This window comes from Dendropsophus ebraccatus, chromosome 10 (genome assembly GCF_027789765.1).
Source record: "Dendropsophus ebraccatus isolate aDenEbr1 chromosome 10, aDenEbr1.pat, whole genome shotgun sequence".
Taxonomy (NCBI): domain Eukaryota; kingdom Metazoa; phylum Chordata; class Amphibia; order Anura; family Hylidae; genus Dendropsophus; species Dendropsophus ebraccatus.
The window spans coordinates 95,114,914-95,187,002 of NC_091463.1; the positions used below are offsets into that span (position 1 = coordinate 95,114,914).

Below are 72,089 nucleotides of genomic sequence, written 5' to 3' on the forward strand. Positions count from 1 at the left end.
TCTACTTTTATGTAGTTTTAGGTCAAGTTTATGCAGAAATCTGGATAAATTCTAAAGGGCTCCTAAACCTTCAAGCACCACTCAATATACAAGGATGTAACAACTATAAATAGTCGTTCACTTAGAGGTTGATGTGTCCTCACAAAGAATAACACGCCCAGCTGCGTGATATATGGCACAGATAACATTCCATTTATTACTGGCCGGGCTGTATGAAATTCTCTGACGTCTGTTTCACGATCAAGCGTGATTATGCTTGTTGGGAAATTCCTCGAACCCTGCAGACATTGGTTAGTGCTGGAGTTATTTTCACACTAAGGCTATGTGTACACAATGTACCAACAACGGCCTTTGTAGTGAGTGTTAAACAGCCGTTGTTGCACTGAAAATTGGATTGATTTCAGTGCACAACGGCCGGAAATAATTGACACGTCAATTATTTCCCTGGCCCAACCAAAGAGCGGCTGTTGTTTTAACCATTCTGTGAACAACGGCCGTTGTTTGCATTGACTTCACTGCAACACATTTTTTGTAACAAAAATGCCCATTGTATTAATTGCAAACAATGGCCGTTTTTGTCATAAAAAAATATGTTGTGTCAACAAAGCCCAAGGTTGCACTACATACTCCTGTACAACACGCTTAGAATGTCTTCAGATACTGGCTTTTTAGCTCTGGCTCCTCCTATTCCTTTTGATTATCCTTAAAAGGTTTCTGCACCTTGATTGGAGTCACCGGTGGTAAATTCAGCTGATTGGATAGGATTTGGGAAGGCACGCCCCTGTCTATATAAGGTCTCACAATAATGATTTATATTAGAGCAAACACCAAGCAATGAGGAGGAAAGAGCTGCCTGTAGAGCTCAGCGACATGATTGTGTGGAGGAGGAAGGAGCTGCCTGTAGAGCTCAGAGATGGGATTGTGTGGAGGAGGAAGGAGCTGCCTGTAGAGCTCAGAGATGGGATTGTGTGGAGGAGGAAGAAGCTGCCTGTAGAGCTCAGAGATGGGATTGTGTGGAGGAGGAAGAAGCTGCCTGTAGAGCAGCAGCAGCAGTAGAGATGGGATTTTGTGTGGGCTGACATCTGGAGAACAGGACAAACATATCTATGCTGCACTGAAAGTCCCCAAGAGCATAGCAGCCTCCATAATTGTTAAGTGTAAGATGTTTGGAAAAACCAGGACTCAAGCTGCGGCTTCAGCAAACTAACTGGGGGGAAATAGCCTTGGTAAGAGAGGTGACCAAGAGCCCAATGGTCCCTTGGCTAAGCTCCAAAGATCCAGTGTGCAGATGGGAGAAACTTGCAGAGGGTCATCGCTGCAGCTTCCACCAATCTGGACTTTATGCCAGAGTGGCCAGAAAGAAACCTCTCCTCAGTAACATACAAAACCTGCCTGGAGTTTACATACAAGCAGCTAAAAGATTCGCAGACGGTGAGGTACAAGATTCTCTGCTCTGAAGAAACCAAGATTAACCTTTTTTGGTCTCAGTTCTAGGCATCATGTCTGGAGAAAACTAGGCACTGATCATAGCATCCCTACAATGAGGGGGAGACCATGCACTGCCCATCACCTGCCCCATACCATCCCTACAGTGAGGGGGAGGAGACCATGCACTGCCCATCACCTGCCCAATACCATCCCTACAGTGAGGAGGAGACCGGGCACTGCCCATCACCTGCCCCATACCACCCCTACAGTGAGGAGGAGACTACTGCCCCTCACCTGCCCCATACCATCCCTACAGTGAGGGGGAGGAGACCATGCACTGCCCATCACCTGCCCAATACCATCCCTACAGTGAGGAGGAGACCGGGCACTGCCCATAACCTGCCCCATACTATCCCTACAGTAAGGAGGAGACCACTGCGCATCACCTGCCCCATACCATCCCTACAGTGAGGAGGAGACCACTGCCCCTCACCTGCCCCATACCATCCCTACAGTGAGGAGACCGAGCACTGCCCATCACCTGCCCCATACCATCCCTACAGTAAGGAGGAGACCACTGCGCATCACCTGCCCCATACCATCCCTACAGTGAGGAGGAGACCATGCACTGCCCATCACCTGCCCAATACCATCCCTACAGTGAGGAGGAGACCGGGCACTGCGCATCACCTGCCCCATACCATCCCTACAGTGAGGAGGAGACCGGGCACTGCCCATCACCTGCCCCATACCATCCCTACAGTGAGGAGGAGACCGGGCACTGCCCATCACCTGCCCCATACCATCGCTACAGTGACCAGGAGACCGGGCACTACCCATCACCTGCGCCATACCATCCCTACAGTGAGGAGAAGACCAGGCACTGCCCATCACCTGCCCCATACCATCCCTACAGTGAGGAGAAGACCAGGCACTGCCCATCACCTGCCCCCATACCATCCCTACAGTGAGGAGACAGGGCACTGCCCATAACTTGCCCCATACCATCCCTACAGTGAAGAGGAGACCACTGCCCATCACCTGACCCATACCACACCTACAGTGAGGAGGAGACCTGGCACTGCCCATCACCTGCCCCATACCATCCCTACAGTGAGGAGGAGACCGGGCACTGCCCATCACCTGACCCATACCACCCCTACAGTGAGGAGGAGACCTGGCACTGCCCATCACCTGCCCCATACCATCCCTACAGTGAGGAGGAAACCGGGCACTGCCCATCACCTTCCCCATACCATCCCTACAGTGAGGAGGAGACGGGGCACTGGCCATCACTTGCCCCATACCACCCCTATAGTGAGAAGGATACCAGACACTGCCCATCACCTGCCCCATACCACCCCTACAGTGAGGAGGAGACCAGGCACTTCCCATCACCTGCCCCATACCATCCCTACAGTGAGGAGACCAGGCACTGCCCATCACCTGCTCAATACAATCTCTACAGTGAGGAGGAGACCGGGCACTGCCCATTACCTGCCCAATACCATCCCTACAGTGAGGAGAAGACCGGGCACTGCCCATCACCTGCTCAATACAATCTCTACAGTGAGGAGGAGACCGGGCACTGCCCATTACCTGCCCAATACCATCCCTACAGTGAGGAGAAGACCGGGCACTGCCCATCACCTGCCCCATACCATCCCTACAGTGAGGAGGAGACCGGGCACTGCCCATTACCTGCCCAATACCATCCCTACAGTGAGGAGAAGACCACTGGCCATCACCTGCCCCATACCATCCCTACAGTGAGGAGGAGACTGGGCACTGGCTCTCACCTGCCTTATACTTATCCCTACAGTGAGGAGGAGACCAGGCACTGCCCATCACCTGCCCCATACCACCCCTACAGTGAGGAGGAGACCACTGCCCATCATATGCCCCATATCATCCCTACAGTGAGGAGGAGACCAGACACTGCCCATCACCTGCCCCATACCACCCCTACAGTGAGGAGGAGACCACTGCCCATCATATGCCCCATACCACCCCTACAGTGAGGAGGAGATCATCACCTGCCCCATACCATCCCTACAGTGAGGAGGAGACCAGGCACTGCCCCTCACCTGCCCCATACCATCCCTACAGTGAGGATACCTTGCCCTGCCCATCGCCTGCCCCATACCATCCCTACAGTGAGGAGGAAACCACTGCCCATCACCTGCCCCATACCATCCCTACAGCGAGGAGGAGACCATGCACTGCCCATCACTAGTGTTGATCAAACTGTTCAAGAAAAGTTAGGTTCAACTCGAACATCTCGATTTTCTCGAACCAAACATTTTACTGTTCGTTCGAGTTCAAGTTAGTGTTCGAGAGCCTTTCTGCCAGCCAATCAGTGCAGAGTACATAGAAGTGTCAGAAACGTCATTGCTGATGTATAGGAGCCTCATTGGCTGCTAAAATCACATGACCATCTCATATAAAACTCACTATGATGCGTTCTGGATGCCATTTTCAGTTCACTGACTGTGCTGGATAGAGTGCTCTCTCAGTGTCTCATTGTTTCCCTGCATGCTGCCATTTCGATTAGACAGATAGAGAGATTTTTTCAGTGATTACAGCTGTATTCACATCAGCTGACATACATTCTCTGTCCGTCACAAAAAATATGGAATACTTTGACATCTGCTATACCCAGTAATTAATCGTACATCTGATTTGTGTACATGGATTTTTTCAGTGATTATGTCAGGCCCCCGGGGAACAAAGAGACAATGGACAAGTGGGCCCTATGGCTAACACCCCCCACACTGTCCCTACCTACTTGCAGTGCAGGTCCTAAATGACCGTCCGCAACTGGGCGTCAGTCACTGCACTCAAATAAGTGCAAAACACAGACAAGACACAGTACAGGCAAACAAGGTACAACGACAGTAGACAAGGCAAAGTCACACAGAAGGACAGGACCAAGAAGGCAGCGAGAAACAGGGGACCAAACTAATGGAGGACGAAAGCCAGAGATGCAACAAGGTAAACAGAGAACCAAAAGCCAGAGATAGTAGCAAGATGAACTAAGGACAGAAAAATGAACACTGAGGACTAAGCAAGGTAAACAAAGCGAGACACAGAACCAAAAGACAAAGAATAGCAAGAAACAAGCAAAGGGGTAAGGAACCAGGAATACAGACTGCAGGCCAAAAAAAGGCTGGATCTAGCTGAACAGACAAGCTGGACAAAGCTATCAAGAGCCCAGAGTGAAGGGAGAAACCAAGCTATAAGGGAACAGAAGTCCCGGACTCCAAGGTGATAGGTAGAGCAAGAGAAACACACAAGAGAATCACAGAAAGCCAGAGGTGAAGAGACCTGTCAATCACATCACAGCAGAGACAATTAGTGAATAGACCACAGCAAAGAAAGTGCAGGGAGAACTGAGAAAACATGGACCGGATCACAGAAGACATAAGCAAAGAACAGAACAAAACCAGGCACGGACTAAATGCCAAAAGCACAGTCTTTGGCGCAGAGGTCGGCTCTTCTCCGCAGAGGGTGGCACTGATGTATTTTCAGGCACACTCATGACAGATTACAGCTGTATTCCTATCAGCTGACATACGTTCTCTGTCCATTAACAAAAAATACGGAATACTTGACATCTGTTATAGCCAGGAACAGACCATAACAGGAAATGGGTGTAACGCCTGGAGTAGTGGATCCACTGGACCGTCACCAGTGATGGCACTAACCTCACCAGGGAGCGGAGTCTAAGGGGCCGCTGGTTTTCACCAGAGCCCGCCGCAAGGCGGGATGGACTTGCTGCGGCAGGCGACCCCCAGGTCGCTACCCCTGGCTTGGTTGCTAGTGACGGCAGGCGTGGCAGGAGCAGTAGGCAGGAGATGATGCTGGCAGAGGTCTGTAGGCGTAACCGCAGGTGACAGGCTGAACACAGGCGCAATGAAGTGACAGGGGAGCAGGAACCAGGAACAAGGACTAGGGACCAGGTAGCGGATAGGAATCAGGAACAAGGACTTGGGACCAGGTAGCGGATAGGAAACAGGAACAACAGGGGGCTGGGCCAAACGCTATGGGAAGCATGTAGAGGCTCCAACACCTGTAGTGGGGCAGGGCTGGAATATATAGGGAGTGATTGGTGCAACTAACCAATTAGGGGCGGACTGGCCCTTTAAATCTGAGACAGCCGGTGCGCGCGCGCCCTAGGAGGCGGGGACGCGCGCGCCGGCCGGCACAGACGGAGACAGGAGCGGAGGAGAGGTGAGGCGCCCCCAGGGGCCGAACTAGCAGCAGCGCCGGGTCCCTGCACAAGGACCCCGGCGGCTGCATGGGGCAGGAGGAGGTCGCGGCGGCGGCCCGGAACACGGGACGCCGCCGCGGCCGTGACAGTACCCCCCCCTTTGGCCTCCCCCTCTTTCTTGCCTGCAGATGGAGGCATCAGGCAAGTCTTGGTATTCCGCCGGTAGGCCGGACAAAGGCTTGGCGGGCTCGGGTGACAACATAGAGTACTTGGGCTGAGGTGACCTCAGACACTGGTTGGAACAGTCCTGACCCCAACTGAGAATCTTCCCGCTTCTCCAGTCCAGCTTAGGGGCATGTAATTGCAGCCAAGGGAGTCCCAGGAGGATGGTGGAAGAAGAATGGGGAAGGACGTAGAAGGAGATCTTTTCCAGATGTGAAGTGCCCACCTGGAGGACTAGAGGTGCGGTCTGGTAGTGCACATGGTCGGTAAGAATCTCGCCCGTGACCGAGGAGATAGTCAGGGGCCTGGCTAGTTGGGTCACGGGTAGCCGCCATCTCTGGACCAATGTAGCTGCAATAAAATTGCCGGCTGACCCAGAATCGAGAAAGGCAGTAGTCTGGTGAGTTTGTCCTGAGGGTGTCTGGATGGAGACTGGCACAGACAACTTCGGAGAGGTGGCATTCACACTTAGGGAGACCTCTCCCACTGGACCTAGGTGCTGGAGTTTCCCGGACGCTTGAGGACGTTGGGGACATCTCAGCCGAAAGTGATCCGAACCACCGCAGTAGAGGCAGAGATTAAGCTCCAGACGACGAATTCTTTCATCAGGCGTCAGGTGAGCCCGTTCCACCTGCATAGGAATCTCAGGAGTCGACTGGGGCTCCGGAACGTCAGGATACTGGAAGACCGGCGCCAGCTGGTGATGGCGACGGGACAGGCCTAGTCGCCGTTCATGCCAGACCTCCTCCTCCCTCTCAGAAAAACGAGTATCGACCCTGGTGGCCAGTAGGATGAGTTCGTTTAGGGAGGTAGGTAGGTCTCGTGCGGAAAGCATATCTCTCACCCGACTGGACAGGCCCCTCTTGAAGGTGGCTATTAGAGCGGCCTCATTCCAGTCTAATTCTGCCGCCAGGGTGCGGAACTGGATGGCGTAGTCACCAACAGAGGAGCTCCCTTGAGAGAGGTTGAGGAGAGCAGTTTCAGCTGAAGAGGCACGGGCAGGTTCCTCAAAGACGGAGCGAAACTCGACTAGGAAGGTTCGGAGATTGGCAGCAACAGGATCATCTCGGTCCCACAGTGGTGTGGCCCAGGCCAGAGCTCTACCCTCCAATAGGCTGATGATGAAAGCCACTTTAGAGCGCTCGGTGGGAAACTGACTACTTAAAAGTTCAATATGCATGGTGCACTGAGTCAGGAATCCTCTGCACAACTTGGAGTCACCAGCGTATTTGCTTTGGAGAGCCAGTCGAAGTGTAGAAAAAGCAGCAGGAGGTGGTGTGCGCTGGGCTGTAGTATGCTGCTGTAAGGCGGCAGTGAGTTGCTGGATCTGCTGCGACTGTTTCTGGATTTGTTGCGCCTGTAGGGCGACCACTCGGGCTACTTCGCGGATATCAGGCACCTCGCCGGGATCCATGGTTGGAGCCTACTGTAACGCCTGGAGTAGTGGATCCACTGGACCGTCACCAGCGATGGCACTAACCTCACCAGGGAGCGGAGTCTAAGGGGCCGCTGGTTTTCACCAGAGCCCGCCGCAAGGCGGGATGGACTTGCTGCGGCAGGCGACCCCCAGGTAGCTACCCCTGGCTTGGTTGCTAGTGACGGCAGGCGAGGCGTGGCAGGAGCAGTAGGCAGGAGATTGTGCTGGCAGAGGTCTGTAGGCGTAACCGCAGGTGACAGGCTGAACACAGGCGCAATGAAGTGACAGGGGAGCAGGAACCAGGAACAAGGACTAGGGACCAGGTAGCGGATAGGAATCAGGAACAAGGACTTGGGACCAGGTAGCGGATAGGAAACAGGAACAACAGGGGGCTAGGCCAAACGCTATGGGAAGCATGTAGAGGCTCCAACACCTGTAGTGGGGCAGGGCTGGAATATATAGGGAGTGATTGGTGCAACTAACCAATTAGGGGCGGACTGGCCCTTTAAATCTGAGACAGCCGGCGCGCGCACGCCCTAGGAGGCGGGGACGCGCGCGCCGGCCGGCACAGACGGAGACAGGAGCGGAGGAGAGGTGAGGCGTCCCCAGGGGCCGAACTAGCAGCAGCGCCGGGTCCCTGCACAAGGACCCCGGCGGCTGCATGGGGCAGGAGGAGGTTGCGGCGGCGGCCCGGAACACGGGACGCCGCCGCGGCCGTGACAATGGGTCATAAAGGAAAGACTGAGATTTCTCCTCTTTTCAAATCCATTCCTGGTTTTGGCTTCCAAAATCTGTCAGATAAATCTGCCTGTGTAAACGTACCATTAATACCAAGTAATTAAAAACGTACCAAGTAATTAATCGTACATAGGATTTGTGTACGTGTATTTATCCAGAGTAGGAAGATCTGTTTATTTTATTTTTTTGTTGTATCTTATATCATAGATATCATATCTATCTTGTGAACATGGTGAGAACCAGAGGTGGTAGGCGAGCAATATCAGGTGTAGGAAGGGGAGATAGAGGTAGTACACAGGGCACTGCTTCCAGTGCTCCAGCCAACATACAAGCGAGAACATTGTCAGTAGCAGGGCCGTCAGGCCTGTCCTCTCTTGCTATGTTTCCTGTGCGCCTTATTAATGAACAGTGTCGTCAATCTGTTCTTCAGTGGTTATCGGACCCTGAATCAAGCGCTTTGACCTTCTCTTCCTCTCAGTCACGGCCACAAATGTCAACATCATCATCGTCAGTCCAACTAGAAGCAAACATGGGTAGAATATCCCTACCCAATATACAGGCCACTAAAAATAATCCACATTCTGAAGAGCTCTTTGACCACACAATGCAGTTGGGGTCAGAAGGAGGTTCAAAAGATCAAGAGGCCAAAGAGGATGATTTAGTCTGCTCTGATACCCAATTGCTGATGCCCCTCAGAGGAGAATCAGGAAGCTGGTCTGTCGTCAGAAATACCAAAAGTGCCTGTGGCTTCTAGCCCGCAGTTTGAGGTTGTAGACTGTCAGATAGAGGAAGTAATCTGTCATGACGACGATGATGATGATGACATTGTGGATCCAATCTTTGGAGCAACAGCTGCCGAGGGCATCATCAGTGGAGGATGAGGAGAATGAGGTAGTTACAGTGGGGGTCCGACCTAAGAAAGGGAGAAGGCAGTCGCACAAGTCCGCTGATACCACTGCGCCAGCCATGGTCAGTGGTGGCAGCGGGGAGACTGGTACTAGGTTTTCGCCATCTAAGAGGTCCCGAACCTGTGAAGCCTGGGCCTTTTTTAATCAAGCCTCTGATTCTCCGACTGAGGTGATATGTCGTATATAAAAATAGTGATTCCAGATTTGTGTCACTTGGAGCTAGAGAGGGACAGGCTGTATACCAGGGAGAGAAATCTTTTTAGGTGAAGTTAGAAAGGGAGGGACCCCCAAAAGCCCTTGTTAGGGCTAAAACTATCAAAACCTTATATTTAGAAGCTGTTGTGAGACAGGCAGTGTGTTTAGACATCTATTGATAGTGTATACGGCTGGGTGTGGGATAATAGCTGTTATCTTGCTACTACTGATTTGCGCAGTCTGCGTTCTGTAAAGGCGTTGACAAGGTCTTTAAATTTATTGTTGTAAAAACAATTATATATCCGGTATACGGCTGTATACTGTGATTGCGGGATAATACCTGTTATCTTGCTACTACTGATTTGTAGTTATTGTTAATTTTCGTTATTACGTATTCTACACTGCACCTGACCTAATGCGTACGCAAGTGCATACTGCTAGACCGAAACGTACGCTTCTACTTTACATTCATAATTCATAATTTGTTTGTGAATCTTCGGTGTACACTTGGGAAAATTGGGATGTTCGCTCATCACTAGTGTTAGATGCAGCCAGGAATGCTTCCCCTGCTGTCCCATATGCACCCAGAGGTGTTGGCATCATTTCCTGAGGTGTCATTGTGCACTTGGTGACCTCCTAGTGGTCGAATATTGATTTCCAGGTCCCAAGTATGTTTCTCCCATAGACTATAATGGGATTCGATATTCGTTCGAATATACGAATATCGGGCGCTCATCTGTAGCAGTATTTTATCTCTCTTTTTTCCCTTTCATTCTTAAAGCCAAATTTCCGGCTGTAAGTTGTTCCATGTTTCCAGTTTACTCTTCTGGATGATAATTACTGTTTCTTCTACAACATATAGGTGTCAAAATTAACCCGAACATCTCCCATTGACTTTAATGGGGTTCGAGTTCGAGTCGAACTGAACTTCACTACTGTTCGAGGTTCGACTTGAACTGGAAAATTTTACTGTTCGATCATCACTACCCATCACCTGCCCCATTCCATTCCTACAGTCAGGAGACCGGGCACTGCCCATCACCTGCCCCATACCATCCCTACAGTGAGGAGGAGACCGAGCACTGTCCATCATCTGCCCCATACCATCCCTACAGTGAGGAGGAGACCATGCACTGCCCATCGCATGCCCCATACCATTCCTACAGTCAGGAGACCGGGCACTGCCCATCACCTGCCCCATATCATTCCTACAGTGAGGAGAAGACCGAGCACTGCCCATCACCTGCCCCATACCATCCCTACAGTGAGGAGGAGACCGGACTCTGCCCATCACCTGCTCCATACCATCCCTACAGAGAGAAGACCTGCCCCAACATAAACGAGCGTTGCCCAGGTCCGTGTCCTCAAGCCGTGTTGAAATAAAGGAGCATTGCTTTGTTGAAGATGAAGTGCCGTGGTTGTCCTTTCTACCTGTGAACATCTCACATAGGCTTTTATGTCTTTATAGCCATGCTGTCCTCTCTTGTAGGAAATTTAAAGACCGATGGAATGTCCCTCCAAATGTTCTTACTCAGGATTGTGTAAACCTATTACAGGCCAAACATGTCAGCAACGGCAAACACAACCAGACAGTGGGCCCTGATCTAATCCCACCCACTGTCCCTGCCTAATTGCCTCAGTCGACCCTAGGCGGTCGCGGACAACCACGAAGACGTTCCCTGTACTGAATACGTGGAACACAAAACACGACAGACGGACAAAACACAATAGAGAGTAGTCAACACAGCCAGATCAAACCACACGGGCAACGCAGTACAGAATCGGCAAGCAAAGAATAGTCACAGGTCAGGCGGAGGGTCAAGAACACGAGAAGACAAGCAGAAAGGGATATAGGAAAGGGAACGCTGGGACGGAGCAGGGGAGCTGGGACTAGACGAACTAATAGCCAGCGATACCCTGCTGGCAATACAAACATTTTATACTGGACCAGGAGCCCGGACCAAAGGCTGATTGGTCCGGCCTCCTGAGTCCAGTCTCACTGCAGCTGGTGCAATGCAGGCTGAGCGGCCGGGCAACCTGTCACTCAGCCTGAGTGCAAGACACTTCAGCTGCGAGCCGGCCGGCTGACGATCACGTGACCCCACGGCGTCCCCGGTTGCTAGGGACGCCGTCGGGTCTCCGTGACGTCACTCGGCTCCGGCGGGCGGAGCAGCGGCGCGCTCCTGAGCCGTCAGCCGGAGCCGAGCTAGAGGAAGACGCCGCTGGATCCGGACAAGGTAAGTTCCTGACACTACCCCCCTTCTTATGAGGGGCCTCAGGACCCTTATCCATTGGCCCGGGCTTAGACGGATTTTGCGTATGGTATAGTCGGATCAGTCGAGGAGCGTGCACGTTCCTAAGTGCCACCCAAGTACGCTCCTCTGGTCCATAACCCCTCCAGTGGACCAAATACTGTAATGATCCCTGTACCCAACGTGAATCTAGAATTTTCTCCACCTCATACTCCAATTCACCCTGAACGACCACGGGGGCAGGAGGAGGTGATGGAAACACCGGCGGTACATATTTTTTTAACAGAGCTTTGTGAAATACAGAATGAATTCTAAGAGATGCAGGTAATTTAAGTCTGAAAGTAACTGGGTTAATGATTTCCACTATAGTATACGGCCCAATGTATTTGGGCGCCAGTTTTCCCGATTGTACCCTTAATTTAAGATTCCGAGTAGAAAGCCAGACCTTATCACCTACTGCATATAGGTGGCCAGATATGCGTCTTTTGTTAGCGAATTTTTGGTAGGACTCTTGGGCTTTAACCAAGCTCTGATGAGCTTGGGCCCAAACTGTGCACAGTTTAGAAAAGATTGTCTCAGCTGAGGGATTGACAGACTCTGCAGAGTGAACGGACGAATACCTGGGATTGAAGCCATAATTACAAAAAAACGGTGACATATTAGTAGAACGTTGTTCATGATTGTTGATAGCAAATTCGGCTAGAGGAATGAAATCTCGCCATTTATCCTGCGTATCAGCTATGAAACATCTCAGGAATTGTTCCAAAGACTGGTTGGTTCTCTCAGTTTGTCCATTCGTCTGAGGATGGAAAGCCGACGAGAAGGACAAAGAGATTCCCAGCTTCCCACAGAACTCCCTCCAGAATTTGGCCACAAACTGGACACCTCTGTCGGAAACAATATTCTCCGGGACACCATGTAACCGCAGAATATGACCGATAAACAACGTGGCCAATAAACGAGCACTAGGGAGTTTACGCAGGGGAACAAGGTGACACATTTTGGAAAATCGGTCCACCACTACCCAAATGACAGTTTTACCCCTAGATACTGGTAAGTCGGTAATAAAGTCCATAGATATATGTGTCCAAGGTCTCGTAGGGACCGGCAAGGGATGCAACAATCCCTCCGGTGGCCTACGGGGAACCTTGGACCTAGCACAGACCTCACATGCTTCCACAAACGATTTGACATCTCGGGCCCAAGTTGGCCACCAGAAATGGCGCGAGAGCAAGTATTTAGTACCTGGATGACCTGCCAACACGGAACTATGGATCTCTTCCAGGACCCGGAGGCGAAGGTTCGGTGGCACAAATAGGAGGGAGTCAGGAGTGTTATGGGGGGCCAAATCCTGAGATTCAGCCACGAGAGTAACCAAGTCAGGTTGTAAGACAGACACCACAATCCCTGGTTTCAAGATCGTATCGACCTGTTTCTCAGGAATGTTCCCTGAATCAAAACTGCGAGAGAGGGCATCAGCCCTAATATTACGAGAGCCAGGTCGATATGTGATCTCAAAGTCAAACCTAGTAAAGAACAGGGCCCATCGGGCCTGACGTGGAGAGAGTCTTTTGGCAGTATCCAGATAAATGAGATTCTTATGATCTGTTAACACTGTGACTCTATGTTTGGCCCCTTCCAAGAAATGCCTCCACTCATCAAATGCCATTTTAATGGCCAATAATTCTCTATTCCCAATATCGTAGTTGCGTTCCGCTTGGGAGAACTTCCTCGAGAAGTACGCAACTGGCCGAAGCTGAGTAAGAGTGTCAGTTCCCTGAGATAGAACTGCTCCCACCCCCACCTCGGATGCGTCCACCTCAACAATAAAAGGGCGCTCGAAGTCGGGTTGGGCTAGTACTGGAGCTTCTGAAAAACATTGCCGAAGGGTGTCAAACGCCTGTATTGCCTCTGTGGACCAGTGTACCAGATCCGCCCCTTTCTTAGTAAGATCTGTGAGGGGTTTAGCTATAACTGAGAACCCCTTAATAAATTTCCGGTAATAATTAGCGAAACCTAAAAACCTTTGTAAGGCCTTCAGGTTATTAGGTCGTTCCCATTTTATGATGGCCGCTACTTTAAGGGGGTCCATACCAAAAGAATTGGGGGTGATTCTATAACCCAAAAACGAGACCTCCTGGATACCGAATTGGCACTTTGACACCTTGGCGTAAAGATTATTTTGTCTCAGAAGCTCCATTACCGTGCGGACTTGTTTTACGTGGGAAGACCAATCTGAGGAGAAAATCAAAATGTCATCGAGGTAGACAACTAGAAAACGTCCAAGGTGCTCACGGAAGATATCATTAACAAAGTGTTGGAAGACCGCCGGGGCATTGCATAACCCAAAGGGCATAACAAGATATTCGAAGTGGCCCTCTGGGGTATTGAATGCGGTCTTCCACTCGTCACCTTCCCTGATTCTGATTAAATTATAAGCCCCCCGTAAATCAATCTTGGAAAACCATTTAGCGCCCACAATTTGATTAAACAAGTCTGGAATCAACGGTAGGGGGTGTTGGTTTTTCACAGTGATCTTGTTCAGTTCCCGGTAGTCGATACAAGGCCGGAGACCCCCATCCTTTTTGCCTACAAAAAAGAAGCCAGCACCCATGGGAGAAGAAGAAGGACGTATGTGGCCTTTGCGTAAACTGTCCTTTATGTATTCTCGCATGGCTTCTCTTTCGGGGCAGGACAAATTGAATATTCGACCTCGGGGGTATCTGGAACCGGGAACTAAATCAATGGTGCAATCATACCGTCTATGAGGTGGCAACCCATCCACTGCTTGTTCATCAAAAACATCGGAATAATCTAACAAAAATTCGGGAATCTCTCCCTCCGCCGGGGAACACCCAGCAAGGGAAACTGCGATACAATGTGATGCACACCCAGGCCCCCACCGCACAAGTTCCCTTTTGGACCAATCAAAAACCGGGTTATGGGCATCCAGCCAGGGTAACCCCAGGATAACATCAGACGACAGATTATGCATAACAAGAAAATCTAGGTTTTCCACATGGACAGACCCTACTTTAACTTCCATGGAAGGGGTCCTATACCGTACATCCCCCTGAGAAAAGGGAGCAGAGTCTGCTCCAGTGACACCAACTGGACGCTGGAGCAGCAAGGGACATACCTCTAAGCCTGAAAAAAACATGGGGTTAATTAAATTGGCTGAGGATCCAGAATCGATCTGGGCATACCCACTAATACATTTACCTCCCAACACCAAGGAAATGGGCAACAACAGTTTATTTTTGAAGGATACCTGAGCGCCTGAGAGACCTCCTCGATAATCTCTCAGGCGTTGAAGTTTTCCGACGAAGATCTTGGCTTGTTGGGACACTGCCGAACCTGGTGTCCTGTCTTTCCACAGTAGAAGCACAGCTTATTCTGCAGACGATGGGCTCTTCGGGCCTTGGCATCGGTGGAGTCTACCTGCATCGGCTCCTCAAAAGGGGGTGAGACAGAAAGGGGAAGTTTGGGGAACTGAACAGGAGAGATAGGGGTTTTGTGATGGTCAGGAGTACCCTTCTCCCTTTGTCGATCCCTTAGTCTACGGTCCACTCTGATCGCTAATGTCATGCTCTCTTCGAGCGAGTCGGGAGTGGGGTATGCTACTAGCATGTCCTTCAATCGGTCACTAAGACCCTCCCGAAACTGAAACCGGAGGGCTGGGTCGTTCCACGTGGAGAGACAGCTCCACTGCCTGAACTCAGAGCAGTACTCTTCCACTGGACGGCGACCCTGTCTTAACTCAGTTAACTGACGTTCGGCATTGGCTGCACAGTCTGGGTCGTCATACAGCAACCCTAGCGAACCAAAGAACTGGTCGGTGGTCCTTAGGTTAGGGGAGTCAGGGGGTAGAGAAAAAGCCCATTCCTGCGGGGGTCCTTGGAGGAGGGACATGATGATACCCACTCTCTGGGTCTCATCTCCTGAGGAGCGTGGCCGTAACCTAAAAAACAATTTGCACCCCTCCCGAAAAGTACGGAATTTAGTACGGTCCCCCGAAAATTTATCAGGGAGCTGGACGGGTGGTTCGGGAGGTAATGGGGAGGTTACAGTGAGCTGTCGTGATGTCGTCTCCTGATCCTGGACTCTCATAGCAAGTTCTTGGACCATGGTGTTAAGTTGCTGCATCTGGTCCACGATATTGGACATGGCGGTCCTGTCGTCCATGGGGCAATGGGCAGTATAGGGCTGGCTATTCTGTCAGCAACGGCAAACACAACCAGACAGTGGGCCCTGATCTAATCCCACCCACTGTCCCTGCCTAATTGCCTCAGTCGACCCTAGGCGGTCGCGGACAACCACGAAGACGTTCCCTGTACTGAATACGTGGAACACAAAACACGACAGACGGACAAAACACAATAGAGAGTAGTCAACACAGCCAGATCAAACCACACGGGCAACGCAGTACAGAATCGGCAAGCAAAGAATAGTCACAGGTCAGGCGGAGGGTCAAGAACACGAGAAGACAAGCAGAAAGGGATATAGGAAAGGGAACGCTGGGACGGAGCAGGGGAGCTGGGACTAGACGAACTAATAGCCAGCGATACCCTGCTGGCAATACAAACATTTTATACTGGACCAGGAGCCCGGACCAAAGGCTGATTGGTCCGGCCTCCTGAGTCCAGTCTCACTGCAGCTGGTGCAATGCAGGCTGAGCGGCCGGGCAACCTGTCACTCAGCCTGAGTGCAAGACACTTCAGCTGCGAGCCGGCCGGCTGACGATCACGTGACCCCACGGCGTCCCCGGTGGCTAGGGACGCCGTCGGGTCTCCGTGACGTCACTCGGCTCCGGCGGGCGGAGCAGCGGCGCGCTCCTGAGCCGTCAGCCGGAGCCGAGCTAGAGGAAGACGCCGCTGGATCCGGACAAGGTAAGTTCCTGACAAAACATAATATACATGATGACGAGTTGGTGGCATGTAATAATATAGAACTGAATTACAGGTCTGTAAATAATAGAGACCGCACCTTCCAGCAGTCAGCACAGGTCATGGATGGAAATATCACTGGCGTAGCTCTATGGAGAACGGACTCTTTGTAGAAGCTGCCAATTGGTATTATAGGGAAAAATGTATGCAAAGTAGCTGATCTCTTGAAGGAAGAAAGCTGTGTGCAACCTGGTGGAAGTAGCCTTCCTGTGTCAATGTGTCACCCATTGGCATCAGCATTTTATACAGCTGGCTGGCAATGGGGTGCCAATCACTCTTACTAGAGATCCCGCACCTTGTCCAATTTATTATCTCAAAGTCGGTGGTCAAAAATACATCAAATTGGTTGATTTTTTTTTTTTATTGTGCACTGAGCTGCTGCAGTTGTTGAGAATATGCTGCACATCGTAAAGAGTTTTATCATGTCATTAAAGGTAAAAGACATCTAATTAATCGGTTAATTAATATTTGCAGAGCAACTTACATTTCTTTATGTAATTGACACTATATTGGTTGTACCCAATGCAAATTACCCCCTTAAAGGGAACCTGTCACCGGGGACGCGGGCACAAAGCCCCGGATACTTACCCTTTCCGGCGAGTCTCGCTCCTGGAGCCGGTCCCGGGACGAAGATATCAGTGCCCGAAGCTATGCACACGCACTTCAGAGATGAGTCCGATGCCCATAGAGAATGATGGCCCCATTCATTCTCTATGGGCATCGGACTCATCTCTGTGCCTGCGTCCCCGTTGACAGGTTCCCTTTAAGGCACTATTATGATTGGGTACGTACAGCTGCATTTAATTGGCCCAAAAACAGCTTCCGGCTGTGAGATCATGGGGAAGCGATCTGTTCTAAAGGCAGCTCTAAGCCTCTGCTCGGTATTTGGTAAGCAATCGAGTGCCAAGATAATGGATCAATACAGTACATATGTACTACATTGATTCCTATGAGCATTCTATGTATTGCTCATAATAATCCTCTATGGGGCCTATAAAAAAATGTTAAAAATAAAAGTAAAAAAATAAATAAAAGGGCTTATCCAGTGCTACAAAAACATGGCCACTTTTTCCCTTCTCTTGTCTCTAGATTGGGTGGGGTTTGGAACTCAGTTCCATTGAAGTAAATGGAGCTTAATTGCAAACCACACCTTACCTGAAGACAAGAGAGGGGGAAAAGTGGCCATGTTTTTGTAACGCTGATCAAAAAGTTGCATATACTGTATGTAAATAGAGATGAGCAAATCTCTCTAAATGAAGTGAAGCGCTTTGTTTGGTCTGTGCTCCGCTCATCAAGCCGCTGGGCTGTCAGCGCTGCTCCGCTCCCTGTCGCCAAACCCCAGGTGCCGGGGAAAAGCTGGATCCAATCCTGGGAAACCTCTCTGGGAAAATAGGGTCTGTCATTACAAAGTACAGCTGGTTTAGCAAAAAATAAGGGCTCATGTGCGTCTGTAGGTGAAGAAAATAAAAGCGTTGTGGCCTTTTAAACACAAGGTGCAAAAATTGGCAGTGACATGAAGGGGTTTAAGAAGAGACTTCTGAAATGTATCCGGACATTTTCAAACAGCACATGCTAGTGACCTGACTGGTTTTAGATTTTGTGGAGTTGAGAGAGTTAATTGGCCTCACTGGGGGGGGGGGGGGGGAGAGCTGTTTTTAAACAGAGACAAATTGGATCCTTAAAGAGGTTGTGCAAGGAAAATAAACTTGTCCCCTATCCACAGGTCAGAGGGGGGTCCGACCCCCATACCCACGTCCAATCTCCGTATTGGGCCCTGGCTTCTTTGTTTTAAATTGACCCATGGCACTGTTTATTCCTGTGGAGTCACCGGAAAAAAAGCAAAGTAAGTTGGAAAGTGCTCTTTCCAGCGGCTCCATAGGAATGAACAGAGCCGTGGGTCCGATACAGAGATCATGGGGGGGGGGGGAGGGGGGGCAGAGGTTGGTAATGTAAGGATGTGATGTCATTTTAGAGCCGGGGCTTAAATATGGGTTCGGTATGGAGGAAGATTAGATTATGAGTAAGGTTTGAAATATCCAAAACACGTCAATCATTCTTCTTTTCCATTTTAATGGAGTGAATTTTTTTTACCTTGATGTCCCATGCTGTAAGAATTATCTGCCTCCACCTCTTGTCAGCTGGTCCTTTCTCTTTCCCGCATGCTTAAATGGGCATGACTTAGTTGTATGGACAAATGTATTCACTTTAGGTAGTTTCTACAATGTACAGTTCACAGGTCAGTAGGGTCATAGTGCAGGAGAGAGGACACACGGCATGTCCTTTGTAGTGTAAGTAAGGTAATTGTTCCTAAGTGTCTCTTAGACACGCAATCCTCCTCTTCAGTAGGTAAGAGGGCAGATTTACGAGAGTTCTCACCAGGACTTTAGTGCATTTATTACAGCGGCAGGAGACCTAAGTGCGTTACATAGTGCATCGCCCTATTTGCATAGCTTTTTTATTAGATATGTAAGTTTCCCACCCATGTTATATTGCTTCAGTCTATACAAACCTTAAAGCAGCTATGCTAGGAGTTCTGAGGAAAACAAATCTGTAATAGTTTTGTCTGTAGAACAGATCTATGTGTCTCCATGGTTACAGACTGCACATACAGCTGGTGTAGTCAGATCCTGCAGTCATACTTCCTAATAAATTACCTCTTAGTTTAGTACTAGGTAGTTGGTAGCTATACGGCCTCCTACATGGTCATTCACAACCTGCTGCAAATTACAAAAGTTTTACTGTTTCATAAAACATGTGAATTCCGAATATACAAATATTTGCTTGGTCACTGGCAGATGGCAGGGGCTATGGACATTACTTGTGGACGTTTCTTCGACTGATAATCAACCCATGTAAAAAACCCTTTGAGGGCTTGTATATAGTTCTTTTTTCTTTTTTTACAAAGGACCCTGGGTACTGCAAAAATAAAAAAGAAACATACTCACCTGCCCTGATCACTGACCACTGCTAATCCTATTGTTCCAGTCCGCAATACTCAGCTTCTTCCTGATTCTGAGGTCATACTACACTGAATACAAACTTAGCCAATCACTGGTTGAGGCGAGTCACCACCTAGAAATTTACCTGGAACCTGGAATTAAAACTGAATCCCATTTTCAAGGCGAGAGGGTGGTAGAAAGGGATGGTGGGAGACAGGAAGTGCCTAACTATTCATTTGTGCAATCTCTCTATATATATACACACACCAGTGACACACAGTTACATTGCCCATCCCTGCAACACCCCCAAAATACTATTTTAGCCAATCGGCACTGTTGCTTTATATTGGGAGGACTTCCTGTAGGTGGTATCCTTTGGATAGAATAAAGTTCCTGTCCTTTTGTTGACGCCATTGGGCGTGTCATGCCCACCTACATGTAATGCTAATACGGAGGCTTTGAAGTACAGGAGCTGGTTTATGACTTTACGACAGCTAATAAGTTGTCCTGCTGTTTACGCAGATTCAAGGCTTGTTGGCATTGTCCAGCATTCATAACTTTCACACACTATTACACACGGCGGCAGCGAGCGGGCGCGTGTAGCTGCAGAGGTGGCTGCCTGGGAGATCGCTAGATCGTCTGGGCAGCCCACAGCATATAGCAGCGGTCTGTTGCCGCCGCTCCTATTCCACGGAGCGACGGCAGCAGATCGTTGCTAAATAAGTTGTTTGTCTTTCAATGTGTTGAAAGACAAACAACTGTAACAATCAGCAGACATCGTTCATGTCAGCTGATCGATGCCTTCCATTACACTGGAAGATTATCGGCCGTAGCGGCTGATATCGGCCGAATGCGGCTGATAATCGTTCCGTGTAATAGGGCCTTTACATAAACTTGCTCTGACTCCCCTTCAGGACTCTATTATCAGATCCCCTGCTGTATAATATTATACTTCATTCCATAGAAAAACGGCGTACAATTTACAAATAAGGCATAGTAACGTGCGTCACTTCCCCACAGTCGATAATAATGTGCGTCATTTCCCCACAGTCGATAATCCAGACTTATATACCTATATATACTTATATATCATATATATCTCTGTACAGACTTAACATGGAGCAATCTGGACAGGTATGGCTACTGCACACTTCTCTCGTATCCCGTTCTCCTGTTAAGATCTCATCACAGGGTTCTAACTGATCAAAAAATGTTGACGTATCATCAGAAATGTTAAAAGTTTATCTAAATGACAGTGCCCATTGAATGCATCACTTAAAAAAATGTTTGTCATTTCATAAAGGCATGACAAAAGTGTTGATTGGGGGGAAGGGGGTTTGGGTGTTCACACCAAATGCTAGAATGACACAAGAGGGTCCCACTTATATTAGGAGTCCATCTTGGTCAAGAGCTGGGAGGAGAACACCCTAAGCACACAAGATTTGTACACCCCTGGACGTTCAGGGGTGAATATAATCATCTGCATAATTTTTTTGCGCCGGTGGTACTTTTTATGGGCTGTGCTAAATTTTACGGTTGTTGTGCAAAAATGATCATTATGTGCAAGTGCCTTGATAATTTTTGTGCCAATTTTTGCCTATAACAGTTTGGATTAAAAAAAATAGGATAGCAGTGGTGTACTGCTGCACACTTTTTTGCGCAAAAATAAAAAAAGTTGCACATGACAAATCAGCCCAAAAAATGTAGCTAATTTGAAACCATGCTTACTCCTGGCGCAAAAACTGAGAAATGGTGGACGTGGCGTCAACTGGAGAACAGCTAATTTGCCTTGATAAATGCTGTGAAAAAAGACATTGTGCACAACTACTCAGCATAGCCAGTCACTGTAAGAATTCAATGGTCACCATAGAGATATTTGGGCTCCATCATTATGATTGTACCTCTTCTCCTTGAGGGGAGAGGCCACTGTACCAGGAGAGGTTCATTGTTGCCCAGAAGCAGCTCCATTGTTACATACCGTTAGCAAGGACAGAGATTAGAGACTTGGGAGTTCACTTGTTCTGGAGGTTGAGTGAACTCTTTTTTTCTGCTCCGATTTGATTGACAGACTGTTATGTATATCTGTCGCTTACTACAGCACATTCTGCTGGTTGCCTGAGGAAGGGCTGTAAGGAAAACAATACTGAATAATCAACATTCAAGTTAGTGCCTCCTGGCTGGGAACTTCCCGCACCTTCCTGTTCTTCTGACGTTTCATAGTTAAGACGAAAGCAAACTGTGAGCTATTTCTGGCTGACATCTATCATGCACCCCGCTGTAACTGGCACCAGCCATTCGTTCAGCAAGGTATAAGCTCTGCCTACCCCCTGTGCTTGGGGGCAGCAGCCCTCACACCTCCTCCACCAGTGATTGGCAGACCGGGCATTCTTGAAAACCTGGAGATTTGTGAGAAAAGTCACAGTGGTCGCGGTGATAGAGAATGAAGGTAAGTGCAGCTTGGTTTATCTCTTTTACTTTGCCTCTTAATTGGAAAAAAAAAAAAAAAAACTCAACCGGAGAGCCCCTTTAATGTCATTGGCAGCATAGTCATCTGTATTATAATTCACCTACCCCAGCATACATTCTGGCCAAGTAATTTTTTGCATTTTTCCATGGTCTCTTTCCTTCCTGTATAGCACCAACATATTCTGCAGCACTTTACTTATAGTTCCTTATCCCTATTAGGGCTCACAATCTGAATTCCAGATTCCCCTATCTGTATGTTTCTGGAGTGTGGGAGGAGACCCCCGCAACCACCGACTCCTCTCCTTGTAAATGTTGTCCTTGGCAGGATGTAGATCTAGGACCCCAGTGCTGCAAGGTGACAGTGCTAACCCTTGAGCCACCAAGGTACTTTACATATAACTGTTTTAGGCTATGTTCCCAATCCGGGGAAATATCGGGGAAGGTGGCCACCCTGTAACATAGACCTCCGTTAATAATGACTATGATCATTATTAGCGGCCATCTATTTACCAAGATGGTTACCTTCCGACAATATTATTTCAAAGTGTGGACATGGTCATATACTTCCACTGGCATAAGAGGAAAATTTGTCCCATTTTTCGCCACCAATTTTTCATCTATTGGCTTTATTGGTTCAACCTTTTTTGCTGGGGAAATTGAAAAAATTTGATTTTGTACTTTGTACTTTTATGTTTTAAGTTCATTCTAGTGGTCACTTTCCTTCTCATCTGTGGAATTAATATTAAGATTACTATTAATTGGTATAGAGCCGATGGGCTCTAGATATAGCATTCTAGTCCATCTAATTATCTGCAGCCGCAGAATATAAGCCTCTAACAGCTTCCAGAGAAAGTCCCACTGCACCCTGTCAAAGACCTTGACCGATAGACAGGGAGGGACATTTACTAAGGAGTTTTATGTGTGTGACTCTTCTAATGGGCATTGTGTATATTTTGTTCCAATATCTTGTGACTGATTTATTAAAATGGAGCACTGCCGTAGTGACTCTAAGAAAAAATTGCGCAAGCATATTCACCTGGTACTGAACAGACGTAGGTCTGCACCTTTTTGAGCAAATTATAAATTGGGCTCAAATCCCTGATTATGCAAACTTTTTGGTGAATACTCAAAATAGGCATTAAAGGGGTACTCCAGCGGGGGGCACTTTTTTGCTGGGACCGGGGAGGAGGTGGCCGAGGGAAAAGACGTCCACTCACCTCCCCGGTTCCAGCGGCGGCGTTTCAAGTCCACTCAGATCCCGCCTCCTTCACTGAGTGGCTGAGCGGACCTGTGACGTCACGTCTCGGGCCCGCGTCAGACACCCGGAAACGGCGGGGAACGGGGCACTGGAGCACCGCAATGCGGGACCCGCCGCTGGAGCCGGGGAGGTGAGTGAACGTCTTTTCCCTCGGCCACCTCCTCTCTGGTCCCAGCAAAAAAGTGCCCCCCCCGCTGGAGTACCCCTTTAAGAAACATTAAGAAAAAAGTTGCATCTAAAAAATATTCACCCGTCGAATACTGGTTCATAAATAGAACTTAGACCAAAATACAAATTATTCACCTAAAAATAGGCGCACAACCCTTAATAAATTTTCCCCAGGGATTCTGTTCAAATTTCATGTTAGTGAAAACACTGTATTTAAAAAAAAAAGTGGTTAGGTATAAAACCATTTTGGACCTGGTTAATCAGTTTAGAAATCACCTTCATTATCCTCTTCGCAATTATTTTAGAGAATAATTTAGTATTTACATTTAAAAGTGAGATTGGGCGATAAGATCTGCTCTCCATTGGATCTTTGCTTGGATCCTTGTTGTGGAGATACCTGTTGGACAAAGCTGGGCCAGTTTATGGGTCCCTATGGGGACCATAGTATCAGGAGGTGAAAAGAACCTGTCATATTCATGATTATGGGCCAAGATATGAGAGAAAATAAAAAGATTGACAGGAAAGTATGATGGGTATGGATGTATGGATGGGAGCACTGTATGGAAATATTTTGAGGAAATTTATAGGTATAATGGGGATTAGGATTAACCCAGGAAAAATGGGACAATGTCATGTCTAATAATAAGCACAGTGGTACCTTGGTTCTGGAACACCTCTGTGTTCGAACAATTTGGTATTCGAACCACAATTTCCCCCAAAGTTTTGTTCAGTACTCAAACCTTGCTCGGTATTCGACAAACCTGGGGGACATAGCTGTCAGTTAAATAATTGTTCATCCAAGAGTTATTGAAGATGTTTCCGCGCCGCTGTTTAGAGCAGGGAACCCCTTCATTATGAAGAGATTCCCTGCTCCTCTAAAACAGTTTTCCCGGCCAGTAGCAGGAAAAAGTAGCAATGCGCTGCTACTTACTGTAAGCACAGAGGAGGTAAGTACTGATGTTACAGCATCACCACTTACCTCTTTACACTCCATGAGCCAGGCTCTCTGCACCTGACCTAATTAAATAGATTTTCATGATTCCCTATGGAAAAACCCTACTCAGTTCTGGAACAGCCTTTCAGAACAGATTAAGTTCAAGAACAGAGGTATTACTGTATTTGTCTCTGAGGAAGAACCACTGTTTGGTCCAATTTAAATTAAAAATCTTGGGGTAGATGGAAAGAACATGAACTATAATCTAGACAGAACAAAGTCCAGATAGACAGTAGAGGAAGAACAGCACCGTACACAGGTTATCTATCTATCTGTTCTGGCTTCTTTTTTAAGTGAGACTTGGGGAAAAAGCTGCCACGGCTTCGAAATGCGTTGTGTCCGAAAGAACCATCATACTTTTATCTGATGTTATTCATGGTTGGATCTGCACTCGATATCTAAGCATTGGAGTGGAGGAGTTAAGTCTACATTATCTGACTGTGGCATATAAGCGGTTAATATACCAGAAACAGAGCTTTCTCCATTCCTTGCAGTTAGCGCAGAAGCCCGACTGAAAGACGGAGATTTGTGCTGCCTTATTATAGCCCTGCCGTAAAAACAGTGATGGCTCCAAAAAGTGCCTTAATGTCCATTGAAAAAAGGCAGATCGGTGGTCACTAAGAGGTTAAACGATTTCTGTAAAATATTTTCAAAAATTGCCCCTCTTGATGTACTTTGGTTTTGAAGGTGGTTTTCCAGGACCCAGTTTTTATGTATGATGAATTTGTAAAAAAAAATTTTTATACAAGTCTAAACATTGTCTCATAGGCTGAATGCCACACAGAGAGCAGGTGAGATTTATCCCCGAACCCAGGGGTCTTCAGTTACGGAAAAGCACTCAATTCTCTCCAACTTTTTAACCCCTTCCCATATAAGGACGGCAAGTGGGGGAGTTTAGAGAGGGGTCACTTTGTGACCCCGCTCTGCAGAGCGTGGCTCCCGGCTGCTATCAGCTGCCGGGGACCGTAGGCATTAGCCGGCGCAGTGCATTGCCACACAAGGCTAATTAGGTATTTACATGCAGCTGTCAAAGCTAACAGCTGCATTTAAATGGCTGGAAGAAGCCTTCTCTGGTATCTAGTGTGGGGGGAAATCGCCCCCCTCACGACGCAATTGCGGAGAGAAGATCCCTTCATCCTACTCTGCCGGTCCTTAGCATCGCAATTGCTCTAATCCCACCTCATTGATGGATTGCAGTGGGTTTCTGCAACCAATCGTAATCCAGCACTGATCTAAATGATCAATGCTGTATAAGTATACTGCACTGATATCTATAAGATAGCAATGCAGTGATAATAAAAATCCTTTACGGGGACTAAAAGTTAAAGTGTAAAAAAAAGTTTTTCCATTAATAAAAAAAAAATCCCATATCCCTTTATAAATAAAAATAAAATTTTTTACATATTTCATATTGACACATGCAAAATCGCCTGAACTATTCCTGATCTTGCACAGTAAATGGCGTAAGTGCCAAAAAATGCCAAAGTGCAAAATTGCACATTTTTGGTCACATTAAATCTGGAAAATCTACTGTCAAAATAAAAATATGTTCGGTATTTAAGGAAAATAAAACAATAAAACAAGTTGATGATGCCGCAAAATAAAAAAAAAAAGAAATACGGAAAAGCTGTGGTTATAGAGCCATTACCTATGGTTGTAATCGTACTGACGTGAGGAACATAGATAACATGTCAGTTTTACCATAGGGTGAACAATTTAAACACAAAATCCTTCCAAAATTACTGTCATGGCAAAGTATAATTGGTGTCGCAAAAAAAAAGAGGGCTCATATGGGTGTGTAGGTGAAAAAAATGTAAACGCTATGGCCTTTTAAACACAAGGAGGAAAAAACAAAAGTGCAAAAATGAAAAGTGAGCGAGGAGGGAAGGGAAATAATTTATGGTTTATTTTCAAGGAGTGCTGCGGAATGGATATGCACCCCACAGGAACTTTGGACATGGTATATTCTTTGGCATTTGTGTTGCTTTTGTATTCTCTTACTGAAGCACAATATTGAGGGAAAGATTAAAGGGGTAGTGCGGCGCTAAGAAATTATTCACAGAATAACACACATTACAAAGTTATACAACTTTAGGCTATGTTCACACTGCGTATGAATCCGTCCGTAGTGCGAACCGCGAATATACGCACATAGTTTTGAGGTTGATGCGTTCGCTTGAAAGTATACGATATACGGCCGCACAGTGCACACTACGTATGAGCTTACGGCCGGATCTTATACGGCGCCGTGAAAAATTAACAAGACCATTGTTTGAGGACGGAAATGTTGAAACTCACGGCCGTTGATTTCCATGCGGTCCCGTACGCAGTACTTATTTCAGCCAAATTGAACTTGATTTTTCGATCCAAAAGGTTCTGTGTGGTTTACGGGGCTGGGCGAAGATTTCCAAGTAAATGACCTGTTTCAGATCGCTTCGAAACAAGCTAGGGAAGCAGAACTGTACTATGGGCGTATGTTCGCGGTTCATACGCATCCGGACGCATGTCTATTTTTCCCGCGCCCGTAGTTTCAGCCGCACATGTACGGCGGTGTACGATCTACGGACGGATTCATACGCAGTGTGAACATAGCCTTGTAATGTATGTTATGGCTGTGAATCGCCCCCTTCCCGTGTCCCCCCCCCCCCGCCCAGATGGTCCGAAACGCATCGGTATTTAAGCAAAAAGAAGTGTAGACGGCACTCCTTCCTCCCCTGCTACTCTGATGCCTAATACATCTGGATTACTATGACCAAGAGCAGGTGAGTGCTGTCCACTTTTTGTTACTGTGATTTCTGCTGACTTCTCAGACTAAGCACCACAAGGGCTCTGATTAGAGATGAGTGAACCTCGAGCATGCTGGAGTCCATCTGAACCCGATCGTACGGTATTTGATTAGCGGGGGCTGCTGAAGTTGGATAAAGCTCTAAGGTTGTCTGCAAAACATGGATACAGCCAATGACTATATCCATGTTTTCCACATAGCCTTAGGGCTTTATCCAACTTCAGCAGCCACCGCTAATCAAATATCGTACGATCGGGTTCGGATGGGCTCCAGCATGCTCGAGATTCGCTCATCTCTAGTTCTGATGTATGGGCTGTGAGGTGTCTGATGATTTAAAGGGGACTGAGCAGTGCCGTCTCCTTTTCTCTTGTGAATAGGATTTTGAAGAGATGGACAGAATTAAGTGTTTTTCTGTAATTTTTTTTTTTACCTAATGGATTTCTCGTAACTCTGCTCATTTTCTACTGCTACAGACTCCCGTAAAGAACAAGTGATAGACACAAAAAAGAATTTGCTCAAATAAAATTTTTTTTTTTTTACAAAACTTTTCTCCAGCACAGTCGTTTTTGGGGGACTCTACAAGCCACTGCAAGACAACTCTTACCTCCCTATACATATAAGAGGGATGGGCAGTTAAAATCCAACATGTCCAATCCTTCTATCCTCTGACATAACCGGTACGGGGAGAGTCAGGAGTAGGGATGGTCCGAACCTGCCGAGGGTGGATACAGTGGAAGGACCGCCTGGAAAACCGGGATACAGCCACAGCCATAGGCTGTAACCCAGTTTCCAGGCGGTCTTCCAACTTTATCCACCCTCTGGACGGAGGGAATCATTGCCGAGAGTCCGGGTTCGTACGAACCGGAACCTGGGCAGGTTCGGACCATCCCTAGTCAGGAGGCTCCTATACACAATAGCCAGACCCACCAAAAAACAGTGCGTTGGTCTCAAATATCACTATTGTGTATGGGAATCTCCTTCTACAATATTCCCCACATTTACATTTATTTTTGGCACTGGAAGTGGTGTTGTCTACACACTGCAGTTTTAAAATCTATTTAAAAAAAAAAAACTGTTCTATTTTAGTTGATGAACCAAGATGCTAATGCTCTCCCAGATTCAGCCACCCATATGAGTCACTGACGATATTGATCTTCATGCTTCTTTGCCTGCCAAAATCTAATGAAACGACAATGAAAAACTTGGATTCATCCACCTCTTGGCAAGGGTCACGGGCCGCTCGGTTTACCTATAGGAATTTGCTCAACATTTGCACAACATAAATAATTGGGTGTGAATCAGGTCGTAAAAATAAGTGAACTGCATCCAGTGTTTTCTGGCGTCAGCATAGTGTCATTCTTTACTTTTTTAAATAAACATGTTTGAGTTTTTCTCAATAAATGTCACAGTGAACTATCAGTGACCTCTGAATACGAGGGATGATAACACAATTATAATACCGGCCTGGAAATTTAAAGGGGTAATTCACCCCCCCAAAAAAATTCTTTCAAATCAATTGGTGCCAGAAAGTGCCAGAGATTTGTAAGGGTCCATTTACACAGAAAGATTATCTGCCAAAGATTTGAAGCCAAAGCCAGGAATGGATTTAAAACTAGGAGAAATCTAAGGCTTTCTTTATGACCTGATCTCTGTTTATAGTCCATTCCTGGCTTTGGCTTCAAATCTTTGGCAGATAATCTGTCAGATAATCTTTTTGTGTAAATGGACCCTAATTTACTTCTATAAAAAAATCTCCAGTCTTATAGTACTTATCAGCTGCTGTATGTCCTACAGGAAGTGGTGTATTCTTTCCAGTCTGACACAGCTTTATTTGCTGCCACCAAAAATAGAAAAAAAAAATTGTGTTTCTGAGACGAAATTGAAAAAAAAAAAATTAAGGTGAGTGGTATGGTTGTTTTGACGCCATTCCCTCTGGGTTACATGTACTTGTTATCTGTAGTTCTTAGATCAGTACAATTACAACTTTCATGTCTTACTTCTTTAGAAAACTGTAAAACTGTTCTGAAAAAAGGCATTTTCTGACCCCTACAACATATTTCTTCTATAAGGCATTTTTTTTTTGCATCATGATTTGTAGTTTGTTCCATGTTTGTGTAGATTGGCGTTTTTATTCCATTTATTGTGGAATATGACAGTATAAGGAAACAAAATTCTGGCATTTGACATTTTTTTAGTTTACACTATTTACTTTTTTTTTTTTTTTATAACATTACCATTTAATAAATCGGACACTTGCGCATGTAGCGATACCAAATATATTTATGTTTGTCCAAAGGGAGGGATTTGATTTTTTTTTTAATTATGGGATGGATTTATATTTTTAACAACTTTTGTAGTCCAACTCCCTAGGGGGTCAAATGAACAGTCACTCGATCGGCACTCTAAAAGACGAATCACTACAGCCACAAAGACCTAGCAAAAACCTTGGTCTACTCTGACAATGGACTGACTGCAGATTGACCTCATTTTCACATTGCAGGGGGATGATCTAACCCGCTGCACCAACAATTTAACTGTCAGATTTGACCATGACATTAAAATGGTTAGATAGCTGGAAAAGCAAAATCTCCATGCCGGTTATTAGTGACAACCCACAATTGCTGAAAGCAACTGGGTATGGCAGGGTATGGAGCTGGATCGGGTCCAAAACCCTCTTCATACCTTCCTGATGGCCCAATGACAAAAGTAATTGTCATGGGTTGTTGAAGGGTTAAAGAATACTACATTGTAGATTGTTATGAAATCCTTGTGGTATAGGAGCTAATTTTAGTATCCCTGGTAAGTCAAGATTCCGAAGAGTCGGTCTAGCTTTGTTTTGAGTGAGGAAAGAGAAGGTTAGCCACTGCCAGACAACTCTTAACTCCCCGAATATAAAAGAGTTGGTCAGTCCTCCAATATCACCTGTGCAGGAGTCCGGAGGCTCCCTTACACATTAGACCAGTGCTTCTCAATTCCATCCCTCATGGCCCACCATGTTCTGAGGATATCCCTTACACATTAGACCAGTGCATCTCAGTTCCACTCCTCATGGCTCACCATGTTTTGAGAATATCCCATACAAAGAACACTTGTGATAATTCCTGATATAGTGAGTATAATTATATAACCTGTGAAATACTAAGGAAATCCACAAAACATGACCTGTTGGTGGCCTTGAGGACCACAGTTGAGAAGCACTGCATTACATAGTCAGCCAGTCCCGATGAAAGCAAGGAGTTGAATATTTCTGGTGATCTAGGAAATCTTGGCGGTGAAGTCCCTGGTGGTCTCACATAGATGGGGTGGGGTGGTGGAATTACCGTTTTGCAGTCAAGAATATTTCAAGGGTTATTATCCCTCATAGTCTTGTAGGGAGCATGACTACATTAAATAAATAATACCTCATCACTTGTCGTATGTCAGGTCTTCTTCATCATGGTCTATTTATGCAACAAATTGGGGGCCAAAGAACACTCCATAGCTCCAAGGAAACTTTATGAGTTATGAGAACATTCTACAAGCCCATGAATACCTCAGAAGCTCAGTAATACGTTTTGAGTCTGAGAACATGCCATGGCCATGGCTATAAGGACACCCCACCTTACAAGCCCAAGAAACCTTGAGGACACCCTGTGAGTACAAGTACATCCCATAAACCAGAGTGTACCCCAATAAAGTCCAATCCTCCCTGACATCCCTGTCAGCTCTTTATGGGGAACTGTATTAAAGGCTTTGCTGAAGTCCAGATAAGCCATATCCCTGGCACCTTCATTCAACACTTTTGTGACATAGTAAAAGAAACCAATGAGATTAGTCTGACATGATCTACTGTCATTAAAGCCATGCACATGCTATGTGCAGCCACCAAAAGTGTTTCCATAATTTTTACTACTACAGATGTTAGTCTAACTGGCCTGTAGTTACTGGGTGTCAGGGAGTCCTGGGGTCCGGGAAGCTGGCAGTCCCTTCTCTCGACCCGCAACCCCTGTCCCTGCCTACTTGACCCCCTAGGCTAAATCCTAAAGGCGAAGTCTAAGTCCGAGTCCAAGTCCAATTCTCAAATACAAGCAACACAATATGAACCGCTGGTGTAGCTGGAAACCAAACATACACTGGCAACTCTAGCGAGTAAACCACCAGCTTAAATGCAGCCAGAACTCCCGCCCCAGCTGCAGATAGGAGCAAAGAGACTGACAGCAGTGATGGGGACCAATAACATCCAGGAAGCCCTCCCCTTTCCTCATAATAGAGAAAGCCTCAAGAGGCAGTTAGCAACACCTGAAAGCTTAACCCTAAGAGCACCGGTGTCGGCTCCCTGGCAGCAGAGCATGAAGTGTGAATAGGTCAGAGAGAAATCGGGCGTCAGCTGATACTTCCAGACGAATTCACACACACACACACACACACACACACACACACACACATACACACACACACACACACACAATGAACTCTTACACTGGTCTCTTCTCTACTCCCCTTCTTGTGGATGGGTGTAAACTTGGCCGTTCTCCAATCATCAGAGACATCTACAGATCCGTCAGAGGGGCAGCAATCACAGATCAGAGTTCTTTAAGAACTTTAAGGTCTGAACCCATCGCCTTGTTCAACTTAAACTGACAAGTTCCTCTGAAACCTCGTCCTCTGAAAACACTGGGGCTGAACCCTTACAACTGGCGGCAATGCTATGTGCAGCCATATTGGGATTGTGAAGGACTGCTTCTGAAAACACTGAGCAGAAGTAGCTATTCACATGGTCACTGACCGCCTTATCTCCATCAATAAATGTATTCTCCCCTTCTTCGTATTCCTGTCACTAATATATACCTGGTTTCACCATTCTTCCTCTTTTGAGGCATTACCAGTATTTATTATACTTTGCATCTTTCAGAGTAATTTTACACATCTATCACAGCTACACTTCCAGTCTCTTTATACTTCTTATAGGCAGACTGTTTTCCTATTACTGTAGGTCTGGAGCTTGAGGATACCCAATGTGCCAAAGTACAACCCCCAAACCAGCAGAAACCCCTTTAGCCCAATGACAGCTTGTGAGTACAAGTACATTCTTCAAACTTGAGCATATACCATGAGTCTAAGGACACCTCAGAGGCCCAAGGATACCATGTGATCCCAAATACAACCCACAAACCAAGGACACCTCAGAAGCTAAGGGACACCCTGTGAGCCTAATTACATCCTTTTTACAAGAGGATACCCCATGAGCTCTAGGACACCTCAGTACCTTAAGGACACCCTAGGAGCCCAAGTGCAGTCCACAAATAGATTATACCCCTTGAGTTCAAGAACATCCAACACCAGTATTTTCTGTGTGGCATTGTTGTTGGTTTTTTTTTGACAGGACGTGTTACACTTGTAACCTGCTGGCTGGTTGAATTGAATTTTAGTATACGGTTCATTACACTATTTTTTATCTGCAAAATATCAAGCGTGAAACTATTTTGGCAATCCTTTTCCGCATGTTTCTTAGAAAGGCTTCCTCATGGTTTTTCAGGTTTGACCACCTTTGCCTCAGTTGATCCTTTGACCATTGTCTTCATACATCATGTGCTGTCTTCTGACCACAGTTAACATGCCATTAATTTTTAGCTCCTAAGCAGCTTTCTCCATCAGGAACTGATTATTCTGCCTAAAGATCTTATATTTTGAACACAAACATTCATTCCGACAATTTTGTATCTTAGTCCACTAAGGTAACGGCATATGGCGTAACTGCAATAATACAGATAACACCGGTATTTTACTTGTTTATACATAGTCTTCATTAGGCAAAACAGGTTAAACCTGAGATGATGTCATCAGTAACCTTTTTCGCCTCCGACTTTATTGACATAGACTGCGGTCCACGAACTCATTAAATAGTCGTGCAAGATTGACTCTCAATGCCAAAGTGAATTTTGTGAAAAATAATTTATTCTGTTTTCTGTCTTTAGAGAAGAGCCGATTGTTGTACTTGACTATGTTAGACCACTGACTGAGGAATCCCAACGCCAAATATATTGAATGCTATTTCTTCACCCACTGCTTCGGGCTCCAGTGAAGAACGGGTGATAGGCGAAGAGGTAAATCTTCTAATATTTTATTATAAAACATTGGGGGGGGAATTACACATTCGGGGAATTACTGTTTATGACACAATGGTGCTACCCCGCGACCATACAACCCTGACGTCATTGAAATATATACAATTTTTCTCTTAGTTTTCTTTGGCACTGGAAGTGGTGTTACATGGTATGCATAATATACATTATTGGGCGCTTCACCACTTTGTGATGTCTTTGTCTTGAAGGATTGCCCCAAGGCGGTATGTGATTGCCTCTATAGATAGTTGTGTAATATGGAGCATACATCTAGGTCTGTTTTTCTAAGCCTTAAATGAAGGCATGTTCAATGACCTGGCGTTCTCATGATAGATGATAATTAAATATTTCACCATCAGGTATGACTTGCTTGGGACCACATACCATACTTTGTACAAGGTGTCAGTGTGAGCTTCTGCACCATTGTAAATTGGAAAATAACATGAATGTGTCTGACGGGGACCCGGAGATGATAGAAAAAGTTCGTAACTGTTTCTGTCTCCTCCTTTGTCCTTTATATAGTGCTCTATAGCTCTATGTGGGGAATAGAGGCAGCAGCAATCCCCTATATGAATAGAACAGCTCAGAATAGTGAGTGGTGGAGCCTAAACGTAAAAAAAAAAGTTTTTATAAATACTTATTTTTTATAAATAATTATTTTTGCACTTTCCATGTTTTCTTTATTTCTTTTTTTACCAATTATGTGCTCATCATTTGTTAATCAGATCTATTCATGTACAAATATCTATTTATTATTATTCATTCATATTTTGGCTGCACGTATTATTGGTGTTTTTTACTTGCGATTTTTGAACCATATCACGGTGTGCATAGTGATTTGATGTTTTCTCATTTGCATCCCCATTATAGAGTTAATTGCACTCTTGTGTTTGATCCATTCTTGCGAGACAGAACATGACTCATATCCATTGGTTTGTCTCCTTGTTTTATTCGTTGATTTTATACTTGTTCATTAAACCAGGATTAAGTGCATCGGCGCGAAACGCGTAGGTCCTGTTATGGAGTATCATTTTTAATGTTCGAATAAAATTTTAAAAAGTTCACGTTCCCGGTGCTGGCTCCACCACTCATTATTCTCAGCTGTTCCCTGCATCAAGGCGCCTGGCCCACGCCTAGGAGCACGTGCACTGCCACAAGTTACTGACCACTGCTGTGAATATACCATTTGGGTGAGCTGTATCTTTTTTCCTTCTTTTCTCTTTTTGCTAATTCCCTATATGAATAGTCAGGTGACCGATCCCCTGGGTGACTGTTGCCCGATGTGTACAGCCAGCTATACATAGGTGGTTGAGATATTCATGTGTTTGCTCCAGGAGGAAGGTTAAGATGCTCTTACACGTACATATAAAGTCTGATTGAAAACTGTTTAAAAGTTATATGCAAGTATTCTCGATGGTGGATGATAGACTTAACCCCTTAAGGACGGAGCCACTTTTCGTTTTTGCAATTTATTTTTTTCCTCCTTGTGTTTAAAAGGCCATAGCACTTGCATTTTTCCACCTAGAAACCCACATGAGCCCTTATTTTTTGCGTCACTAATTGTACTTTGCAATCACAGGCTGAATTTTTGCATAAAGTACACTGCGAAACCAGGAAAAAAATTCAAAGTGTGGTGAAATTGAACAAAAAAAGCATTTATTTTATTTGGGGGTATTTGTTTGTACGCCATTCACCCTGGGGTAAAACTGACTTGTTATGCATGTTCCTCAAGTCGTTACGATTAAAACGATATATAACATGTATAACTTTTCTTTTATCTGATGGCCTGTAAAAAATTCAAACCATTGTTAACAAATATACGTTCCTTAAAATCACTCCATTCCCACACTTATAACGCTTTTATCCTTTGGTCTATGGGGCTGTGTCAGGTGTCAGTTTTTGCGCCATGATGTGTACTTTCTATCGGTACCTTGATTGCGCATATACGACTTTTTGATCGCTTTTTATTCCATTTTTTCTGGATTTGATGCGACCAAAAATGCGCAATTTTGCATTTTGGGATTTTTTGGCGCTTACGCAGTTTACCGTGCGAGATCAGGAATGTGATTAATTAATAGTTCGGGCGATTACGCGCGCGGCGATAGCAAACATGTTTATTTATTTACTTTTATTTAAAACATGGGAAAAGGGGGGTGATTCAAACTTTTATTAGGGGAGGGGGCTTTTTACTAATAACAACACTTTTTTTTATTTTTTACACTTATACTAGAAGCCCCCCTGGGTTTAGGGTTATTCCCCCTGGGGTTAGGGTTATTCCCCCCTGGGGTTAGGGTTATTCCCCCTGGGGTTAGGGTTATTCCCCCCTGGGGTTAGGGTTATTCCCCCTGGGGTTAGGGTTATTCCCCCCTGGGGTTAGGGTTATTCCCCCTGGGGTTAGGGTTATTCCCCCCTGGGGTTAGGGTTATTCCCCCCCTGGGGTTAGGGTTATTCCCCCCTGGGGTTAGGGTTATTCCCCCCTGGGGTTAGGGTTATTTCCCCTGGGGGACTTCTAGTATAAGTATACTGATCTCTCATTGAGATCTTTGCTGTATAGTTATACCCCAAAGATCAATGAGATCGGCACTCGGATGCTTTTTGCTGCTGCAGAGAGAGTTATTGGTCAAACAAGATTACCAGAAGTCTTGCATGTTGCTAGTGGAAACATTCATGTGAATACCTCCATGAATGATTGACATATGACTAGCATTTTAAAGGATACATCTAATGTTATCAGTTGCATTTTATTAGTTGAATCCATGATAATCAATAGTATATTTTATCTATTGGAATACTGAAGCTGGCAGACCTCAGATATCATGATTATATGATTATAGATCGGTGTGCTTGTACAGGTGTAACTCCAACTGGAAAAAATGAAACCTTAAACCACGCCTCGAGTCTGGAGTTCAGACAGAGCAATTACCACATATCTCACGTTTATCTAATAATATCAGCAGCTTCCTCCTAGCTTCAGTTCTTCTCTTATCGCTGCCCTGGACAAGTCCTCCATCTCAAAGCCAGACAATTATTTGTTAGCATAGATCGTAAATTTTTATTTCCTCCCCTGCAGCGATCTCTTTTGTTCCTTATCATTTTATTTCTTCTCTTTGTTAGTTGAGGATATGTTCCCGCTCAGCTGACATGTTTGAGGACTTAAGTTTTAATCGGCCAATGGGAAAGGAAACATTTCTGACATTGGAGGGCTGAAGGACTCTCAAGGAATTTTCACTTAACCGTATCATTCGGCTTCGACTGGAGACCAAGGTAAGAAAGTCCTCCACAGATAGAATATGATTATTCTTTATATATTTATCAAGGGCTTTGCACCTATTTTTAAGTAAATAATTGGATTTTTTGCCTATTTTTTTATGAACCAGTATTTTTTTTTTTTGAATCTGCCTGTTTTAAGTATCGACCCAAAAATTTGCATAGTTTGGGATTTGCTCCCAATTTATAATTTGCGACTTTTTAAAAAGTTACACAAACTGGTGGAGCCTATGTCTGGTCAGTACCAGGTAAATTTGTTTGTGCAAATTTCCTATTCACACATTTTTGAAAAGTTTGATAAATTAGTCCTACACTCTGTAGAAAAATCGCATATTTTAGACTCACTAGTGAATGTCCTGCATAGTGTTTTGATATCGCCTTCAATATATAGCTATTATGCAGCTTCTTGTTATCCAGATGTTTGTTTCTTCGTGCATTATTCTTCGTCTATTACTTTTATTGTCTGTTTGTTTTCACAACCATCATGGAGACTATTGTTATTGTGGTCAGATCGCGATGCCTTCTATGATGAATGAATTTTCAAGTTTCAACACATCTTGATGGGTTCACTTGACTTGCGGTGAGGCCCATCGGATTTTTGACTGGGTTCCAAGGTTTTTTAGAACAAGAGTAGCTCTGTAGACTATGTTATTTATGGTGTGAAAATGACGAATCCTCAGCTAAATGGAAAATTATACTTTTTTTTTAAGTGTACCTGTCATGGCAGATACACTTTCATTATTATCAGTTTATTTAAAACGTTTAAAAAATTGTATGAAATTTGATCAGGTGCCCTATTCCTCACACTCTATTAACCCCTAAATCTCTTCATTTCTAGGTTCCACCATGTCCATGCGCTTGGTCTTCCGCTCCTGTTTTTTCCTGCTCATTGTTTTCCTTTCATACCAGTTTTACCAAGTCAACAAGGTTTCTAAGACCCCAAAGTCCCATGAAACAAAAAAGGCACCAATCCATGTTCTCATCATATCTTCCTGGCGCTCCGGCTCTTCCTTTCTCGGGCAGATCTTCAATCACCACCCCGATGTCTTTTATATCTTTGAACCAGGACATTCAATCTGGATGAGGCTTTACAATTTAGGGGTCAATCTGCTTCACTATCCAGTCAGAGACCTGATTCACTCACTTTTCAACTGTGACGTGACCCCGATGCAACAGTATGTCTCAGGTGATGGCCGCTACATCTCCGGCATGGGCTTCTTCGGAGAGAGTCGTGCTTTGTGTTTGCCACCAACGTGCCCATATCCTGAACCTCCCGAGGGTTATAATCGCACAAAATGTTACGAAGACTGTAAGAATGGCACATTCGATGACATGGCAAAGGTTTGTCACACGTATAATTACAGGGTCATGAAAACGGTTCGAATTCTAGACTTTTCTGTTCTTCTTCCACTTTTCCGAGACCCCAATCTAGATCTTCGGATTATTCATCTTGTGAGAGACCCAAGGGCAGTAGCATCATCAAGGAAATACTTCAGCCTTTCTATTGAGGATAAGATTGTGCTCATGGAACACGACAAGGACACAAAGGATCCAATAATGGCCAAGATCTGCAAAGCACAGGCCAATATAAACAGAATGGCCAAAGCAGCCGGGCATCTTCTGGAGAAGAGATATATGCTTATACGACATGAGGATTTGTCCAGAGAACCTGTTGAGAATGCCCAAAAAATATTCAAGTTTTCAGGCCTTAAAATGACTCAGAGTATAGAGGAATGGATCTATAACAACACTCACGATGATGTAAAAAAAAAAGAAAAATATTTGTCGTATTCTAAAGAGTCTCTGAAAGTCATTCAGCAATGGAGAAAAATAATGGACTTCAAAAAAGTGAAGGAGATTGAAAAATATTGCAAAGAATTCATGGACTTGTTTGGTTACTTGCCAGTGAATTCAGCAAAAGATCAGAAGAACATGAGTCTAAACTTTGTTTTATGACCTTGGATGGCGGACAAACCAAGGAATGTAAATATGGAGTGAGAACTTTCACAGTTATAGACCCAATCATAGGTCGTCAACAATATTACACCACTGTTAAGTAATAGCTTGTATTTGCTTGGGACTATGCAATGTCCCATTTTTAGATGTTTTTAAAATGGTCTTGTGTTGTTGTAGATACTAATAAAGAGCATTTTCTATTTTTTTTTTAATGATTTGATGAGTGTGCATTTCCCTTTGCTTGCTGTGGCTGCTTTTTGATTATTTCTAGTATTTAGCACTGGATATATCGATTTGCACCTCTTTCTTATATAGTAATACCTCTGTTCTCTAACACAATCGGCTCTGGAAGGCTGTTCTAGGAATGAACAGTTTGAAAACTAAGCTGTGTGTTCTCATAGGAAGCAAGGTAAATGTGTTTAATTGGTTTTTACACTTCATGGGTGTGGTGCAGAACGCCACAGAGTGTAAAGACTAGCAGTAAGTAGCAGTTCATCCTGCACCACAACTTATTGTAAAGGAGCAGGGATTCCCATCAAAATAACAGGGATCCCCGCAGCGGAGAGGCAGAAGCAGGGCAGCTCTTTGAACTCACCAGAGTTGTAACAGCTGCCAGCGCACAATGCAGGGTTGCCTGGAGCTGGGGCAGGCCAGTAGTAGTTCCCACGGCAGGGAGATGCAGCAGCAGTGCATGGATGAGCTGCACCAGCTGCAGGGACTCATCTCCAGGCCGCAACATTCACCCCGCGGCTGCTTCTTCCCGCCTCAGGAAATACCTCTGTCAGCCTGCTCAAACTTCTGGCACCCTGCCTGGAGATGAGTACCCGTAGCTGGGACAGGCTAGCAAAGGTATTTCTAGTGGCAGGGAGAAGCAGTGACAGTGGCATTGTGATGGGTGCCAGGAGGTCGGCAGGCCGGTAGGGGGGCTAGCATGGTGGGGAAAGGGGGCGGCAGCAGGTGGATGTCCTCTCTGGCGGCCAAGGCTTGGGGAGGTTGCAGGCTAGTGATGTGTGCCGGCAGGTTGGCAGGCAGACTAGGGTATTCCCCATGATAAAGAAAAGTGGTGGTGGTTGAACGCTATGGCCGGCGGCTGCTGATTAAGTGTGAAGGGTGGCAAGCACTGATGTACAGGCACTGGCAGCCTTGAGAAGAGTGTATTTATAATGGGAATCCCAGCTCCTGTAACCTTGGTGTCTGAACATCGCAATATCTATAACAATTCAGCTGACAGTTATCTTTTCTGATTTTTTTCCAATACCGAGGTATTACTGTATATAGTAGCTGTGCCCACCACACTAGAACCGTGTATCATAAGATTGGGACATTAAACCACTTACATATTTATGTAAAATAATTGGGAAACAAAAATCTATAACTTTAACATATTGCGAATTATCATGGGGACCCCAGTATTATCTGGTAATGGGTGGGCACTATATGGTGGCATGAAATAGGAACAACTATGTAAGTGGGGGAAGAGGGAGGGACTTTGCTTGTTGCCCAGGGCTCCATTGTCTTTTATCAGAATGTTGCTGTAGCAGACTGGAGTGATGGGAGGATGGAGGCTTTGCTGAATAAATGAAGTTATATCCTGTCACAGGCCGAGAAGTAATAACTCTCTTACTTCCTGAGGTAAATACTGTCACAGAGGTTATAGGTGTTTGGTGATGATGGTACTTGTAGTTCTCCCTGCGGCTTTTCTATTACTGCTGCCTGAAGTGTTAATGGAGAAGCCTTTGATGGTGATGAGGTGCAGAAAAACAGACAACAGGGAGTCGAGGCTTTGAGGTGCAACAGTGACTGTTACTTGAACAGTTCCTTTATAGTGAAGATCTCTCAAAATGGCCGCCAGCCAGAGATGAGTTACTTGTGCTGGTGAGGAGATTTGTGTGTAAAAATGGAGTCGCCCCTTTTGTATACTAGCAGTGAACCACAGACCAGTGGGATGAGAGTCTTACAGAGTATCTGGGCCGGGAGTGTGAGCCACAACTTTTGGATCCCAGAAAGAACTAAGGGCACGTTGATAAATTATCCCTCAGCATAAAACAGTACCTAGTAGAGTGAAGTGGATCCGGCTCCCTCTCTGGTCAGTAATAAGAATAAGTAAGCTTCACAACTCCCATTGGTCACACTGACTGGTGAGCTGGCTCCTAGAATTCTCCTCACAGGGTGTTGTCTCCTCAGAGGATGTTACTCCTACTCAGAGAATTCCTGTCACAACTTCCTCTCATGGGGAGCTCAGTAGAATAGCCCCGCCCATGTTCTGGATGTTTCTCCTAGCTAGTGTAGTACACTAAGGAGGCAGTTGGTGGTGCTGTTATCTAACTCTCTGATGTGGTGTGTGTAAATGTTGGTGATGACCCATCTCTAGCATGGCTCCTCTCTATAATAAACCTGTACCAATACAACACAGGGTACATTCTCTGCCCAACCTTATGGAAACTCAGCTTCTGTACACTGCATTGTGCTATCTGATCATGTGACTCCATCATTTATACATGTGAATGGGGTCGCATTGTAACTCACAAGCAGCCGCGACCTGGGTGGATTTTCAGCGTCTGCGGCATCACGGTGGCAACCACTTCAATTATATGAGTGATGGAACTGCACGACCAGGCAGTGCCACTTATCAGTCCCCAAAAATGTCACTGTCTTTGGTTTCCATAGTTGTCACCTTTACTAAAATCCATGATGTGGGTATAACCCTGATGATTTCTCCCCAGGCGGTTACCCATCTCCTCATAGGGTTGCTGCCATAGAGAGTGAATGGAGCAGCGGCTGAGCAGGTGCACTACCACTCAATTCACTGGAAAGATTACGGACGCTCCTTCTCATGATCCACAGGGGCAGGGCCGCCGATAGGGCAGTACAAGTGGTACTGCCGTATGGGGCCCGGACCCTAAGAGACACGGTAGGGGGCCCGGCGGGCCCGCCGGCCGCCGCCCCCCGACCGCTACGCTAGGGGGGCCCGCACGGCCCCCCTTGCCAACTGTTTTTGAGCATCCCGAAAAGCTGCGGCCGCGCAGCTTCTCGGGATGCACTGATCGCTTTAATGTTCCGCCCGCACAGCGGGCGGAACATCAAAGCGATCAGAATACAGGAGAAGGACCTGTCAGCGTCCTCCTCCTGTATTCTCTCCCATAGGCTGCCGGCACTTCATACCAGCAGCCTATGGGAGGCCGGGCCGTGGTCATGTGCCCCTCCGGCAGGCGTGATGATGTGACGTCATCACGTCTGCCGGAAGTCCCGTCCCTGCGGCTCGCAAGATGGAGCCCGAAGAAAAGGAGGAAGAGCTGCTGCCTGCACAGCGCGGATTAGGTGAGTAGGATGTTTGTTTTTTTTAGGGGCACCTCTGGGGGCATTATTAGTGTATGGGGGCACCTCTGGGGGCATTATTAGTGTATGGGGGCACCTCTGGGGGCATTATTAGTGTATGGGGGCACCTCTGGGGGCATTATTAGTGTATGGGGGCACCTCTGGGGGCATTATTAGTGTATGGGGGCACCTCTGGGGGCATTATTAGTGTATGGGGGCACCTCTGGGGGCAGTATTAGTATATGGGGGCACCTCTGGGGACATTATTAGTATATGGGGGCACCTCTGGGGGCAGTATTAGTATATGGGGGCACCTCTGGGGACATTATTGGTATATGGGGGCACCTCTGGGGGCATTATTGGTGTATGGGGGCACCTCTGGGGGCATTATTGGTGCATGGGGGCATCTCTGGGGGCATTATTAGTATATGGGGGCACCTCTGGGGGCATTATTAGTGTATGGGGGCACCTCTGGGGACATTATTAGTATATGGGGGCACCTCTGGGGGCATTATTGGTCTACGGGGGCACCTCTGGGGGCATTATTAGTGTATGGGGGCACCTCTGGGGGCATTATTGGTGTATGGGGGCACCTCTGGGGGCATTATTGGTGTATGGGGGCACCTCTGGGGGCATTATTAGTATATGGGGGCACCTCTGGGGGCATTATTGGTATATGGGGGCACCTCTGGGGGCATTATTGGTGTATGGGGGCACCTCTGGGGGCATTATTGGTGTATGGGGGCACCTCTGGGGGCATTATTGGTGTATGGGGGCACCTCTGGGGGCATTATTAGTATATGGGGGCACCTCTGGGGGCATTATTAGTCTATGGGGGCACCTCTGGGGGCATTATTAGTGTATGGGCGCACCTCTGGGGGCATTATTAGCTCATGGGGGAACCTCTGGGGGCATTATTAGTATATGGGGGGCACCTCTGGGGGCATTATTAGTTCATGGGGGCACCTCTGGGGGCATTATTAGTTCATGGGGGCACCTTTGGGGGCATTATTAGTATATGGGGGCACCTCTGGGGGCATTATTAGTATATGGGGGCACCTCTGGGGGCATTATTAGTATATGGGGGCACCTCTGGGGGCATTATTAGTATATGGGGCCACCTCTGGGGGCATTATTAGTATATGGGGGCACCTCTGGGGGCATTATTAGCTCATGGGGGAACCTCTGGGGGCATTATTAGTATATGGGGGCACCTCTGGGGGCATTATTAACTCATGGGGGCATCTCTGGGGGCATTATTAGTGCATGGGGGTACCTCTGGGGGCATTATTAGTTCATGGGGGCCACCTCTAGGGGCATTATTAGCTCATGGGGGCACAGCTGGGAATCCTACATACAGGGGGCACAGCAGGGGATCCTACATACAGGGGACATCCCACACAGCGCAGTTACTATGGGAGCCTACAGGGGGGAGAAAGGAAAGGAAGTTGCTAGAAATGTGCGGAGCCTAAATTGTTTGTCTCGCAGGTTCTAAGGGGATGAAACGTATCTGGAAGGAATCATCATGGAGGTCTGGGCCGGATGGAGAGGAAAAGGGAAAGTGACGCCTCAGATCAAAGAAGACGTCACCGGTGAGTCCCTGTATGACACTTTTCTTATTTTGTAGAACATCATTTAGTAGGGGTGCCCCGAGGTGACAGCTACTACATTATCTGTACTCAGAGATATCACTGTGTTATCTGTTGTGTTACATAGGACTGCAGGTGACTACTACATTATCTGTACTCAGAGATATCACTGTGTTATCTGTGCTGTTACATAGGACTGCAGGTGACAGCTACTACATTATCTGTACTCAAGAGATATCACTGTGTTATCTGTGGTGTTACATAGGACTGCAGGTGACTACTACATTATCTGTACTCAGAGATATCACTGTGTTATCTGTGGTGTTACATAGGACTGCAGGTGACATCTACATTATCTGTACTCAGAGGGATATCACTGTGTTATCTGTGCTGTTACATAGGACTGCAGGTGACATCTACTACATGATCTATACTCAGAGGTATCACTGTGTTATCTGTGCTGTTACATAGGACTGCAGGTGAAATCTACTACATTATCTGTACTCAGAGATACCACTGTGTTATGTGGTGTTACATAGGACTGCAGGTGATATCAGGTGATTTCTCCAGGTTGCAGAAGTTCAAACTTCATCGTGCCCTGGTGTGCTGGTGTCTGTATGTGTGTATACATGTGTGCTGGTGTCTGTATGTCTGTATACATGTGTGCTGGTGTCTGTATACATGTGTGCTGGTGTCTGAATGTCTTTATACATGTGTGCTGGTGTCTGTATACATGTGTGCTGGTGTCTGTGTGTGAGATCAATTCTAGAGAACTGGCTCATATACCCCATTTTCCCCAGTGGCTTAAAATGTGACCTCTGTTATACAGTTATAAAATTGTAGAAATTAAATGTGAACAAGGTGCAATTCAAATAGACACTTACTTGTATAGCTGCCTCTTGTGCTCTGTATGCAGTGCATTATATTCACCCTTGCAACGTACAATTTATAGCGTGTCTACAAGCCCAGCGGGGCTCATTATGATGGAGACTAAAACTTATACAAAGTGGGGTAGGGGTTCCCCTGTATTCAGAATGCTGCTGAGTGCTAGGCAATGCCCCATCTGGGATTATTGAATTTCGAGGGTCTATGCAGAGCAGGATAAAGACACCTCTGCTGCACAAACAGGATCTCCTAGAAAGCGTTCTCACCGCCATGTATTCGCTATCACTGGCTTGGGTGAGCTAAACTAGTCTGCCTGGGGGGGGGTGATTTGTATATGCTCACTAACATGGAACAGCCTCATTATATTAGCCTTATCAACATATTCTATGTTAGTGAGCATACCGGGGGGGGGGGGGGGGGATATTGGTGAACATATACAAATCAAACAGCCCCCCCCAGACCCTCGAAATTCAATAACCCCAAACGGGGCATTGCCTAGTACTCAACAGCATTCTGAATACAGGGGAACCCCTACCCCACTCTTGTATAAGTTTTAGTCTCCATCATAATGAGCCCCGCTGGGCTTGTAGACACGCTATAAATTGTACGTTGCAAGGGTGAATATAATGCACTGCATACAGAGCACAAGAGGCAGCTATACAAGTAAGTGTCTATTTGAATTGCACCTTGTTCACATTTAATTTCTACAATTTTATAACTGTATAACAGAGGTTACATTTTAAGCCACTGGGGAAATGGGGTATATGAGCCAGTTCTCTAGAATTGATCTGAACCAAATTATACCTCCCAGCAAGGCGTGGGGCAAACACACAATTTTTTTTTTTTTTTTTATTAATGTGGGGGGCCCAGACACTTTGGTTGTATGGGGCCCCGAAATTCCTGATGGCGGCCCTGCACAGGGGAATCCCATTGGTGATACCCCCGCCGATTACCTACCCCATAGATAGGCAATAACTTCTAATCTTTCAATAATCCCTTTAAATTCACCATACACATTAGATAGATGTTGACAACCGGCCAATCTCAACAGGACCATATCACCATTTGATTTGTATAGTGGCCTTATGACTATCCCCTGATGACAGATGTTGAGTGCGAAACAAGTCGGGCACATTGGATTTCTCCTCATAGGGTTGCTGCCATAGAGAGTGAATGGAGCAACGGCTGAGCAGGTGCACTACCACTCCATTCACTGGAGAGATGACGGACGCTCTTTCTCATGATCCAAAGGGGAATCCTATTGGTGATACCCACGCCGATTACCTAACACATGGATAGGCAATAACTTCTAATCTTCCAATAATCCCTTTAAATTCACCATACACATTAGATAGATGTTGACAACCGGCCAATCTCAACAGAATCGTATCACCATTTGATTTGTATAGTGGCCTTATGAATATCCCCTGATGGCAGATGTTGAGTGAGAAACAAGTCGGGCACATTGGATTTTAATTAACAGATTATTTTGTCTTCGGGGAGAGGAGTCTGGCAGTGGCTTTCTGTGCTCTCACCATGAAGAACACATGAGGAGATCAGCAGATATAGCTTTATTGCCTATCTTTTCTATGGCCAGCCCTCGGGCAGCACAGGCAGGTGCAATGTCCAGCTGTGGCCACCATTGTCTCCCCCCCCATAAAACCGATCCCTTACATCCCTGACACGGCCAACAGAGCCAGGCCTGTCCGGCAAGGGAGGAATAGTCAGTCCAGATGGGAAGTCTCTTCCTGTATATGTTTTCTCATTATGCAGATATCCTGGCACTTACTGGTATAGATGCCAGCCTGGTGATAACCCTCACCAAGGTGCCGAGTCTCCATAGTGAGATCCTTAAAGGAGCCGCATCTTCTGCACTAAGGAGAACAGGTACGCCAGGCACTGGGCTCATGTAGAGATGAAGCAGAGCCAGAAAATCTTGTTACAGCACGTCTTCTCATGTTGCCAAATAACATACTCAGCTCTGCCCCATGACAAATCTCGGCTATATCTGTAAAATCTTTATGAGTGAACGAGTCCACCTGCTGGACTCAACCATGCATAAGCGATTTACCTACAGATGTAGCAGAGCTCTGTTTGTCAGGTGTAGCAAAGCAGGTTTCAGCATTCCAGTTGTAGCAGAGCTTAGTTTGGGATATGTAGTAAAAATTAGTTTGTCGAATGTGACGGAGCTAAGTTTGCCAGGTGTAGATGACCTGAAAATGTGAGATGTAGTAGAACTGAATTTGTCAGATGTAGCAGACATGAGTTTGACATTTAGCAGATGTAAAATGTAAGATGTAGTAGACATGAGTTTGACATGGTGTAGAAGAGCTGCGTTTTTGTTTCAGGGCTGGGTTTGTCAGGTGTAGCTGAGCTAAAAATGTGAGAATTAGTAGAGCTGAATTTGTCGGATGTAGCAGAGCTGGGTTTGTCAGGTGTAGTTGAGTCTAAAATGTAAGATGTAGTAGACATGAGTTTAACTTGATGTTGCAGAGTTGCATTTTTCCGATGTAGCAGAGCTAGGTTTGTCAGGTGTAGCTGAGCTAAGAATGTGAGGTAGAATAGAGCTGAGTTTGTCAGATGTAGCAGAGATGAATTGGTGTAGCACAGATGTCAATTAGGAATAGTCCTGGTTTGGGGGGCATATAGACTTGTAGAAACAGAGGGGGGCACCAGGTCACACATTTCCCTTAAAGGGCTCTCATATCAAATTTGAAACAATGTTGCTGTTTACGCTGTATAAGACGGAGCGGTCCGGATCCCGCCACTGTGCCCTATGGGATCGCAGGTTGTTGCAGGGAGACACACTGCAAAATGTCTGAAAAACAGAGATGGAAAATCAGCTGATTCCCTTCAATCCGTCATCTGAGGAACCAGCTGGTGGCGGATTATCAGATGTGCCGGTTTATCAAATACAACTGTATAAGTTTATATGAAGAGATGGCAAAGAACGCCCTGAGGTTACTGGGTTCATTCTATATATATATGTTAGTGTGTTAGGTGCGGGGGCAGGAACAGGGAAGTTGTCCGTCTTCTATGACGGTAAATGTACGATCATGGGTGTATAGGATCACAGAGAACAATCCCTATCTGTGTGACACAACCTGATGTTACCATCTATACACGGAAGTTCTTTTTATTTCCCTTATTGGGATGTCATACCATGTATGTAACAGCAGGGGGCGTCATAACATGTATGTAACAGCAGGGGGCGTCATAACATGTATGTAACAACAGCGGCGTCATAACATGTATGTAACAGCAGGGGGCAGCATACCATGTATGTAACAACAGCGGCGTCATAACATGTATGTAACAGCAGGGGGAAGCATACCATGTATGTAACAGCAGGGGGCGGCATACCAAGTATGTAACAGCAGGGGGCGTCAATAATGTATGTAACAACAGCGGCGTCATAACATGTATGTAACAGCAGGGGGCAGCATACTATGTATGTAACAGCAGGGGGAAGCATACCATGTATGTAACAGCAGGGGGCGGCATACCATGTATGTAACAGCAGGGGACGGCATACCAAGTATGTAACAGCAGGGGCAGCATACCATGTATGTAACAGCAGGGGGCTGCATACTATGTATGTAACAGCAGGGGATGGCATACCATGTATGTAACAGCAAGGGGCAGCATACCATGTATGTAACAACAGTGGCGTCATAACATGTATGTAACAACAGCAGCATCATAACATGTATGTAACAGCAGGGGGCAGCATACCATGTATGTAACAGCAGGGGGCATAATACCAGGTATGTAACAGTGGGGGCGGCATACTATGTTTGTAACAGCAGGGGGAAGCATACCATATATGTAACAGCAGGGGCGGCATACCATGTATGTAACAGCGGGGGCAGCATACCATATATGTAACAGCAGGGGTGGCCTACCATGTATGTAACAGCAGGGGGCGGCATACCATGTATGTAACAGCAGGGGGTGGAATACCATGTATGTAACAGCGGGGGGTGGCATACCATGAATGTAACAACAGGGGATGGCATACCATGTATGTAACAGCAAGGGGCAGCATACCATGTATGTAACAGCAAGGGGCAGCATACCATGTATGTAACAGCAAGGGGCAGCATACCATGTATGTAACAGCAGGGGATGGCATACCATGTATGTAACAGCAAGGGGCAGCATACCATGTATGTAACAACAGTGGCGTCATAACATGTATGTAACAACAGCAGCGTCATAACATGTATGTAACAGCAGGGGGCAGCATACCATGTATGTAACAGCAGGGGGCATAATACCAGGTATGTAACAGTGGGGGCGGCATACTATGTTTGTAACAGCAGTGGGAAGCATACCATATATGTAACAGCAGGGGCGGCATACCATGTATGTAACAGCGGGGGCAGCATACCATATATGTAACAGCAGGGGTGGCCTACCATGTATGTAACAGCAGGGGGCGGCATACCATGTATGTAACAGCAGGGGGTGGAATACCATGTATGTAACAGCAGGGGGCTGCATACTATGTATGTAACAGCAGGGGACGGCATACCATGTATGTAACAGCAGAGGGCGGCATACCATGTATGTAACAGCGCAGGGCAGCATACCATGTATGTAACAGCAGGGGGCGGCATACCATCTATGTAACAGAAGGGGGCAACATACCAGGTATGTAACAGCAGGGGGAAGCATACCATGTATGTAACAGCAGGGGGCTGCATACTATGTATATAACAACAGGGGGCGGCATACCATGTATGCAACAGCAGAGGGCGGCATACCATGTATGTAACAGTAGGGGGCGGCATACCGTGTATGTAACAGCTAGGGGAGGCAGCATACCATGTATGTAACAGCTAGGGGAGGCAGCATACCATGTATGTAACAGCAGGGGGAGGCATACCATGTATGTAACAACAGCGGCGTCATAACATGTATGTAACAGCAGGGGGCAGCATACCATGTATGTAACAGCAGGGGGCTGCATACTATGTATGTAACAGCAGGGGGAAGCATACCATGTATGTAACAGCAGGGGGAAGCATACCATGTATGTAACAGCAGGTGTTACAGCACGTCTTCTCATGTTGCCAAATAACATACTCAGCTCTGCCCCATGACAAATCTCGGCTATATCTGTAAAATCTTTATGAGTGAACGAGTCCACCTGCTGGACTCAACCATGCATAAGCGATTTACCTACAGATGTAGCAGAGCTCTGTTTGTCAGGTGTAGCAAAGCAGGTTTCAGCATTCCAGTTGTAGCAGAGCTTAGTTTGGGATATGTAGTAAAAATTAGTTTGTCGAATGTGACGGAGCTGAGTTTGCCAGGTGTAGATGACCTGAAAATGTGAGATGTAGTAGAACTGAATTTGCCAGATGTAGCAGACATGAGTTTGACATTTAGCAGATGTAAAATGTAAGATGTAGTAGACATGAGTTTTACATGGTGTAGAAGAGCTGCGTTTTTGTTTCAGGGCTGGGTTTGTCAGGTGTAGCTGAGCTAAAAATGTGAGAATTAGTAGAGCTGAATTTGTCAGATGTAGCAGAGCTGGGTTTGTCAGGTGTAGTTGAGTCTAAAATGTAAGATGTAGTAGACATGAGTTTAACTTGATGTTGCAGAGTTGCATTTTTCAGATGTAGCAGAGCTAGGTTTGTCAGGTGTAGCTGAGCTAAGAATGTGAGGTGTAATAAAGCTGGGTTTGTCAGATGTAGCAGAGATGAATTGGTGTAGCACAGATGTCAATTAGGAATAGTCCTGGTTTGGGGGGCATATAGACTTGTAGAAACAGAGGGGGGCACCAGGTCACACATTTCCCTTAAAGGGCTCTCATATCAAATTTGAAACAATGTTGCTGTTCACGCTGTATAAGACGGAGCGGTCCGGATCCCGCCACTGTGCCCTATGGGATCGCAGGTTGTTGCAGGGAGACACACTGCAAAATGTCTGAAAAACAGAGATGGAAAATCAGCTGATTCCCTTCAATCCGTCATCTGAGGAACCAGCTGGTGGCGGATTATCAGATGTGCCGGTTTATCAAATACAACTATATAAGTTTATATGAAGAGATGGCAAAGAACGCCCTGAGGTTACTGGGTTCATTCTATATATATATATGTTAGTGTGTTAGGTGCGGGGGCAGGAACAGGGAAGTTTTCCGTTTTCTTTGACGGTAAATGTACGATCATGGGTGTATAGGATCACAGAGAACAATCCCTATCTGTGTGACACAACCTGATGTTACCATCTATACACGGAAGTTCTTTTTATTTCCCTTATTGGGATGTCATACCATGTATGTAACAGCAGGGGGCGTCATAACATGTATGTAACAGCAGGGGGCAGCATACCATGTATGTAACAGCAGGGGGCGTCATAACATGTATGTAACAACAGCGGCGTCATAACATGTATGTAACAACAGCGGCGTCATAACATGTATGTAACAGCAGGGGGCAGCATACCATGTATGTAACAGCAGGGGGCGGCATACCATGTATGTAACAGCAGGGGGCGGAATACCATGTATGTAACAGCAGGGGGTGGAATACCAAGTATGTAACAGCAGAAAGCGGCATACCATGTATGTAACAGTAGGGGGCGGCATACCGTGTATGTAACAGCTAGGGGAGGCAGCATACCATGTATGTAACAGCAGGGGGAGGCATACCATGTATGTAACAACAGCGGCGTCATAACATGTATGTAACAGCAGGGGGCAGCATACCATGTATGTAACAGCAGGGGGAGGCATACCATGTATGTAACAGCAGGGGGAAGCATACCATGTATGTAACAGCGGGGGCGGAATACCATGTATGTAACAGCAGGGGGCGGCATACCATGTATGTAACAGCAGGGGGCGGCATACCATGTATGTAACAGCAGGGGGTGGCATACCATGTATGTAACAGCAGGGGGCCGCCAGTAGTATATACCCCTTGTGTGCTGCCCCCAGTAGTATATACCCCTTGTGTGCTGCCCCCAGTAGTATATACCCCTTGTGTGCTTCCCCCAGTAGTGTATAGACACTGTGTTTTCCCCTAGTTATATATAGCCCCCTTGTGCTCCCCCAAAAGTATATAGACCCCCTGTGTGCTGTCCCAGTTGTATATAAACCCCCTGTGTGCTGCCCCCAGTCGTATATACCCCGTGTGTTGCCCCTAGTTGCATATACCCCCTGTGTGCTCCCCCACTAGTATATAGACCCATTGTGTGCTCACCCACTTGTATATAGCTCCCCTGTGTGCTCCCTCAGTGGTGTATAGCCCATCTGTGTGCTCCCCTACTTGAATATAGACCTCCTGTGTGCTCCCTCACTTGGATATAGATCCCTGTGTCCTCCTCCAGTAGTATATAAACCCCCTGTGTGGTTCCCCCAGTAGTATATAGACCCCCTGTGTGCTCCACCAGTATTATATAGATCCCTGTGTGCTCCCCCAGTAGTATATACACCACTGTGTGCTCCTCCAGCAGTTTATAGACCCCTTGTGTGCATCCCCCAGTTATATATAGACCCCTGTGTGCTCCCCCAGTTATATATAGACCCCCTTTGTGCTCCCCCAGTTATATATAGACCCCCTGTGTGCTCCCCGTTATATATAGACTCCCTATGTGCTGCCCCCAGTAGTATATAGACCCCCTGTGCCCCACCAGTAGTATATAGACCCTCTGTGTGTTCCCCCAGTAGTATATAGACCCCCTGTGTGCCCCACCAGTAGTATATAGACCTCTGTGTGCTCCTTCAGTAGTATATAGACCCCTGTGTGCTGCCCCAGTAGTATATAGACCCCTGTGTGCCCCCCAGTTATATATAGACCCCTGTGTGCTTCCTCAGCAGTATATAGACCCCTGTGTGCCCCACCAGCAGTATATGCAGGGCCGTATTTACCACTAGGCACCCGTGGTCCGGTGCCTAGGGCAGCACCTTGCAGGGGGGCAGCACCAAAGAGCAGGGTGAAGGTAACTTTTTTTTTGTTTTTATTTTTTTAGTCTCTCACCTCTTTATCATACTTGCCACTAAATCTGATGTCTTTTTGAGGGGGGCTGGGGGGTAGGTATGATCAGGTCTGGTGTGGTGGTTTTGTTCTGGTCTGATATGGCTGTGACGCCTGGAGCTATTACTTACCAATCTACCAATCCTGTGGTGAGAATTCCCCCAGACAATGTGCAGGCTGCACTTATCATTGATTTAATATGGAAATTTATGTGTTAAGCCGTTAAAAACCATGAAAACGCAATTAAAACAATGTTTCTACATGTAGAGAAATGCATGTGGCCGAAACCAGGCTCCCCCACGCTCGCCAAGATGGGTCTTCAGGTTTAGTGCCTAGGGCAGCAGTAGCTGTTAATACGGCCCTGAGTATATAGACTCCCTGTGTGCCCCACCAGTAGTATATAGACCCCCTGTGTGCCCCACCAGTAGTATATAGACCCCTGTGTGTTCCCCCAGTAGTATATAGACCCCCTGTGTGCTACCCCAGTAGTATATAGCTCCCCTGTGTGCTCCCCCAGTAGTATATAGCCCCCCTGTGTGCTCCCCCACTTGGATATAGACCTCCGGTGTGCTCCCCCAGTTGTATATAGACCCCATTCTGCTGCCCCAAGTAGTATATAGACCCCCTGTGTGCTGACCCAAGTAGTATATAGACCCCTCTGTGAAGCCCCAGTAGTCTATAGCCCCCCGTGTGCTCCCCCAGTTATATATAGCCCCCCTGTGTGCTCCCCCCATTTATACAGACCCTCGCTGTGCGCTCCCCCAGTTACACAGGCCCCTGTGTGCTCCCCCTCCCATATAGTAAATAGCACAATAAAACAAACATTTATACTCACCTGGGTACGGGCGTCTCCTCTTCTCTTCACTCTTGTGGCCGCAAGGGTTTTCCCTGCGGTCACAAGAGGCTGCGCTCCCCTCGTCCAGGCGCCGATGCTCCAGTAATGTCACTGGAGCACCGCCACCACAAGGAAAGAGCGGCCAATTGTGACCGCAGGGAAAACACTTCCTGCGGCCACAAGCGCTGCTGCTGCAGGTAACTGTGAGCGCTCATTATGAGTGCTCATAGTTACAGTTCAGATCGCAGCAGCGAGCGGGGCAGCGGCCCTGTCTAGCTGTCTTGTGAGCACAAGTGAAGAGCGGGGCCTGGGGGCCCTCCTGGATGTTGGGGGCCACAAGCGATTGCTTGGGTGCTTGGTGCCAAAGACCGCTACTGCATACCATGTATGTAACAGCAGGGGGAGGCATACCATGTATGTAACAGCAGGGGGGTGGCATACCATCTTCTTCTCATCTATCGTAACTTTGCGTCATTGTTTTTGTGATTTTTCGGGCCCGGTGTGTCGCTGACCTTCACCTTCTGTCCTTTCTCTTACACTGGGGAGTGGTTTCCTCCCTACAAGGAACCTGTCACTTAGAGGGTGTCTCTTTGGAAGAGCTGGAATGTTCCCTTGAGCAGGTTTCTTGCCTCTCAGACTGGTGACGCTTGAGGAATCCCGTACGGCCGTGCTCCGCAACATTATCTAGAGTCACGGACCGTGTTTGAGTCGTCTTTAGCTCAGTATTAGTTGGGGATTGTTACAAGGCTGACCCCCCCCCCCCCTCCATAGGTAAGACTCTTCATTATAGGAGAAGAGACATGACACAGGATTGTAGAATCAGGTCCGTTAACCCAATCCTACAAGACCAACGTACTGCCCCTCTTCCATCCTAACCCAGGTTACCACGCTGCCCAGCCCTTCCCAACCAACACCCAGTGATGTTGTTACCACCATTACCCCCAGCCGCCCACAATGCCTCACAACAAACATTGTGGTAATTTAGATGACTCTCGAAGGGAGACTACCCCCCCCCTTGACCTTACCCTTGTAGTGAATCCCCCCTCACCCACTTTAACTCCAAGGACACATCCAGCCTCTAAACTTAAGCCTACCCTAAAAGGACTCCCGGAGGAGAATTAAAATGGGGAAGGAAAAAAAGGGGATGACTGACTATCCGAATCATTAAAGGGCAGGAGGGAGGTGGACACCCCACTAACTCCGCCCCTTACTCCTCCCAGAGACTTACCCTGCCTACCTCCACAGTCATGTGGGCCCCCTCCTCCTATTGCCCATTGGCCTGGCTTCGGACGTGTGCAGTTAGTCTCACGTGGGGGACCACAATGGACGGACCTTTGTGAAACGTATGTCCGACTGGGGGTCAGGTAACGGCCATACCTGCTGAACGCTGAAACTAAAGAACTTATGGTATAGCAGAGAATGGCAGCTGGTGCGACCATGTGAGGACAACAGTCCATTGTGTGTGTGTGTAAGGCCAGGTTCACACTGCAGTCCGTTTATAAGATCTGTTACCTTTAACGTAAACAAAAACGTGGTCAACTGCGTTTCGATTCTTTTTTTTCTTTCGCTTTTCACTGGAAGTTGATGGAAAAACATATCCAAGCGGATGCACACAATTGCATCTGGGGTTTTTTTCCATTAAAGAGGTAGTTCACAAAAAATCATTTTTTTTTCTTCCATTATTTATTAAGTACTGTATGTCCTGCAGGAAGTGGTGTATTCTTTCCAGTCTGGAGAGCAGGAGAGGGGATTTGCTGCAGCTCTGGACAGTTCCTGACATGGACAGAGATGGCAGCAGAGAGCACTGTGTCAGACTGGAAAGAATACACCACTTCCTGCAGGACATACAGAAGATGATAAGTACTGGAAGACTTGTTTTTTTTTTTAATATTAGTAACTTACAAATCTCTGGCATAATTTTTAGTTTGTTTTTGTTGAACAACTCCTTTAAACAGATACGTTAAATGGACTAAAAAAAAGCAGTGTGAACCCAGCCGTAGTGTCACCTCCTTCAGGTGAAGACGTTATTGTGTGAACCAAACAACCGTGACGGAGACGCCAGGACCTCCCAGTCATTCATCACCCAGATCCAGGGGGTCAAAGGCAGCAGAGCAGATAGAGGCAGGAGGTGGGAGAGATACGGCATTTGTCTCCGGCACCGGGTATGGAGGAGAGGTCTCCGGCGCTCTGCAAGTAAGGTGAGACAGCGCTCCATATCTCCACTGCAGGACAGAGCTTCTTCAGGTCTACGTGGGGATGTTCGAGGTTTTACAAATGTATTATCACTATAGTGAATACCTCCACCGGGAGAGGACTCTCATAGTCTGAGTGGGAATCATCACTCCGGGAAAGGATTCTTTACAGTAAGAGCCGTTTATCTGTGGAACGCATCACCTCCAGGGATGTTACCGACAAAACCTGTGACAGAATATAAAAATAGACCTGACATTTTGAAGTAATGTCGTGAGAGAACATTGAGGGAAATTACCAAATTTCGTAAGAAGTTAAATCGGCTACGCGTCCCTGCAGGGATGAGGCGTGTCGTCTTCTCTGACTGTTCTCTGATCATCGAATATAGATTATAGAGGCTTATAGTGTTACATAGTTATAAGAGTCCATCAAGTTCAACCTACAGAATCCCGACTGTGTTGATCCAGAGGAAGGCAAAACTTTCATAAAACAGACGCCATCACAGCGGAAAAAAAATTCCTTCCCGACTACATGAAAAGAACCCTTTAGGACCATTTTTTGCCTTTAGGACCATAAAAACTTTCTTTTTTTTAGATTTCTCACAGTAACTTTGTTGAATTGCCCCCCCCACCACCACCACCTATTTGACAGATCCAGAGGATAGACCGCCAGTGGTTAGAGACCGCTGTGACCCGATAGATAGTGATGATGAGACTGTCATAAAGTTTTGTTTTCTGTTCCTGTTAATGTATAATGTAAAGTTATTATTAACAGAAACAACTAAGTACAAAGAGCAACAACGGATAGGACACTTTAAGTGGGGGACGTGGCGGAAGAAGATCCTGAAGAGGGGGCCGCCGGACACCAGGTCAGTAGCATATAGTCTATGGGGGGGGGGGGGGGGGGGCGCAAGTTCATAGTCATATTCTTAGTAGGGCTGAAACAACACCCATGTCCATCAAGTTCAACCAAGGAGGGAATGGATGATGGATGGAGGGAAGGGGGATGGATGATGGATGGAGGGAAGGGGGATGGATGATGGATGGAGGGAAGGGGGATGGATGATGGATGGAGGGAAGGGGGATGGATGATGGATAAAGGGAAGGGGGATGGATGGAGGGAAGGGGGGCGGATGATGGATGGAGGGATGGAGGGATGTTATTGTGTCTCTGCCTGGAGTGAAGCCTCCACTCTTTTTGCTCTGACGGCTTCTGAGAGTCACTGTTCTTATGGTGGAGACGTCTTGAATAGAGATGAGCGAACCTGGAGCATGCTCGAGTCGATCTGAACCCGAACGTTCGGCATTTGATTAGCGGTGGCTGCTGAAGTTGGATAACGCCCTAAGGTTATCTGGAAATCATGGATATAGTCATTGGCTGTATCCATGTTTTCCAGACAACCTTAGAGCTTTATCCAAGTTCAGCAGCCCCCGCTAATCAAATGCCGATCGTTCGGGTTTTGGATGGACTAGAGCATGCTCGAGTTTCCCGCATCTCTAGTCTTGAACCTTTTTTTTTTTCTCCAGGTGGAAGCAGCGCCCCCTTGTGTTCTGAGGGGATTTTGTTTTCTTCTAGGGGCCATTTATATACTTGTCCCTGTACTCTGCTCTTTCCAAAGGAATGAATAGAGCCATGGGTCACATGCTGTACCCACATCTGTATTCATAACAAAAAAGCCGGGGCCCGATATGGAGATCGGCCAGGGAAATGAAGGACGGACATCCCACAATCTCACAGGATAGGGGACAAGTTAATTTTGGGTGGACAACCTTTTGATGTGTGAATAGAGTTTAAGGCTATGTTCACACACTGTCACAATGGCGGCTGTTTTCATTGGATGGCTGTCACTTAACTAAACAAAACAAAACAGGTTCAGTGTGAACCTGGCCAAATCGAGAAAACAATGCAAAAAAAAATAAAAAATTAGCTGGTGTAGATGAAGGCCCATGTAGAACGTTGTCCTCACCTTCAGCTAAAACTTGGAATGGGTTCGAAACACACAAAACTCTAACACTTTCCATTCCAATATTCCAAGTTTTGGCCCTTATGGTAATGGAAACCAGGGATCAGACCACAACGCTAAATGTGAACGCTGCCTGAGAACTGTGTTAGAGCATCCATGTGTTCTAGTTATGAATCACATTCCTCCATAACCCTTTACACAAGCACCATTGTCTGCAGACAATACAGGGAATTACTCCGCAGTCTCTTAAGTAAACTAGTTTATTTAGTCTGTGAGACACATCAATCATAAGGAAACATAACGCTCGGCTGCCTGCCGTCTCTGGCTGCCGCTCCTTTACAGCTGGACCTGAGTGACATTTCCCTGTACACGTAAAGTTTATTCTCCACCATCTGTTGCTCAATAGGAATGACACCTGGCTGATAACAATCTATAGGGTGTCCCACTGGCACCACATTAGTGTAAGAACACAATGGTTTCACAATGCAGCCTTCACTCACACGCCCATTATACGTGATGGTTTTATGTGCGTCAGCTGTACCTGACATGTGGCTGTAAACATTGCTGTGTCCTCAGGCTACTCTTATAATGCTTTCAGGTGAACACAATGGGCGTATGTGCTGGAGATGCTTCTAATGCATAGCTCCCCATTCACCCAACAAAAGCCCCCATTAGGGTATATAAGAAAGTGTTGCAGACTGTACTTGAGCAGTACAGTTTAAAAAAAATAAAATAAAATAGATTGTGGCTTTTGGCTATACACCAAAGGTATATGCAGTATCCCAGTACATATTGGGCTTGAGTAGGGTTGGATTAACAGTTTAGACTGCTTGATATTGCTCCATAAAGTCCTCCATGCTGCTGCTGCTTTAGGGGGTTTGCTATAGAGAAGTAGGGGACCCAGTTGCCCTCTTTTGTGCATGTACAAAGTATGGAAGCCACCATAGAGGCTAGGATCTATCTACAAGCTCAGAGACAACTGAAAGTTATATATGGAGCCATCAGAGGGGAAAACTGATGAAAAATGCCATATACGATAAGGCTAGAATTACAGCTACTACACATGCACAAACACAACTTATTCTAAGGCTTCCTTATATGAAAGGAGAGCGTTGACTGTGCAATATAGGCTACATGCAATTTAAAAAATAAGAATACTGCTGTAAAAAGAGCTAAAAGAGAGAGGATGGAGATCAAACATGCAGCAACTCGGTCAGATTTACCTCTTAACAGCAAACACTATGTATAAAAAAAACGTTCGGGCTAAAAAATAGACTCATTGGGGAAATGAGGAATCCTCCATAAACATAATCTATCCTAACCTTTTCGTATGAACGGATTGGTGGGTGATGGTGAGTTCACAGATATCCTTGATTTTCAAATCGGTGTTGCCGTTTCAGAAATATGGGTCAAAAACATTATATGCAAATTAGTTACCTTGGTGCACTACAAGCCATAAGCAAATGTTAGAAGCTGCAACACTGATTTAAAAAACTAGGGACATTGTGGAGCTCAGCGCTTATCTGCCCATACAAAGAGGTTAGAATGGACTATGAAATGCTAAAGATGCGACAGAGAAGGAGTTTTTGAATTTGTCATTTTTTAAATTATAATTTGTGAAATTGGCCAGACCTTTAATATTACTTGTTTGTTATACATTGCCTTCTCTTTTTTTCTCATTACAGATTTAACACGACATGGCTCCACGCATTTCGCTCTACAACCTCATAATTGTTATACTCCTCACCTTCTTATTTGTATGGATTCTCCACACTAAGTTGGAAGGCCATGAAGAAAGACGCACTCATGTTCTTCTTCTGTCATCTTGGAGGTCTGGCTCATCTTTCTTAGGACAGATATTCAACCATCACCCTAATGTTTTCTACCTTTTTGAGCCAGCCCGAATGGTTTGGGTAAAGTTCCCCAAAGAGAAAGCGAGTATTTTGCATTATCCCGTACGAGACCTATTCCGTTCATTATTCACCTGTGACGTGTCTCCCCTACATGATTATCTTCCCAATGGTGGACAATATATTTCCAATCTTCCCTTTTGGTCTGAGAGTTGGGCATTGTGTTCTCAACCTGCTTGCAAAGCCTTAGACTTAACCGAAGAGTATGATCGCCCCACTTGCTTTCAGCGTTGCGGTTATGTTCCCTTAAAAAAGATGGCGGAGTCTTGTGAAGCTCACAGCCATGTGGTTCTAAAGACGGTACGTGTGCTAGATCTTGGTTCTCTTCTTCCACTTTTTCGAGATCCAAATCTGGACCTACGAGTGGTTCATCTGATAAGGGACCCACGGGCAGTGGCCCTTTCACGAATCAACTTTAGAAACCTTTTGAATGATGAGGATCTCATTGTGCTCAGGGACTATAAGGAATGGGAAAATAAGAAAGCAAAGCCGAATGTCACCCAAGTTATGGCCAAGATTTGCAAAGCCCAAGTGGCGATCTATGAGTTTGGCCGACAAGCCAGTAAAGCCTTGCAAGGAAAATATATAATGGTACGATACGAAGACTTAGCTAGAGAACCATTGACCATGGTGGAAAAGATCTACAAACATACAGGTCTAAGCCTAAACAAAGATCTTCAGAAATGGGTGTACAACATCACCCACCAGCAAAAACCAGCCCAATACGGGTTTATGAACTTTGCCAAGGAGTCCATGAAAATGGTTCAGAAGTGGAGGAAGGATCTTAAACATAATGTTGTATTAGAGATCCAAGATGCTTGTCAGAAGGCGATGAAAGTCTTCGGATACAGTAAAGTGAGGACTGTGAAGGAGCAACATGACCTAACGTTAAGTGTAATGATTGATGTTGAAAAGTACAGATAGAGGGAGGTGTATGTGGCACGAACCATGTGTCACCCCAAAAAGACAGCGGGAGATTAAGAAGTTGCTCTAGAACTGGTATAGAAAGGAGGGGTTTGAGTTCCTGGAGAACTAGGACTATGTTCTTGTTGGCTACAGGCTCTATGGCAGTGCTTCTCAAACTGTGATGCGGGCCCCACCAGTGAGGTGCCCCTTAGTTGCTGGGGAGGCAGTTTTTACAAAAGTGACTATAAGCTGCAAGAGTCTCTGGTTTAGAAACATTATTGACTAATTTTGTTCCTATGTTGATGTTCTGCAGCGTTTATGAGACAAATGAAGAGTAGACTGAGCAATACTTTTTATTTTTGCAAAGACTTCCACCTCAGATGGTGAGGCCCCGGCATCCTCTTGGTCTGTCTAGTGGGCTCCAATAGAAAAAGTTTGAGAAATGGTTTTATGGTATAAATGGACTGTAGTTGCGCTTGGAGAAAGATGACTAGAAGCTTGGAGACATGCTTTATGAAGGGATTAGAGAGAGGCCACTGCACATATAGCTGGCAGGACAGTATGTGGTACTACCCTAACGCCTAAGATCCATGACAGCTATTCTGCTAGGACCCTCTTACAACTTAAAAAAAAGGTTCAGTGGACCTACCGACTGTACAGAGGCCTCCCGACTCTCACCAAACAGATGACGTTGGAAGAGAGAAGGTTTTGGCTTATTGGGATTCAAGTGCTTTATCCTATGTTCTTAAAGAGATAAACTGTGCGTCTGGAAGAGTCTGGCAGTGGCTTACCCCTCTTCTGTCCATTTAGAACATATGAATGTTTGGCCAAGCCAACCAAATGTTTAAGGAGAGTTTTATAAGTGATGGCTATTGGCAGAATATACAACCGTCCGACAGCTATCTCACATACCTTTAGTCTCTTTATAGTCAGTCACTTGTACACTAATGTCATCTGCTCCTCAAAACATCTTCAGAATCCTCCCTTTTCTAACTGCAGAAACAGCCACAACTCTTATTATTGTTCTGATTCATTCTTCTCTCGACTACTGTAAGTCTTTACTAACCTGTCTCCAGACTCCCCCCTGTCCAATCTATCCAGTCAGGGTCAACCCTCTATCCGAATGTGACACCAATGTCTCCACCCTGTGTCCTGTGCCAGTCACCCACAGAGCTCTCTCCAGTTCTGCACCTCCCTATACCCCCCATCTCTTTCTACCACCAAAACTGGGATGAATGTTCGGCCTACAATCTAATCTAACCTCCTCCATACTCCAATCCTTTTCTCAGGGACCTTTCTTGTGCTGCACAAGTTCTCTGGAATCTGATACCCCCAGACAATCAATCAAACTAAGGGCCCTACTACACGGAGCGATCACCAGCCAAATCGGGCAGATTCGGACGATTATTGCTCTGTGTAATAGAAACAACGATCATCGGCTGATTGTTGGTTTATAGCGATGCGCGGCCAACGGCTGATGATTGCCCAAACCTCTGATACCTTATTTTTCCTGCTCCCGTTTTTCTCTCCTGTGCTCCGCAGCCTTCTGATCCCGGCGGCAGCAGTCTAAGCATCCTGTCAGCTAACAGGCCACTCAGCCAATCACAGGCTGTGGCGGTCCCATCTGGTGATTGACTGGGTGGCCTGTCAGCTCACAGGATGCTCAGACTGCTGCCGCCGGGATCAGAAGGCTGCGGAGCACAGGAGAGAAAACTGGGAGTAGGGAGAGGTAAGCTGTCAGGTGTTTGGGCAAGGGCTGCATGGACATCCCTAACAATGTGCATGCAGCCCTTCTTGTCCAATTATCTAAAGCGCCGATCAAGCAGATTAGAGCTTGTTTACTAAAATGATCGGGCCGTAGTCATCCAGTGTAATTGGACCTTAAAGACCAACATCCATAGTATTAAGTGCGCCTCTTTTCACTCCAAGCCTATTCTATTCCCTTATCCATCTCTTTTCCTCCATCCATCTTCTCCCCATCTTCCCTCACACTCCATACACTTATACGCACTATGTTTCTGTACATGACGGGCTCATGCAGTTTGACCCATGAGTATTACCCCATATTTAAGAGGTGGCCGGACCATTGTCCAAATAATGCATATGTACCTCTACATTCATCCCCATTCTCCCACAGATTGTAAGCTCTTGTGGGCAGGGTCCTCACTCCTCTTGTGTTAGTTTGTTACTCTGTAATGTCCGGTTTTGTCTGTACACGGTCCCTCTGTATTGTCCAATGCTGTGGAATATATATATATATACCATATACAGTAAATAAAGGTTATTATTAGTATTATATAGAGAATTTATATGTATTAATGTACCTGGGGGGGGGGGGGGTGTTACAATAGTTAACCCAGGGAGGACGGGGCCAATTAAAATTTTTGCTTTTTTGTTTTTTCCTACTTGTGTATAAAAGGCCATAGCAGTTGCATTTTTTCACCTAGAGACCCACACGAGCCCTTATTTTTTGCGCCACTAACTGTACTTTGCAATGACAGGCTGAATTTGTCATAAAGTACACTGCAAAAGCAGAAAAAAATTAAATGTGTGGTGAAATTGAATAAAAAAACAACACATTTTTTTTTATTTGGAGGGTTTTTGATTTTACACTATTCACCCTGGGGTAAAACTGACTTGTTATATATGTTCCTCAAGTCGTTACGATTACAACGATATGTAACATGTATAACTTTTCTTTTATCTGATGGCTTTAAAAAAATTAAACTATTTTTAACAAATATATGTTCCTTAAAATCGCTCTATTCCCAGGCTTATAGCGCTTTTATCCTTTGGTCTATGGAGCTGTGTGAGGTGTCATTTTTTGCGCCATGATGTGTTCTTTCTATTGGTACCTTGATTGCGCATATACGACTTTTTGATCGCTTTTTATTACAATTTTTCTGGATTTGATGCGACCAAAAATGCGCAATTTTGCACTTTGGAATAGTTTTACACTTACGCCATTTACCGTACGAGATCAGGAATGTGATTAATTAATAGTTCGGGCGATTACGGCGATAGCAAACATGTTTATTTATTTATTTTTATTTATAACATGGAAAAAGGGGGGTGATTCTGACTTTTATTAGGGGAGGGGGCTTTTTACTGATAATAATACTTTTTTTTTTTACACTTATACTAGAAGCCCCCCTGGGGTTAGGGTTATTCCCCCCCTGGGGTTAGGGATATTCCCCCTGGGGTTAGGGTTATTCCCCCCTGGGGTGAGGGTTATTCCCCCTGGGGTTAGGGTTATTCCCCCCTGGGGTTAGGGTTATTCCCCCCTGGGGTTGGGGTTATTCCCCCTGGGGTTAGGGTTATTCTTCCTGGGGTTAGGGTTATTCCCCCCTGGGGTTAGGGTTATTCTTCCTGGGGTTAGGGTTATTACCCCCTGGGGTTAGGGTTATTCCCCCTGGGTTTAGGGTTATTCCCCCTGGGGTTAGGGTTATTCCCCCTGGGGTTAGGGTTATTCCCCCTGGGGTTAGGGTTATTCCCCCCTGGGGTTAGGGTTATTCCCCCCTGGGGTTAGGGCTATTCCTCCCTGGGGTTAGGGTTATTCCCCCCTGGGGTTAGGGTTATTCCCCCCTGGGGTTAGGGTTATTCCCCCCTGGGGTTAGGGTTATTCCCCCTGGGGTTAGGGTTATTACCCCTGGGGTTAGGGTTATTCCCCCTGGGGTTAGGGTTATTCCCCCCTGGGGTTAGGGTTATTCCCCCTGGGGTTAGGGTTATTCCCCCCTGGGGTTAGGGTTATTCCCCCCTAGGGTTAGGGTTATTCCCCCTGGGGTTAGGGTTATTCCCCCCTGGGGTTAGGGTTATTTCCCCCTGGGGTTAGGGTTATTCCCCCCTGGGGTTAGGGTTATTCCCCCCTGGGGTTAGGGTTATTCTGCATGGGGCCCCATAGCAAAAAAATTTATGGGGCCCCTCTACACACTATAATATATCGGTGATGTGGCAAAAAAAATCTCTTGTGGCCAGAGGCAGAATCCTGCGTGCAGCCACAACAGTGACTGGCAGAGGAGAAAGCCAATGTCTGTTTGTTCTGTCCATCCGCTGTTTTTACCTATAACAGCCTATTAGGGCCTCATGGTTATATACATAGGTGCAGGAGCAGACTACCGTTTGCTTAACCCTTTATTTACTGCAGTGTGTAAGTGACCCAGTGTTCTCTTACATGCTGCAACACAAATAAAGGGTTAATACAGAAGACAATTGTCTCTCTCTCCTTTACTACTCCTGCACTGATAACCCCTGACCTCTGCAGGAGCTCAGAGAACTGAGGTCAGAGGTTATCAAGGTAGTGAGGCAGAGAGCTAATTGTTAACCCTTTTTTGTGTTGCAGCATGTAAGAGAACACTGGCTCACTTACACACTGCAGTAAATAAAGGGTTAAGCAAAAGGACACAGGAGGCTCCTCTAGGCCCCCTCCCTCCATGGGCCCCATAGCAACTGCCTTCCCTGCCTCTATGGTAGGTACGCCACTGTATAAGTGCACTGATCTCTCATAGAGATCTAGGCTGTATAGTTATACTGCATTGATCAATGAGATAGGCATTCTATTGCTTTCGGCTGCTGCAGTCGAAAACAATAGAGTGCCGAGCCGGCATCAGCGCCACTACGGCGCAGACCCCGGCCGGGTAAGGACAACGTCGCGGGGGGGGGGGGTCCATCCCCCCACTAAACACCAGGGATGAGGCTGCAAGATGTATTCAGATGCAGCTGTCAACCTTGACAGCTGCATCTGAATACTTAATTAGCGGGCACGGAGATTGGACCGTGCCTGCTTATAGCCGCGGCCCTGGGCTACATGCCGCACCCGGGACCGCTGCAATTCACGCCCAGGCTCGTCTAGGGGTTAATAAGGATACATATATATAATATGTGGGAATAACAGAGATATGGTCAGATAATAACTATGATTGGGCTACAATACTTACAGAAAGGAAGAAGGGATTTTATTTATAACTATAATTACATCTATAACTATAAATTATCTTTTCCCATTTGGTTGCGGGACCTGACTTAAAGGGGTAATACAGATGAGAAATAAATTAGTTTGTGTCAGAAAGTTATAGAGATTTGTAAATTACTTCTATTTAAAAAAATCTCCAGTCTTCCAGTACTTATCAGCTGCTATATGTACTGCAGGAAGTGATGAATTCTTTCCAGTCTGACACAGTGCTCTCTGCTGCCACCTCTGTCCATGTCAGGAACTGTCCAGAGAAGCAGCAAATCCCCATAGAAAACCTCTCCTGCTCTGGACAGTTCCTGATATGGACAGAGATGGCAGCAGAGAGCACTGTGTCGGACTGGAAAGAATACATCACTTCCTGCAGGACATACAGCAACTGATCAGTACTGGAAGACTGGAGATTTTTAAAATAGAAGTAATTTACATTTTTTCCTCTGGAGTATCCCTTTAACCCCTTAACAACATTGGGCGTAAATTTACACCCCCGCAGTCTGGGCCTTAACTCAAACTGGCGTACATTTACGCCCGATGTTTCCCGGATCACTGTGTGTACACACACAGCGATCATGGAAGATGGCCTGCTATAATGTATAGCAGGCCATCTCTGCTCGTCGGCATGGGGGGGTGATTAACCCCCCTGTGCCGACGATCGCTGCTATAGGCTGATCAATTCAGATCAGCCGATAGCAGCTTAAGACAGATTTCCGGGTCATCGCTGACCCGGTGACCCGGAAAGCAACGTCCGAGACAGCACCAATCGTCATTAGTGACCCCCCAAAAAGATGGCGCCGGTGCCACCCCCACAATCACCGTGATAGGCGGGCAGTACCGGCCAGCCCATCACGGTGATCAAAGAGTTAAAAAAGTGTGTCCCCGGATTCTGCACCCCTCAGCTAGGTAGCTGGACCCCTCAGCTAGGTAGCTGAGGGGTCCAGAACAGGTGTGTATAGTGTAGGTGCACTATACTCACCTGATCCCGGCGTCCGGAGATCGGCGGTCCCGCGACGTCCTCTTCTCTGCGTCATATAACTTCGGCTGCCGTCGGCTTCCCGGCTTCTAACTTCGGAAATCATCGGTCTTCGGGCTCCCCCGTCGTCTAACTTTGGAAATCTTCGGCAGCTTTACTCTACTGCCCCCTAGCAGCTGATCAATGTATATTATACACTGATCAGTTGCTTTAGGTTAAAAAAAGGGTTTTTTGTTTTTTTTATGCGCCCTAGCGCCGCTGATCAGCAACTCCTCCTTTTTGGCGTAGGGGCTCTTTTCCCCCCTATATCCTACTGCTACTTTCTGTACATAAGTGCGGCATTTATCAGCAGCTCCTTTCTTGGCGTAGGTATATTTTTTCTTACTGTCAAAAAAAACGTAAAAAACACTACATTACACCACACTACACAAAATAAAGTTTTACACTACACCACTACATACCCCATATACCAATCCCCGTATAAAGATGGCCCCCAGGGTGTTTTCGGCGTCAGAGGGATACGTTATTATTGCCTCCAACACCGAAACATCCAGTGAGGATAAATGGGGGGTCCTTCTTTCCTCCATTCATCGTCATCATCATCATCCAGTGACGTGTCTGGGGGTAGTGTAGCGTACGCTGCCCCCCAGATACGTCTTTTCCGCCAGTACAATCCCAATAAGAGATGACGGTATGGCGTGAAATTCTACAAATTCTGTGAGAGTACCTCAGGGTACACTTACAGATCCAGGGTACGTGCACACTGCGGAATGGCGAAGGATAACCCTTTGTGCATTCCGCAGCTGGCACCCACTGGCGGACTAATGGAGACGTTCATTCTTTGGACAGAGGGCAAAATCCGCCCATGCATAGAATGGAGTCTATGACATGGGCACAGACACACGACCTCCATCAGTGCGCTGGTGGGTGCCAGCTGCGGAATGTGTGATGGGTTATCCTTTGCCATTCCGCAGTGTGCACGTACCCTTACAGTGTATGAAGGAGGGGACACCCAAATTCAGCCCCCAGATGCCCCCCCATCCTCGGAATTAGTGGGAAGATCGTCCGGGAACTGATCTTCCCACTGCTGGATAAAGGTTACCACCCATACGGGGATAACTTTTATACCAGCACCCCCTCTTCCGGTCCCTCGCTGCCCGAGCTACTGTAGCTTGCGGCACAATCCGAAAATATCAGAAGCCGTAATAGAGCCCTAGTATTTAGCAGCCATGGAGCGGACCCAGCGCTTCTGGATATGAAGGACCCCGTATCGCACCAGGGCAACATTTTCCAGGTGACGTCCCCCACACAGGAGAACGGGAGACCCCAGAAGAAGTGCAGAGTGTGGCGTAACAGGGGGATCAGGAAGGACAACATTTACCAGTGTGACACCTGTCCTGATCCCCCCGGCCTCTGCATACTGGATCACTTCACTGCACCCCTTGTTAGGTTCCTTGAGGGGTGTAGTTTCCAGAATGGGGTCACTTGTGGGGGGTTTCCAGTGTCTTGGCAGCACGAGGGCTCTGTAAATGCGACATGGCCCTTGAAATCCATTCCAGTGAAATCCAGCTTCCAAAGGACAATTGGCGCTCCTTCCCTTTGGAGGCTCGTCCTGCGCCCGCTTGGCACTTTATGTCCACATGTGGGGTATTTCCGTACTCCGGAGAAACTGCACTACACGTTTGGTCTTTTTTTTTTCTTTTATCCCCTTGTAAAAACAAAAATTGAAGGCTAGAACAACATTTTAGTGTAAAAAAATTGAATTTTTCCTTTTTTACACCACATTGTACTGAGAATCTGTGAAGCACCTGTGGGGTCCAGATGCTCACCGCACCCCTTGTTACATTCCTTGAGGGGTGTAGTTTTCTAAATGGTGTCCCTTTAGGGGTGTTTTTTAGGTTTTGGCACCCCAGAGCCTCTGCAACCTGAAGTGGTACAGTCAGAAATGACCAAATATAACGGAGCCATTGAAATTCACTAGGTGCTCCCTTATATCTGAGGCTTGTGGTTGCATCAAATAGCGCAATACGGCCACATATGGGGTATTTCTATAAACTGCAGAAACGGGGCAATCAATATTGGGGTGCATTTCTCTGGCAATAGGTTTATAATTATGAAAAAGATTGGATTACAATAAAATCTCTGCACAGAAAATTACAATTTTCAAATTTCTTACACACTTTGCTTTTAATTCTGTGACTCCCCTAAAGGGTTAAAACACTTTCTGGATGTGCTTTTGCAGAGTTTGGGAGGTGCAGTTTCCTAAATGGGGTGCTTTGCGGGGCTTTATAACATACAGGCCCCTCAAATACACTTTAAGGCTGTGTTCACACGACGTATCAGACCTGGCCGGGTCACGGAATGGCCGGTCTGTGCCCGGATCATCGCGGCCCGCATCAGAGCTTCCCATAGCCCACAGTGAAGCGAGCGGCCGGAGCCGCTCGCTTCACTGTGTGCACTGACAGGTCTTTCTGCGGTCGGAATTCACTGAATTCCGGCCGCAGAAAATTGACCTGTCAGTTTTGTTTCGGCGCCGCATGGGCTCCCGTCCGAAACTTGTACGATGTGTGTACGCTCCAGCCGGGATCCCATTCAACATAAAGCTATGTCACACACCGCAAAACTACGGGCGTAGTTCTGCAGTGAGAACTACTGCTGTAGTTTTACGTAGTGTGAACATAGCCTAAACCTGAACAGGTCCCTAAAAATATCTGATTTTGAAATTTTACAGAAAATTTGGAAAATTGCTGCTAATGTTTTAAGCTTCCTATTGTCTAAAAAAAATGAAAGATAGTTTAATAAATGCCGCCAACATAAAGTAGACATGTTGCTAATGCTATTTAATATATAATTTATGTGGCATAACCATTTTCTGTATAAGCGGAAAAGTTTCAAAGTTGGAAAAATGCATTTTTTCACAAATCTTCACGTTATTTTGTTTTTTTTTTTCATAAAGATTCGTTATAAGTATTGACTCCAATTTACCAGAAATGTAAAGTACAATATGTCACGAGAAAACAATCTGAGAATCAGCCGGATAGGTAAAAGCATCCCGAAGTTATTAATGACTAAAGTGACACTGGTCATATTCATAAAATTTGTCTCTGTCCTTAAGGCCATTTCAGGCTCTGTCCTTAAGGGGTTAAGGGAGAGGGGATAATAATATAATATAATAATAATAATAATAATAATAATAAATATAATAATATATGAATATTGAATAAATATATAAATGTATAAATGTATAAATATATAAATATATAAATGTATAAATATATAAATATATAAATATATAAATGTATAAATATATAAATATATGAATAAATATAATAATAAATATAATAATAATATCCAACAGACCTGATAGAACAAGTAACATGCAGGTTGGGGGCACCTAATAAATAGTGATCGCAAAATAATACGTTACAACTTGTCCTTCAGTATGGAGTTCTGTCCTGGAGCCACAAACACACTGAACGCGGGAGGTGAAGTGCGATCAGCGGTCAGGTTAGAGAAGCCTCAACATATAGACTGGATAATGATGTCCCCCGACATAAGAGAACAGACACTAAACAGCAGAATTATACCAGTATCTCACATTGTCACTGGGAGAGGTCCCGACACATGCCGCAGAGTATCATGGGGGTGGCAGTATTGGAGAGGTCAGGGATAGTAGTGGGGTATCACAGGGTAGTATTGGAGAGTTCGGTGTTAGTAGTGGGGTATCACAGGGCAGTATTGGAGAGTTCGGTGTTAGTAGTGGGGTATCACAGGGCAGTATTGGAGAGGTCAGTGTTAGTAGTAGGGTATCACAGGGTAGTATTGGAGAGTTCGGTGTTAGTGGGGTATCACAGGGCAGTATTGGAGAGGTCAGTGTTAGTAGTGGGGTATCACAGGGCAGTATTGGAGAGGTCAGTGTCAGTAGTGGGGTATCACAGGGCAGTTTTGGAGAGGTCAGGGATAGTAGTGGGGTATCACAGGGTAGTATTGGAGAGGTCATTGTTGGTAGTGGGATATCACAGGGGGCAGTATTGGAGAGGTCAGTGTTGATAGTGGGGTATCACGGGGGGCAGTATTGGGGAGGTCAGTGTTAGCAGTGGGGTATGACAGGGGGTAGTATTGGAGAGGTCAGTGTTAGTAATGGGGTATGACAGGGGGCAGTATTGGAGAGGTCAGTGTTAGTAATGGGGTATGACAGGGGGCAGTATTGGAGAGGTCAGTGTTAGTAATGGGGTATGACAGGGTCAGTGAGTGGCAGATGAGGGTTAATACTGATAAATGTAAGATTATGTGCATGGGCAGAAAAATCCAGAATACCTCAATGCAATTTTATTTTCCATATATTTTACCCCCAAACATTTAACTAAATACTCCATAAATACTCAAGAAATGATGCAAAAAAAGCTCCATGTAGCACAGATAGTATTCTATGTGTTCATCCAATTTGGTGGCAAAAGGCTGTACATATTTGTGTGGCCCTGGTCACCACGTGGAGAAATGGTTTCACCTGCACGATGTTGCTGGTATATAGACAATACAGCTCTGGGTCAGCATGATACCGAGAAGGTAACAGCAAGGGGAGATGATACCTGTCTAATTCCTGGTATTCCCTCTTCTGGAACCCCCACTGATCATGAGATTTGGCCAGGTCATCCATTCCTCCTCATAAACTTAGGGGTCACGGTCATGTGGTGAAGATATATGATGGACACCACACCTCAGGTTCTGTGACCAGTGAGAGTCCAATGGATCCGACACTAGTTACCCCTCCCGTACATGGGTGATATAAACCCTTTCCATGTGCATCTAAAGTCAATACAGAACACAGGCTTTTCTCAAGGTCTCCGAGCCTTTCTATAGCGTTTAGAAACCCCATTGGCCCACAAAGGTTTATCGTTTATGTAAAAGAACCATTAAGGAGGAAATAAGAATAACATATCCACATTCCAAAAGCTGAAGAAGTAATTTTTAATATTTTCTCACTCATAGTTGATACTGTTAGGTAGTTAATAGTTATTCATGTCTGGCCTTCTGCCACGTCACCTTTCATGGAGGCCATGAAACCGGATGTAGAAAGGTCTAGTGTGCACCCTCAGAGAAGAAGAACCTCAGCCCACCAGTGAGCTCCGTGAGGACCTTCTATAGAGAGCTGTAGACCTTATTATAGGTTCTAGGTAACTTATAGTCCTACCCTTCTCCATCGTGTCCTGACATAGCAGAGTTGTCTCCGAAAGGCCGACTTCACATCTTTGTTTTTCAAGCTGTAGACGATCGGATTTAACATGGGAACTACGGCCGTGTTGAATAGAGCTAGAAGTTTAGTGGACTTAAGGGTGCCGGTGGGAATTAGATACTGGCAGACAAGACTAAAGTAATGAAGACCAACAACCATGAGGTGGGAGGAACAGGTGTAGAAAGTCTTAGATCTCCTAGTGGACTCTATTCTCACTATGGCAGTAATAATAAACACATAAGAGATGAAGGTGAGAAGAAATGGGGTGAAGGTCGAGAGTAGGGCCCCTTCGGTAAATATCAGTAATTGTAAAACAGAGGTATCATTACAGGTGAGATCGATCAATGGCATGACGTCACAGAAGAAATGGTTAATGACGTGAGATTTGTAACATGTGAATCTCATCAGGATAACCATGGCGGGCAATATCTGCAGAAGACTAAAAGCCCAACAGAAAGAGGCTAAAGCCACACAGAGTCCATTGTTCATGACCAGCGTGTAGTGCAATGGGTTACAGATGGCAACGTAACGGTCGTAGCTCATGGCTGTTAGTAGGATCAACTCATTGCCAGATAGCCATGAAAAAATACACATCTGTGCCATACATTCAAGAAAAGATACGGTATTATTGCCTGTTGTGAACATAAAGAGGATCTTATGGAGGGTAACTGTGCTGGACGATATGTCTGATACGGAAAGGTTACACAAGAAGAAGTACATGGGGGTGTGGAGCTCAGAGTCCAGGAAGACCAAAAGAAGAAGGGTCGTGTGGCCACCAAATGTGATGAGATAAATGAAGAGAACCAAGAAGAAGAACGGAGCTTGGAGTTCAGGAACATCTGAAATCCCTGTAAGAATGAAGTAAGGAATCTCTGTCTGATTTTTCTGACCCATAGATGGATGGAGATGAGTCTTAGGAGGACAACATTAGACTCTTGGTGGTTCCTCAGTCATCAATAACTCATAAAGTCAACACATGATATAAAACGATGGAGGTTCCATAAATGATGATATAATATAATAAAAGAATTCTACCAAGTGCAGTCGACTTGTTCTGTATTAGTTCACAAGGTGTGATATAAATTACTGA

The 72,089-nt window shown here is 46.1% G+C and overlaps 3 protein-coding genes across 4 annotated transcripts; 2 read left to right on the forward strand and 1 right to left on the reverse strand.

The window, feature by feature from the left end:
- The first annotated feature begins 21,547 nt into the window (after positions 1 to 21,547).
- LOC138765840 (carbohydrate sulfotransferase 4-like) lies at positions 21,548 to 38,438 on the forward strand. 2 transcript variants are annotated; one of them, XM_069942933.1, is made up of 4 exons: positions 21,548 to 21,704; positions 32,884 to 33,012; positions 36,145 to 36,294; positions 37,136 to 38,438. In XM_069942933.1, the coding sequence occupies exon 4, from the start codon at positions 37,144 to 37,146 to the stop codon at positions 38,251 to 38,253; it is 1,110 nt and encodes a 369-aa protein (XP_069799034.1). In that variant the 5' UTR covers positions 21,548 to 21,704; positions 32,884 to 33,012; positions 36,145 to 36,294; positions 37,136 to 37,143; the 3' UTR covers positions 38,254 to 38,438. The 2 variants fall into 2 exon arrangements, with proteins under 2 accessions (XP_069799034.1, XP_069799035.1); XM_069942934.1 differs by lacking the exons at positions 21,548 to 21,704; positions 32,884 to 33,012 and having other exon boundaries at positions 36,061 to 36,294.
- A 17,420-nt stretch (positions 38,439 to 55,858) lies between these two features.
- Positions 55,859 to 60,375, forward strand: LOC138765842 (carbohydrate sulfotransferase 4-like). Its single transcript, XM_069942935.1, has 2 exons — positions 55,859 to 55,920; positions 58,700 to 60,375. The coding sequence occupies exon 2, from the start codon at positions 58,712 to 58,714 to the stop codon at positions 59,846 to 59,848; it is 1,137 nt and encodes a 378-aa protein (XP_069799036.1). The 5' UTR covers positions 55,859 to 55,920; positions 58,700 to 58,711; the 3' UTR covers positions 59,849 to 60,375.
- A 10,570-nt stretch (positions 60,376 to 70,945) lies between these two features.
- LOC138766605 (olfactory receptor 6C1-like) lies at positions 70,946 to 71,893 on the reverse strand. The gene has a single exon (XM_069944196.1). It carries the CDS (start codon positions 71,891 to 71,893, stop codon positions 70,946 to 70,948), a length of 948 nt encoding a protein of 315 aa, XP_069800297.1.
- Positions 71,894 to 72,089: the final 196 nt, after the last annotated feature.

Excerpts from the sequence above, each read along its gene's own strand:
- LOC138765840 (XM_069942933.1), top strand. The coding sequence starts at position 37,144 with ATGTCCATGCGCTTGGTCTTCCGCTCCTGTTTTTTCCTGCTCATTGTT.
- LOC138765842 (XM_069942935.1), top strand. The coding sequence starts at position 58,712 with ATGGCTCCACGCATTTCGCTCTACAACCTCATAATTGTTATACTCCTC.
- LOC138766605 (XM_069944196.1), bottom strand. The coding sequence starts at position 71,893 with ATGGGTCAGAAAAATCAGACAGAGATTCCTTACTTCATTCTTACAGGG.